A 70936-nucleotide genomic window follows, 5' to 3' on the forward strand; every position below is an offset into this window, starting at 1 on the left:
AATAAGGTTGGAGAGGCCATTGAACTCTAGACATATGGAATAATCAGGCAGGCAGCTTAGCTTTTTTTCTCTTATGAAAAGGATGGAGTAAAAAATGAAAATGACTCATCATTTGCTTTTTTTAACCAATCACTCTTTTTATATTAGGATGCGTGAGTATTCCATGTGTCTAGAATTCTATTGAGAGGTAAAGGAAGATCTTGAAGTCGAAGTCAATGCCAAGTCTCAAATTCTTCTCAGATGATAAAATTTCATCTATCTGAACTCAAGATGATCCTTCAAACTAGGGATTATATATTATAATTATATACTTGAAACGAAATCAAGAGAGATTGAGGACTCAAACTGGACTGGTGGAAAAATATGACGGACCATGGAATAAGGGTTTGGGGCATGGCTAGTCCACTTTTTGAAAATGTAGAATTATTATATATGTATCTATGCGGGATCAAATTTTGATTTCTATAAAAAAGGACATATAGCCAGATTAGTATTTGTGTTAGGGGTGGTGGATATTTTGAAATTAATAAAATTTAAGGTTAAATTTTGACTTGTTTGTTATCATATTTAATAAAAAAAATTATTTTGGTTATTCTTGATTTTTAAATTGACTTTTATTTCCAATTTCTTTATTATTACAGAAAATCGCTTTTATATAGTAGTGGTAGTACCCAGAATTGCCCAGAGTCATTAAGTGTCGACAAGAAGACAAATTTCGGTGATATAATATAGAATATAACTACAAAAGAAATCCTCACTTTTATACACCATTTAATAAGAGCACACTCACAAGTAGTTAGTCAATATTTAGATGTTATCTCTTCAAGAATGAAAGAATACTAATAACATCTTAGTCAAAAATAAATATTGTTTTATGACCTGATGATTCTTAGCTACACACGCACTATCGGTATTTAAAAAATGTTTTATTTATGGTGATTTTAGTTTTTAATATTAAAATAATATTAACACGGCCTAGTGTTAATATATATTACAATAATATTACGGAGAAAAAAATTAAATTGCTTATATCTATCAATTAATCAACTATTTTGAGTATGAAGCATCTATAAACTTGTTTTAAGCCCCCTGACATCTAAATTATTTTAGTATATAGTACTAGTATATATAATTACTTAAAAACTGATGAAGAGTTCAATAAAAAAAAAATTCCCAGAATATTATTATAATCTGTATTCAACACAACCTAACCAGCTTATTTTATAACAATTTCTAAAAACTAAATTGACCAAAAATCAATCAAAATCAAAGCTTTTTTAAAGGCAATTTTTTATTAATTTAATTGTAAGGTCTATTCTATAACTACAGCTAGGATATAAATTACTTCATCAAAAAATGAAAAGATATTTGCATCTAAGTAATGTACTTTATTTTATTGAATTTTTTAGAGGTTATATACATTATTTATTAATTGCAATCAAGGTACAAAAATAAATAATTCATTTTTCAAAACTGAATGTTTGTATCAATTTATTATTTACTTTGATTTTCATCTGTACAGTTATTTCATGTCAAAATAGGGCACTGAACCGCAGCTATACCCTTAAAATTTGATTAAGTTTAATAACAATAATAATTGTGGGTTTCAGCCTGCAGGCATTCCAAGACCTTCATTTTGTTGCATAGTGAATTATCTGCATCTGCCAATTAAGTGATTTACGAACTAAAATCCAAAATGAGAAGGTCTTAAAGACAATTTTTGATCAAATTCATGATAAAAAAATGGCTCAAAACTCATAGCTGGATTCAGTTACAGTTCTCCCACTTGGTTCTAAGATATTACTGAGTTTCCTAATGATATGTGATTCGACATTCTAAATTTTATTCAAATCAGATGAAAAAAATAAAATCAATGTAATTTTTCAACGGAATATCCCTTTTGCAACTACTCCTTGAAATCTACATGCAACTAAATGTCCTACCAAAATTAGCAATGAATTATTACTACTTTGTTGATCAGTCAATAAAGTAGTTTTATAGTTCCATTTTGAGTAAGGCTCGAAGAGAAGAAGGGAGCAAGACATATGGTATTACTGGATTAAAACCACTGTTAATATCAGTTCCCTGGCTTATGATTTTGGGAGAGAAAGGAATTACTGTTATAAAGAGGAGAAGATTCTTCATTTAAAATTAGCCTTAATGCAGGGAAAATATTATAAAAATACTAGAAAAAACACACTATCTTAAAGATAGCCAATGAAAAATAGCTTATTTATGTTAAAATTCAAAACTAAAACGATTTACTATAAACAATGATTATATAATAGGTAAATTTCTATTGTAAAACCTCCTTGTATACAACATTTTGGGTTGTTCCTGTCCATTTGATGTATATATAATCAAACTTGCATCCCCCTTTGACACTCTTGAAAATGCAACATATAATTGACCATATGAAAATACTGATTTTGATAAATATACAGCAATTTTTCAAATGTTTGACCCTGTGGTTTATTTATTGTCATTGCCACTTACTTAAATAAATAAAAATTGAAGATTAACTCGTTCATCCTCTTCCTAATTCCCTTTTTTAATTCGTATTAAATATATCTGTTATTCCTTTTTCTGTTAGTAAGTGAGACATATGTACATCCCAGACACACACACACACATTTATATAAATTATTTTAATTATAAAGGATTTAAATTAATGTATATTCATTCTGTTTTGCAATTTTAAGTCAATTTACACCAAAGACTGGCGAGTAATTCATTTTCTCGCACAAAAATCATATATAACAAGCAGCTGATATTAACAAGGATCTTAATTCAGTAGTACCATATGTCTATTTTTCCTTACAATGATGTCAACTCTACTTATGGTCATAGTTGAAAATTATATTATGGTAAATTATTAGAATAGTAAATCGAATATTAACGTGTTCACCCTGATAATTTGAAGACTTTTTGAGAGAAGAGCGGTATAGCTGCTATGACGTTTAATTCAATTAGTTGCGAGCAACTATGATTGTAGCATGACTTACAATTGTAACTCTGCAACAAATCGTAAGGTTGTTATCTCTTCAAGAATATAAAAATAAGGATTTCAGCTTAGGAAAATAATATATATACAATATACATACAGGGTCCACGGAAAGTTCTGTTAAATGTTTATTAAATAGCTAATGATATAACTAATTACATAATTTGTATATAATTATGGACATAGGTCGACACAAGTTCCAAAAACATGTGACATAGCTTTCATTCAAAATAGTCACCCTTAGCATTGCCCACAGCCCGAAGTCTATCTAGAAAGGACTTGTAAGATTCACACACCATTTCCACGGAGATGGAGTCTCGAGCTTGGCCTTCAGGTCGTCCAAATTCTTACTGGGTGTCATGCAGACTGTCCTCTCATAAATGGACCACATGGCGTTTAAGTCAGGCTGTAGGGGAGCCAGACTGTCTTGTCCCAGAAGCTACTCAAATTAGTCTCACACCACCGGTGCGTCTCTCTTGATGTGTGGGAGGGGTCATCTCGGAGAACGTATCTCATTGTTGTTGCATCCATGATTAAATCCTTGGCCATCTTGGGGGAATTCCTTGCATCCTTGCCATGGTGACTCCGGGTGTCCTTTTTGACCTAGATCATCCAGATTTAAATCTGTCCTTGATAGGTTGAGTCTTCTCGTACCTATTCCATTGTGGTTAACAAAACTGTTATTTTGTTCAAACTGTTTGTTTTGATATAGTTTCGACGCAACTAGAGTTTAAACATAATATCTCTTACATATAACTGTATTAAATAAAGTTAATTCAGGTATATTCAGGTAGTAACTATAAAAAAACATTATAATATTATTTCCATCTTTATAACATCATTATAACAACTTTGGGAAATAAAAAATAATTTTCATGTAGGAATTACAAAAAGAGCCCCATCTTCACACATATTATTTTTAACCTCTGAACATCCCCTCCCTCCTATTTTTTTAATAATTTACAATACAAGCAAAATAAATGTTTCTATTTTTTCTAACCTACGGTCCTTCTGCAATTTCATGTATTTGCAGAGCTCAACATGAATAAATTTTGGGCAGTCTTTATTTTTGAATTTCTTTTTAATCCATAGTTATTCACAAAAATTAAATTTTTTGAAAAAAAAATTTAAAAATTAAATTTCAAATATTGAATTTGTGTATCAAGTTACTTCACTTTGTACATTGGATTATCTCCAAATCATGGCAAATATCAAAGATTTATTAATTTAGGGGTTTCCGCAGCAAAAATGAGGTTGTGTGATTTAATATCCGTGTTTCATCCGTTTTTATTATATCCCAGCATAAGTACACTCTTGAATAATATAAAGCAGCTTATTCTACGTATTATGAACTCAAAAAAGGTATTATATTCATAGGATTTTGATTTTATATCAATCAAGTGCCTTCTTTTAGAATTTGTGTCATTCACATATTCTGCCATTGATACTTATTTTGATAAAATTGTATATCCAATCCCCCTATATAATAACTATTCCCTAAATGATAAGTAACAGTTGGTAACGAGAAAAGTACAGCTAACTAGATACCTTATGTTTTTTTCAATTTTTTCCCTTCCTTTTGACAGTCGAGATTGTGAGTGACTAAAAATTAGTCTTGACTTTGTATAAGTATTCATAACGTGGTCTTTGACTATTTTGGTTCATAGCTTTGGATATATTTACTCCTTATGTATATTTTTTTTGTGATTTAAAGGACTTGATTGTTTTATGTCATAAAAAAGGGCTATTATTTCATAAACAATTTGATTATGAAGAATATGGTTGTTTTAAAAATTGTTTTATACATGGATTATAATAATAATAGTATAAACAGCCAAAAAGGTATTTCTGTTACATTATTATAATTAATTACTATTTACTTTTCCAGCCCTGTATTTGCCTTCTCTGGATCGTAATTAGCGTTTTAAAGTATTTATGAACTCGAAGTAATGGGGTGCGAGCAAACTATTAAAAAAAATTATACCGCTAGATGATGCGTTATACTTGGGCCTTGTTCATGTGATTGATAGAAAGAAAAACTATGGTGAATGTCATTTACATAGGCAGTAATTACTAATGCTGCTCAACAGCAAAAATGTCATCATATTGAAATAGTAGAATTTAATCTCCTGATTCCAAATATGGTCTTAGTTTTACTCTATCATTTTCAGAAACTTCAGAAAAAGGCTATAAAGTGGTTGTTATTTTTGGCTATTTTTAAGATTCAAAGATTTTTTAACCGCTTGTTGTTCAAAATATGGATAAATTATATTCATATATTTCAAAGTCTAATGCTGAACAATTCTAAAACAATTTTTAAAATGTATTCATTATCCTTAGAACTTGAGTTATATTTGTTTAAAGATGAAAATGATTTTTTTAGAGGCTTATAGCCCCAAAAAAGATAAATCCGGAAAGTATAAAAATATCTCATTTAAAAGCTGAAACTCTAAACTATAATTTAACTGGGCCTCCATTCAGAAAGCCCTCTATATCTGTGAAATATTTCAAGGATACAGCTCATTTTTGAATTTATCTTATAAATTCAATTTATTTAATCATTATTAATGGCCCATATAGGAAGAAAAGAAGAGAAAAAAACATAGGAAAAAGAGGGGGGAGCTGAATCATTTTGTCGCTTAAGTTGAAATAATTAATTAAATGTGGTACTTCATCATAGAGGGCATACACGATTTGTTACAGTCAACAATTGTCTTCAATTAAGATAAACTTTCCCAATTTGGCTTCGGAATCAGATCAGGAATCTAGACTACTAAGTCTCCAAAATCATCATTTCTATCATTTGATTAGAGACGCTCAATCAGAAGTAATTTTCTCCCATGAGTCATCTATTTTATTTCTAATAGTAATACTTATTTAAATGAATATTATTTACTTATCCTGTAGGTTGAATAGTAGAGTTGCTCATTTATGGCTGGTTTTTTTTTTTTTTTAAATAAGTTGAAAATGAATATCGGCTAGATAGGAATACTTGACGTTATGCTCCTAAAATACAGCAGATACGGCCGAAGAGCAAGAGACCGGAGAAAGAGTTTTCGATAATCACTATTTTATTGGGGTACAAACATACACTATCTTAATGTATTTCTGAGGGACTAAAAGTTAAAATAGGTACGTACTCAAGAATAATAAAAGATCAATACAAGTAAGAATTAGTTATAGATAAAAGGTACCTTAATGATTCAAAAGATTCCCTACGTCAACTTAATCAAAGTAATTAAAAATAAGAACGACACATAACACTTTATACGTGATTATTGACAAGACATATAGCAAATTTAAGTATTAAAAGTTTCAATTATTCCCAAAAAAGGATTAATTTTTACTTTAAATTGTCATTTGCATCGAAATTAATAATGATGCTGTGCATTTCATCGATAAAATATTAATGATATATCTGATTTATGTATCATAAAATTATATAAATTACGTTTTTAACTAAAAATTTATTTTTAGAAGTTCCACTTTTCGAAACATCTCCTAAATAGATACGATATTCAAAATCAATATTCGAATTCTTACGCTTAAAAATCATATTTTTAAGGAGAATATTAATATATATATCACAGTGAGCTGGAGCAGCATAGTTTTTCAAAAAAATATGCAATCAAAATGACACTCCAAACTCAAAAGCTGTGACAACTGGCTTTCAGAATCTGTTGAATAAAATATTCCAGGAAAGGAATCATAGTTGTCAACTTTGCCATTTCTAAATGTGGTAAAAACTTTATTTTAAACCCCCTACAAAATGTTTTTCCCAATTTGTTAAATCTTCTGATTGTCATATGATTATATATTTTTTTCACATGTTATGATCTTATCTTGTAAATATTACTCTCAGAATTCATATAAAACTCCACATGTAGCATCATTTTCACACACTCAGATATAAACTATCTCTTGCTCTTTTATGCTGAGTGCTCAATTTTATTTTCGGTTTGTATTATCCTTAATATTACTTGTGTGTATGGAAAGTTTGTTGAAGTAATCTATAACCTACAAGAACTTAAAAGCCGCTTGAATGGATTGTGGCTTTGATGTAGAACTTCCCTGCTCAGTCTACTTCCTCAGGAAGAAACGGAAGGAATTGCAGTTCGAAGATGGAAGACAGTCCTGATAGTGTATGTGTCCACTTAAAACGAAATGTGCCTTGTGATCTCCTCTTGAAGGCACCTTGTTGCTTAGTGATAACTACATTCCCCCGGAAAACAATCAAATAACATAGTTTTTAATACCCAAATTTACGCATTTAAAATCAAATTAACACGTTCTTTCATTCCCAGTGTACATCAACTGCGCAATAAAATGCCCGGAGATGAAATTGTTAATCGATCATACCAAGGATTGTAAATTTGCACATTTAGTATCTTTTTTTTTTGTTTTGAATTGGTATAAAACACCACATAGGTATGAGATTTTATATCCATTCTGAGAGATGAGAGTGATTTCTACAAGACACAATTATAATATACAAAAATATATAATGCTATGTTGACCAAAAACTTCAATAAATTGGAAAGACCATTTTATAGGTGATATAAATCAAGGTTAATAGAAATGCAAGGTTATACCATAATGTGTGTACAACTGATGTTTAACTTCCACCATGCTTTTAATATTGACGTCATAGAGGATGAGTAGTTACGTGTTATCTCAAAATCTATATTTCTTGCCCAGCAGTCGATACGATAAATTAAATTGAAAATTCTAGCAATAGTGACGTCATAGACTATATTTGCTTGCGTGTTTTGTCAAAATCTGCCTATCTTTCCCAGCGGTCAAATTGAAAATTCTAGCAAGCCCGATTACATGATGGTCTAACCCTGTAATTATATTAACTTTGAACTATATAATATCTTTAAAATGGTATTGTACTACAGTAAATTTCGAAGAAGCACCTTATCTGATGTCATGTATATAATTAAATTGATATTTTTGCAACATGAAATGAACGGATTTCCTGTTAACCTTAGATTACCCTATATGGACCAGTGTTTTTTTCATTTTTCCCTGGAGTTGAATTTATAAATATGAATAGTCTTTTGAGTTTCTGTTCTAAGTTGTACTTCAAGCTATATTATAATACCAAATTATGTTATTAATTGCGGTATATTATCTTTTGAGGAAGTTTGCTAAGAAATAAAAATTGAACTATAAATATGATTTATATGAACAATTTTGTTGGCGTACTTCTGAGAGGTCACTGGTCCATACTCATTTCAAATGGCTTTAAGAATAAACAGAGTATCAACTTTATGCCAATGATAAACACTGATCAAATCAAAGTAATATGTACTAAAAATCCCTAAAATTGACTAGATTTTTACTTTTATTTTTTTTTTTTTGATCGAAAGGGACGAGAAAAGTAGGATAATTAATTAAGGAAAACATATCTCATTCTTTTCCTTGAAATAGTTATTTTTTATCTACAACAGAGAAATAAGATTTATAAGGATGTGATAACTTATTTTGTATACAATTTAGGGTCAAATATTTATTACAGCTAGGCAATAGGGGGATATATTTTTTTATAAAGAGTAAGCTCCTTATATTTGTTGGCCCCTTCTTGACATCCAATAGCTTTCCTTAATATTAATGAAAAAGGGACATTTATTGTTATAAAACTTGGTTTTTCAGCCCCCAAAAGGACTACATCAAAATTGTGACGCAACGTGAAAACACTCTATACTGAAGGCAGTGCCTTAGAAAACCTATTCTAAGGCACGGACTAAAGGATAATACAAAATAGCATATAATATGTGGAAATATTTGTTAGAACATATTAGTATATAGAATAAATACATTATTAATCGGTTATGACAATTGAAAATACGTTAGATAGAGATTTTATATAGTTATATTACAAAATACCGATTTACAGAAAGGAAGAAAAACTTTTGGAGACGTGTGCGGAAGTCTAGAAGTGTTTTGGGGATCCCCATAAAAATACTGTATTTTCATTAATTAAATGGGGGAAATCAATTTGACGTTATTTATATTTAATGTAGGTAAATTCTTAATCTATCAACCAATTTTTTTTTTTTTTTCAATCCGTTACTTTGCTTAATGGAACCATTTGTTGGAAAATAAGTAATCCCATGATAGTCTTCAAAATTAAAAAAATGAAGTGTAATAGATTTAATAGAAGGTATAATGGGCATTAATAAATTTATTTATCAAGTATCTTGTAATGTTTTCAAAAGATTGTTTATGTGACGTATATCAATTTTAACCCAACCTTTAATATTTATTACTGCATAATATGAAAGTACTTAGTGTTAATTTTAAAGCTCTCCTTTTTTTTTGTTCTTTTTTTAATTATAATTTTCATTTATTGTCTGGAGAGCGTGGGCCACTCAAAATCCATATCATAGAATTCAATTGCAGGTATTTAATAGTATCATCTTTTGTGCAATATTGTACTCTGTAATTCATGAAAATTTCATACAATTTTCTTGATGTTTAAGAAAGTTGTGATGTTTTATTGAAATATCATATTTTATTAGATCAGAGATTTTGGTGTAGGTTATAGCATAAACAGTACGAAAAGTATGTGAAATTTTGATGATAAATTGTTCATACTCATATCTTCCTTAATATTGAAGCTAGAGACATGATTTTGGTATCAAAATGTATTCTTACCATTATCTATTAGATAAGACAGGTTTAAAAAGAAAAAATTGAATTTGAAATTTTTTGTAACAACCCTACTTTATTGACGAGATAAGTATGATGGTGTGGCCATGTCAAGGGCAATTCATAACTGTATATAAAATGTATTTTCTTAAGAAATAAATCCAACAAAAGTGGCCCCACTACTATTCATGTACGTAATTGAAGAAAGTTAAGACCCCTTTTCCCTCCTTAAATGCCCCCTAAGGTGTCTATATCAGGAACAGTTAAAAAAAAAGATTTATTTGGCTAAAGTTAAAATAAAAAAATATAATATTATTACCAGTCACTCATTAGCTATATTTATTCATAATTCATAGATTAAATTTAAAAGATTTCTATGTCCTAAAAATGTGTAAGGATTGATTAATTTTTTATCTATGTTGGTTTATATAATAGCGTATTTTTAGAATGATTATTTTTAATTCAATCACGTTTAAAATAATCAAATAATTTGTTAAATAAAAATACAAGTGAAGTGCTGGTCTCCAAGGTTGATTAAACTCCACCACTTGCCCCTTTCTACGCATCGAGGACCCCTTCTAATTTGCTATAATTAATACACACCGGCCTATGAGGTCTAAGATCATCTCATTTATTCCTGCTAATTAAAATGAGAATCTAAGAAACATATAAAATCATTTAAAAAAATTTGTCTCCCTCAAAGATCGACCAAAATTACATTCCTTATATGTTCTTGTGGAGTATTCGTCGTAAGGTTCGGATACGTTTCCTCTAGAGGACTTTTTTCCGATATTATCCGGTGTTTCTTTTGGATCTTTGGCACATGGAGATAAATCACTAATTGACACAGTATATTATATATATTCTGCCTCCAGGGAATTTAACATCCATAAAACTAGAATTATTTCTAATTTCCACTTTTTCTATAAGAAGATCCTTTTTGTTTCTCACAAATTTACGAAGGAATACTTTCCTAGATTATAAAAACCATGATGGTATTGAAGCCCCACAAGTTGATCTACGGGGATGAATGAATATCATAGGCGCCGGAAGAGGCAAGTGCAGCATTCGCTCAACCAATCAAAAAAGTGGGAGTGCAAAATTCATTTTGCACCCCCAAAAAGCCCCTCTCACCCCAAATTTTAAAAAAAAATTATATATATATGCTAAGACTTTTTAAATCTAATTTGTACATTAGCTTTAATATTCTGCTACGCACTCCACGTAAAAATTATCTCAGTTTATATATAAGGGATCTATAGATTGCAGAGGGCTAAGGCTAACAGATCATAGTATCAATATCGAAATGTTAGAATGATTTTTCTAAAGATTTTATACCTTATAAGTACAGACCATGATAAGCCACAATGTTGTGTTTTGCCCACACAATCATGTTCTATGACAATTCGATTTATTTCATTTCATTCAAACAAAAACTTAAATAATACAAAATTAAATAATTAAAGGTGTTGATTTAACCATAAATACATGGAGCAAAACAAATTAATATAATTTGTTAAATTAATAAGAGATATAATCACCCAACATGTGAATTGAAAAAATATCAATACTGGCGCCTATTTTGAAAATATTGGTATAATACCTTCCCATGGCTCGAATAGGAGTGAGATACTGATAACGGAAATGGTGCTGCATTCTGCTATACTTGTCGACAAGCTAAACTGTTCCCTGCAGTGACAAATGTCAGAAAAGCTTCCGGAAAAAATGTTTTCAGAAGCTGGAAAAATGCTACCAATAAATTTCTGAAACACGCCGAGTGAGGCCATCGAATGTTGAGCTACAAGATGAGCAAATTCTAGCAGGGTGAGAATCTTGCGAGAAAGAAGACTAGACACCAAAGCACAAGAAAAAAGTAAACAAAACACTCAGTATCTACTAGCAATAATAATTACGTTGAAGTACTTGGCAAAGCAAGGACAAGCTATCAGAGGACATAGTGATTAGAACAGTAATTTCATGCCATTACTTCAAGTTCACTATGCTAGAGTCAAAATTTAGGATAGATGGCTCGAAATGAAAACCTCTAAGACATCAAATCAAATACAGGAAGAAATTCTAGTAATACATCATCTAGCTGGATAAATGAATGTCATCCTATTTGCTATCCTGGCAGATGAAAATGCTGATGTCTCAAGAATAGAGCAGCTCTGCATCTGTGTTCTGACCGCATCGGAGAAATTAGTACTTGAGGAAAACTTCCTAGGAATGTACTCCTAGGACCAATGTGATGCGGAGTCTATTTTCAAGACAATAAAGGATGCCTTGACGAGGTAAAATATTCCACTGAGCCTTTGTCGTGCAGTATGTTTTGACGGAACTGCTTCATTCCAAGGTAAGCACACTGGTGTAGCAACTAGAGAGCAGGAAGGAGAACCAAGAATCACAACAAAACACTGCTATATGCATTCAGTCAATCTTGTTGTGCAAGACATGATCAAGCATGTTTCAAAGCTTAGAAACTTCCTCACAAGAGTGACGGAAAGATAAACATCTTTAGAGATTCCCCAAGGAGAGTTTTCATAGTTAAGAATGTGGCAGAAGCTCTTGTCTGTCCTTAGACTCATATCAGGTCTCTCTGCCCCACATGTTTCCCTGTGAAATAGAAGGCTCTGAATAACATCAAAGAGCAGCTTCCGGCTGTGATGAAAACCTTGATCATAATAGAAGACATCGTCATAGACAGAGACACACAATCTAGAGCATGTAGCTTCTAAGAGGTTTCTACCATTTTTAAATTCACCATTTGTCTTTTCATGAGTATCAACGTTTTCGAAGTAAGTGATAGGCTAAGCGAATCACTTCAGTCACCAAATGTATCAGCAGGGCAAGGAGTTAAACTTACATAAGTAGCTCTTGGACAACTGCAGAGCATGCGTAGGGATGAATTTTTAACGAAGTTGGCAATAATCATTGGACTACACACAAAAATATGGCGAAGAAGAACCAAAACAACCGTTTTAAAGACCCCCAAGAGCGTAGTTTGGTTTGATACATTAAACAACGTGATATGTTTTGGGTCAGAGTCTCTTCAAAGGCGCTTGTATTTGCCCTAGTAGAATAAGGTGGGCTTGTTCTCACGTTTTAACCAAAAGTCTAAAACCCCCAAGTTTGAACATTCATGTGGTAGATACACCAAGGTAACTAGGAAATAACAAAGTGGAGATCTAATAGAGCAAAAGGCATCCTTGAGAACATGTGTCCATTATAAAAAACGGCATTCCTTTGGATTACAATGATAAAATTATTTTCCAGCACACAATCTCAACAAATCTTTCAGCTTAACCATTACCAATGGTGTAGTATGGCATGGATCAACTGCACGCAATGTTTCTAGTTAGGAAGAAGTCCTTGAACTACATACATATTCCATATTCCCAGCATCTTTGTGCCCTTTCAAGTGCTGTAACTGTGGAGGCAGGTTTGCCAGTTTCAACCTTACAATATTTAAGTACCGGAATAAAGAACCTAAACAGAAGAGAATAAATGTGACTCTCATAATTGATAAGGTCTAGTCTGCTCAAAGAGTGAAGTTTGTGAGAGGCAAGTTTCTAGGAACTGAGAACAATCAAACCACTAAAACTGTCCTCACCTCTATGATAAAGTCTGCTGGGGGCAAATACATGGATGTTGTATCTCTTATCCCCGTGGCAAATTTGAATACCGAATTCATCTTTAGTCAATATATAGTCATCATGCAAATTGGATTTATTGTCGTAGCCTTATCTGTTGATAACCACCCAGCCAACAGGAACTTTTACTCGTAGCTTCTTAGTGCTGGTCATCTGCAAACATCCATAATTCATCCTCACAATAATTATCTCAAGGTGTATCTCCTTTTCGATTCTGTGTACAATTTCAAAAATTTCTATAACTGTTTTCAGCGGCAAGAATACTTCAATATCCCCCTGAACTCTCTGAGTGCCAAAACGTTTTTACGTCCAACTTTTGCTCACATTAAAGAGATCTATCACAAGGAATCCACGTATAAAGTAAGAGAAGCTCATTAACTTACTCTCAAGTCTCTTCATCCGACAGCAATGGAAAAGAAGAACGTGCAGTTAGCTGATTCTATTTTTCATGAATCAACCATTGGAGCCCTTAAGTTTTACTCCATTAAAAGACCTGAGTGTATGGACACAGTTGTGTTTCTTGAATTTGTACAGACCATGTGGAACATCTTAAATGTAAATACACCAATAGTTGGGCTGAGCAAAAATGACAATATTAGAAAACCCATCACAAAAGAAAATCGTACTGGTTTGTCCTTCCCCAAAGAGTTTGCCGACTTACTCACTGTTTGGGAAGATAGTGGTGAAAGAGGACTCACGAAAGAAACTTTTTTTGGCAACTAAGCATACTTGTTTGGCTGAAGCAGATCTTGCTGAGTACTTGCTGGATAGTGAGAATAAGGACTTCGACTATATATTGCTTGCCATATTCCAGTCTGACAGTTTAGAGGGAAGATTCAGCTGGTATAGACAACTAAACGGAGCCATTATATTAGTGTTAGACAAATATTAGAGGCAGAAAAGAAAATCAGGGTAAAAGGTCTCGTAAAATTCAATTGTATGACTCTCTTTGAGATTAAGGACGTGATGGCTGATGTAGACGAGAATAAAGTTGAAATACTTCCCATTGATTGGGAGCCTTCAGACCTAGAGAAAATGAGCAGCATTGTAGAAAGTAATGCATTGTATTTTGTTGCTGGATACATCGCATTCTCTCTCAATAAGAAAACGAAGTGTTCATCATGCAGATCTCTTTTGGTTGGCAATGACTCTCCATTTAACACTTCCATAAAATTGATGGCTGAATCCGAACAGGAACAAGTTAACTTGGCTAAGCTGATAAAAATTATGAGTAGAGGAAGGCTCTCAACTCCAACTGATATCCTATTTCTTACTTGTCTTTACGCTCATTCTTTATTTAGTTTCATCACCAACGTACAGGAAAGAAAGGATTCACTTCTTAACACATCGAATCCAAGAGCTTCTTCTGTAATTACGTTTCAGGGGAATATGCTGGATCGTTATGATTCAGCTTTTGAAGCTATGAATGCCATTGCTTACTGACAAGGTCACAAATGGAGTAGTTTGTACGGCAAGATTTCGCTAATTCTCTTGAATGTGATGGGCAAGAATTTGGTCAGTCAACTAAATGATGGAGTCCGTCAAGGGAGCAGAAAAAGGACTTCAAATCAGAATACAGCTAAGAATGTCAAGTCCTGTTCAAGAGAGATTTCTAAGCTTCAATCAGGATCCACTTAATTATGTACATGTTAATGTATTCATTGAATTCTTTTTTATTGTCTAATAAAAACAATTACCCAATTATCATATTAGTTATAAAAACTTCATATTCCTTTTTAAGACTGTCAGCCACTTTCTGGGGCGCGCTTTTACAGTCATGTGGCCAAAGACAAGGACTCCTTTAAGCAGGACCGGGCACGCGCAAGCATGAATTCAAATACGCGTGCAACATGGGCCCATTGAAAAAAAAAACAATGCAACGTGTTTGGTAAGATAATAACTAATAACTATTAGTTACTTTGTGGATGCCATCATTGTTGTGTTTTGTAATTCCAATCATGCCCACTAAGTGTTGTGCTCCAATGTGTAGAACAGGCTATGACAACGAGCCACAACAGACTGGTGTTACGATCCATCTGTGGCCAAACAAAGAGAGAAACCCCGGACTTGATACCGACTTGCTGAGAGCAATTCCAAGAGAAACAGATCTGAAGAAGACAGATTGTTCACCATCCAAAAGTACAAAGCTGTGTTCCCTGCATTACAATGAATCTGATATCATCTGTGAGTCAAAAGAAGTCTAACCCTTGTCAAGGCTCTATAGAAGAGGTAAGACAGCTGCTCACTTTTGATGCGTATGCTTATAACTGTCCTTCTTTTACAGGCACCTCAAACCAGATGTAGTACCATCCCTATGGTCAAACTGTCCCAACTACCTCTCAACTCCTAAAGCTTCATCAAGACCAACTCAAGCTGCGACTACGTAACATAGGGCTCAACAGTTCAATGACCTACAACATCTGGAATTTGAACTCTTGATTGAGGAGTCAGCCCTCTTTGTAGAAGAACTTAGTGACAAATTGGCCAAAGAGACACTCCCCTCAGACTTTATCCTCATCACAAAACCAACTGTTGTCCTTTTGAAGCTATCCCATGATAAGAAATTGGGCCCAAGTATTAGCCTGCATCCAGTTTGAGACAGATGTGTTATTCAAAATGTACCACTCTGATGTGTTGATTGACACACATCACCTCCGAAGACAAGGTCAACACTATTATTCAAGCCATCAATTTGGCTTCCTTTCTGGGAGGAAAAGAAGAATTGGATCAAACAGAGACCTAGGAAGACATTCTCAACGAGTTAGTGAAGTTTCTCAACTCCTCAGATAAACCTGGCCTCACAGCAAAATCTTCCTAGTAACAAAGCAGACGTGCCTTGCCGTAGCAGATCTGGCAGAGTATCTTCTCCTATATGAAAACTTATCCTATGTACTCCTCGGCATGTTCCAGTCTGATGCCATCGAAAGAAGGTTCGGCTGGTACAGACAACTAAGTAGAGGTATCTTCTACATCAGCGTGAGACAGATCCTGGAAGCAGAGAAAAAGATTCGTATTCTGAGTGTTGTCAAATTCTCTAGCAAATAAGATAGTTAATAGTAAGCTTCTTTATTTAGGTATTACTTATTTTACAATATAATAATATCATTATAATATTTTTCTTTTTTAAATTTTCAGGTATGACTACTTTAGACATTTAAGGTCTGCTGGATGAAGACCTGGTAAAAGCTGAGCTCATTTTGACTAACTGGCAACCAGATGACCTCCAGGAACAAGCTTCTAAGGGAGAGAGTAATGCTTTCCACTTTGTTGCCATGTATATTGGTTTTTCATTGAAAAAGAAGATCAGTTGTATATCATACCAAGACTTAATGGGCATCAGAGACACACCTCCGGACTCAATAACCTTTGATAGCCCAACCAATCAGTATGTAGACCTGAAATAGTTCATCGACATAATGAGCATAGGGGGGTTGTCGACTACATCTGACCTTCTCTACCTCTCCTGTCTTTATGCTCACTCCATGTTCTCTTACATCACAACTACTCCTAAAGAGAAAGACAGTTTACTTGGCACCCTCAATCCTAAATCTTAATTTGTTGCCACATTTATTTACAGGATGCAGGACGGTTTAAACTCTGACATTATTGCCGTTGTGGGAGTAAAGTGCGAGGAAGGACTCTCCTGGTCCGCTTTTCTTCAAAGAATTTCATTCGCTTTGTTTAATGTCATGTGTAAAAATTAAAGTGCTAAAATGAATGAAGACATCCTATTTTTAACAAAAAAGAGAATGACAGCTAATAAAAAAAAGCTAAATTTCAATCAAAATCTTCTGACTTGTAGACTTGGACCAACTTTGTACTTTTTGATAGTGTATTTTATTTCTTTATATGTTTTTAATGTTTATATTGATTAAAGTACTAATAAAATACCACTTCTATTAGAAATATATAGCCTCATTTTTATTATTTTTATGATTTTATACTTTTAAAAACTCTTTATTTTGTAGCAAACCACTTTTAGAGAGACATTCCATATAGAATAAACAAAGGCCCATATTAGAAACGCGTGAACGTAGTGTCCTGTCCTGCATACAGGAGTCCTTGCCATAGAGTAGAGACGTCCGTGTCTCTGGAGAAAGGTGTAACATTGTAGAGAGATGTGTGTGTATTGTCGTTCTTCGGTTACGAGTACATAAATTATTTTCCGAAAGTTATGAATGTATTAGGAATAGATAGATTTTGATCCATTTCATTTCTTGTTCATCTAGTTAAATATCTTATATTCCAAATATTTTCTTTATACATAGCACAATTATTTACTACACATAACTAATAAATACCTATAGCTATAAATTAAATATATATTTAAATGATATAGACTCATTAGTACTTATGTTGCCTATAAAACATATTATTAAAAAATAATTATGTGTGTAAGAGTCAGAGCCGTGGAGTCGGTGACATTAAATATACTAGAGTCGGAGTCGAACAATTTATGTACCGACTCCGCAGCCCTGGTTTTTATTGTATTTAATTTATAGAATCCAGAGAGCATTTCAGAAGGCAAAACATTGGTTTCTCGAATTCAATTGAGTTCTGAGATTTGGTAAAGAAGGAATTTTTTTCTATTAACATATTTTATTATATTCATTTTATGTTTGTTTAGTGTGGCAAGGAGCTGCTGTTAAAGCTACTAACCCGAAATCAATCCAGGAATTTGTCAAGTAATTTTCTTTTTTTGTTGCTTATATATGCATGTCGTGGTTTCATTTATATATATATAAAGGCAAGCACATATTATATAGAAAACAGGTATGACTGTTAAAAAAAAATGTATATTAAACTGTACATGTAATTTAAAAAAGGTGAAATAGTTTAACAGTAAAATACCATGACAATCCGTTATGGACTTTAATGACAGTGATTTTTGAATCACAGTAGAAATTGTTTATAATAATTCCCAATTTGACAATAAAAAGAAGATTTAGTTGAACAATTTTTCAAGATATTAGAACGAAATCCGAGGCTTTTGATCTATCTACTTGAAATAACATAAAATTATCATTTTTTCAGATTTATTCAAAAAAACAAAGAACTGAGCAGCATATACAATCATTCAGAATATATTTCACATAATGTAGCCTCAGTTGGTCTCAATAACAACTTCAATTCGGGACTTGAACCGCGCTCATGCCCTGGAAGGTAGAGCCCGATCTAAATTCTTGTATTCCAAGACAATGTTGGACTTCTTGGTGGTGTGAGGAACTCAATTAATCCTTCGACTCAAGGTAGATCCAGACAAAATAATCAATTGGATTCAGGTAGGGGGAGCTAAGAGGCCAAACAACCTTGGACACTCACACGTAGTATTGCTCTTCGGATCAATCTTAAGTGGTTTTGGAGATGTGGTAGGGGGCAGAGTCTAAGTCCTCCTTGAGACATGAGCATTGATAATATCCAGATTTTTGTTCACCAAAATCATTACAACAGTGTTCTACCTCTGAAAATGTAATAGGCTTGAAATCTTCTGTTGTTGACTCCCGATGACATATTATACTATATAAAGTTTGGCTTCAGTTGACTCCATGATCGTATTTTGACTACTACGTGAAGCATTTATGAGTATATTTTTCCACAAAAAATAATACTGCGCAATTTTGTCATATATGCCGGGGATAATCCAGAAGTCTGAAGCGCCCTATTTCGTTGTTATACCCTGTGTATATACTTGTAGGTAAAACATAGTTAGTAAATAAGGAGTGATTGTATATTATAAATAACTTTGTATTTCAATTTACAAATAAATCATGAGCTCTAAAAACTAGAGTTAAACTATTTTCTACTATTTTTTATTTTTTTTCTTCTTCTGAAATTGAAAAGTTATTCACGTGAGTTTACAAAATTAGAAAATACAAGTCTTAAAAGTCAACTTGATGAGGAAAGGTATTACTAATTATTATATCCTGATGACAAAATAAAAATGAAAAAAATATATATACACATGTTATGTATACTTTAATAAATAACCTTCAAATGCATATAAATAGATACATGTCAATTTTTGAATCCCATCACGGATTCGAGCATTTGAGGCAAGGAAATGAGGGGAAAAAATGTGTCTTAAAAGAGAAAGAAAAACAATTTTTTTTTCTTATAAAAAAATTGCTGTATAAATAACATTTGAAAATGGAATGGAGATGTTTTTTGTTGCTAAAAAACTGACAAATAAATCACTGAAATTTCATTGGAAAACTATTTAAGTCATGAAAGCAAACTCTGAATCTGAGTGAAAAAATTAAACTAAAGAAAAATAAAGAACATAAAAATATATATTAATTATATAATGAGGCAAAATGCTATCCTGTAAAACGTAAACGTTAAAGATACTTGTATATATAAGTATTATTTACAATGAGTGGAGAATATTGTATTTTTGGCACTGACAACGTTACAAATTAGATTCAGACTTATTATCATCCATCGTTTCAGGAGTGAGACTCCGTTCTCGAAGGCAGGGAGAAAGGGGTTCCCTCCACGAAAATGGTAGTACCGTTTGGATGGCTCACACCCCCATTGGAAGAGGGGAGTCGGGACATCCGAGTTGTGGCTACATCATCAGACGTTTTCTGATATGCAATCCCCATACTTGCAGTTGTGTGCGTCCAAAGAAAATCACCTAAGCCAGTTTTTGCATCGAAACGCATACAAATGGCTCCTCCTAATTTCTCTCTCACACACTTGAGGAATGGAGAGTCTCGGAATTTTTCAGTCATGGCTTTTGTTAAGGCTGTTACTGCAGTGGCTTCTTCTCCTAAAGCATGAGCGCACTCTCGTGCAAGAAATGTTCGAACTAAATGTTCTCCACAGCCAGTTGTACTTATAGCAACAGATACTTTTCCTGATGAGCCTAATAAACCCTGAGCCCAACACCCACATCCATAGCATGATGCTTGTCCAACACGTCCCGGTTGTTTGAGAGCAATTCCTCCAGAGCTGACCGTGGATGCCACTTGCCCAGTGTTATCCAATACAACTACACCCACTGTATCTCCCACTTGGTCATCTAGCTTATGCTTTTTTGTTAGGAAGACAATTCGCTGAGGATTTCCTTTTGACAGAGAGTCTAAATTGGTCTAATTTTGTTTTATAGTACTTGTATAACTGGAGGGCTTTTTCCGAAATGAGGGTTTCTTGTAGAACAGAAGGAATACCTTTTTTAACGGCCCAATCACGAGCTCCTTCACCCACAAGAAAACTTGGAGGCACCCTTCCTAGAGGCAAAAGTCCATCTCTTTGCTCTTGTACCAGCAATTTGGCAACAAGAATAGGGTTTTTAACGCCTGGAATAGCCCCTACAGCACCAAAGAGACAGGATTCCCCTTCCATCACACCCGCATCCATCTCAACAGATCCTGATTCTGTCAGATTCGAGCCTAGACCCGCATTCGTTTCTTGAGCGTCTTCCAGCACTGTGGTCGCAGCACAGGCCGCCTCCAAAGCAGACCCGCCTTTACGGAGGATTTCCACTCCAACACGACAAGCCTTAGCACAAATATCCAAGTAAACTTGTGTCCGAGCCACGGAGTGTTGTCCAGCTCCAATGTGCACGCCCACGAAGCCTTCTTGAAGTAAAGCCATGTCCTACAAATAACTAATCCTGGATCATGATTCCAAATCAAGGGAGGAGAACAAGTGGTTCAAAAGAGACACAATATAATGGCTAATGACTAATAATGAGTGATGCTCCTGCATGAGAAGATGAGAAGAGGCAAGGAGGGAGAGTTCCACAGAGTTTCACTTTAATTTCCCTTCACTCCCCACGCCACTCCAGTCACGTCCAGTACAGTCCAATGGCAATTCACTTAGTTGCACCGGGTGTCACTCCCAACTCACAAAGCATCTAACAAAGAGGATTCCTTCACTCTCCACTCACTCACTCACTTTCTATTCTAGAGACTACTTACTACTCTACATTTTGTATTCACTTCACTTGAGTTGAATGCGAAGTGTAACTTGTAAGAAGAAGTAGGAAGGGAAGTGGGAACACAGCTAGCAGACTAGCACTCACCACTCACCACTTCCCACTCACTAGTCGCTCTTCAAAAAGAAGGAAAGCTGCCATAAATCATAATTCATAAGAGATTGAGAACTCAAGCGAGACTCAGATAAAATGCAACTTACCACCCATTACAATATAATAGTATTATATTACTTAGTAGTTATTATTCTTACGATTTAAGCTCAAAACTGTATGCATTTATAGTATACGTTCTAGTCTAGTCAGTTATCTCTATTAAACAATAGTTGACACTAGACAGCAGTCAACACTACTCATTCCATCCCGCATCCCCTACTTCTAGCTACTACCGGCTACTCTATTACGTCCCGTCCTTGATTCATTGTCTAAATCCTGCAATACTTATCAACTATCATTTCTCATCATTCATCAAAAACAGAATTCATGACTACTAATATTATCATTTAACAAATGATCGCCCAGTAATGGACAATTATAACATATATTTATAGTAATGCAATGGATCCAAGTTGTAGATGCTGTTATGTTGCTTACATACGAGCTTAGGTTTCACCTTCCTGCTTTTCTGCCTTTAACATATATAATTCATAAAAGAGGAGCGTAGTGAAATGAAATAAAGCCTTGTGTTGCTTATCTCTGTGACTATACATAGAGTATACTGAATACTTTACCCACCGAATACTATTTCTTCTCTTTGCAAAAGTGCTTTGCAGTTCCAACATTACTCTTACTCATCTCGTTTTTATCACCTCCATTTTCTCTCTTAAGACAACATTCCACTTTAGTTCCATCATGAGGGCTCCTTCTCTTTTCCATTTAAGTCGTAGATTTCTGGATGCCTCTTTCCAGTCCTTTTCCTCGCAAAGTTCATTCAAGCATCTAAAAGCACTCATTGTAGGAGCACCAGGATCTGGCAAGGGTACCATTTCCAATTGGATTGTTCGGGACTTTGCTCTTGCTCATGTGTCCTCGGGGGGACTTGCTTCGAATGCACCTCAAAGTTGGAAAATGTACATAACAATAGGTTTAAGCAATTAATAATTAATTCTAACTTAATTGTAGGAAAAAACCCCTTTGGGTAAGAAGGCACAACAATTCGTAGATAAAGGGGAATTGGTTCCTGATGATCTCATGGTTGATCTTGTTACTTCAGAGCTAAAAAAAAAAGAAAGTACACCCTGGTTACTCGATGGTTTCCCTAGGACTCGATTTCAAGCGGAAATACTCCATGAACGCACCCCTGTCGATGTTGTAATCAATTTAGATGTTCCATTTGAAACCATCATTGATCGTGTGAAAGATCGTTGGGTTCACCCTGGTTCGGGACGTATTTACAACACTCTGTTCAACCCTCCCAAGGTTCCAGGAAAAGATGATGAAACTGGAGAGGACTTAATGCAACGTGAAGACGATAAGCCTGAATCTGTTCGTAGAAGATTGGAAATTTTCTCTGATTCTACCCGTCCAGTTCTTGATTTTTACCGCTCCAAAGGTGTTTGTACTGACTTTAAAGGAACAGAATCTAAAAAAATTTGGCCATTTGTTAAGGAACATCTCGACAAAGTAATCAAGGAACATTAATAACTTCTGTGATTAAATAAAGAATTTTTATATTATTATAACAAATCATGTAGCAAAGTTTATTTATTGTATTCGATCATCAGTCCATAACTTTTTGGGGTCATATATGTGTGACAGAATGGACACTGTATTTTGTTTATGCTATTTGACCCTGAACGACTTTCACCATAACTTCAAAGTCAGAGAGATCATAAGGATGACATAACATAATAGCAGTATTGCATATAACAATAGTTGGCACATTTTTCAGTTTGGTATTGGGATTTGTTGTAAAACGACATTCAGGATCATTCCATTCTTCCTCGAATCCCAGATAAACTCAAGTAAATACATCAGTTTTTTAACCTATAGTATATTCTACTTAACATTCTTGATATACGGTTCGACCTAATCAGGGGATTTTTCATAGGTGAATTACCGAATTCAAATGAAAAAAGTATCATTTCTTAAATTTAACTTGATAGTGGCTATGAAGCTAAATTAAGATCAATGAAAATAGTAAATCAATTCAATACTACGAACCCGTTTTGTGTCCAACAGAACCAGTAAAAAATAATTTTTTAAGATTTGCCTTCATCCGTCACGCCTAAAGGGAAAATTAATCATAAGAATGAGCTGGACGGACAAGTTTGGTAAAATACATTGTTTACTCGACTCTTTAAATGAGTTCATATTTAAGATATAACTTTTTTTTAAGAAGGTCATTACGAAAATGTTTATAGTATAAGCATTTTATGATGATAGCTGAATTAATAATTGGCATGAGATTTCAGAAATAGAATTTCTTTATTGATACATAAGTTATCCCGGTTCTCAAAAAAAAAAATATATCTCTCTCTAAATAAGTGATAACATATGTAATTAATTATAAAACATGTTTAATCCTTTTAAGAGCAACATAACTTTTTTTGGTACTCAAAGAATGCCAACCAATTGGCCCCATTTCGCAATCAGCACACGCTAAAAATTTTGTATCATCAACAGTATGTGAAAAACCGACATTATCAAAATCAAACATGTCTTCTACTCTATAATATTGTTTAATTTTCTCCTTCTCAACATCAGAGGGTGAAGAATTCTTCTTCAATCTTAATGGATGAAGTTCAAAATCTATTTCCTCGTATGTTCCAACATTTGGAGCAATAATCTTTGAGGAGCAATTTTCGCATATCACTTGTTTAACATTTTTGCCATTTTCATTCTTTAAAACAGTCAAATCGATCGTATCTTCATTCATCTGAAAATATAAGGGTAATAAATAAATAATTTTTAAGGGAGATTATATATTGGTACATAAAATATATTTAATTATTTTCTTTTGATTTTATGTTTAAATCTTGAGGAACTTGGATTTGATTTCTTAGTTTCGATAGGCTCTGCAGCTTCCATTTTACAGTGGAGTGCTTCATATAATAATTTCCCATGGATTTTACTTTCCAAAAGCTCAGAAATACCTTCTTCTGTAAGATCAAAAAGGTCTCCAAGATTGCTAACAGAATTTAAAATAGAGTACACGTTTCGTGTTGTAACACCAGGTAGCTTTGAAACGAAGTCAAAGATGGCAGGATTATACTTTTCAGATTGGAATTCGTCCGCAATATCGATAGAAATGGATGAGGCTCTACTTGAATCAGGCTCATCACGACCTTTTTTAAGTTCTTCAAAAATCTCGGCCGTAGCATGAGGACTAGGAGACCAAAGAAGAACAAGCCTTGGAAAATGTAATGTCAGTAGTTGAAGACGCATCACAACATCACTCGAGGCAATGTCTTTTGACATGTAATATCGACCTTGGAGGGCAAACGGCTTATTTTTATCAAATTCTATGAGAAGCATCGGCTTTGTATAGAACCGAGTCATGGACGTAGCTTGAGTATATAACCGTCCACAATTAAGAGATCCAATTAAATCGCTAATACTTTTTCGTTCGACACATATTTCGGGAGTGAGGATGTAGTCACCCACTTCCAGAGTGATTGGTTCAATATCAATACCTCTTTTATGAATGAGAGATGGTAATTCACATCGAAATTCCCTCATATCTACAATTATTTTTGCAGATTCCGATTTTAGAGTAATACCTCCTTGCCGAGTATTAGAGGAAGCATCCTGCTTTTGAGCAACGATTGTATCACTCGCCTTCTCCGACCCTCTAAGCAAATCCGAGTTTAATGTAACCTCTGAACGACCTTCCCTATCTTCCGGAATAACCATAGTTTCTTTTTCCTTAATAAGATGCTCAAAAGCCTCTTTTTCAGACCGAATAGTAGTCAAAAATGCTTGTTCTTCAACAGACTTTCCATAAAACATAAAATAAACACGAATTTTAAAATTAGGCCCTTCATTTGCTTGATACACTTCAAGTTGTCTAACGGTAGTCAGATCTACGTCGTACATGATCACATAACGGGGTTTTATCTCATTTAAGACTTTAAATCTTTCAAAAGGGTCAACTTGAAAGGACTGAACTACAATGAGAGGGGATTCGACAAAATTTAGATCTTTATCCTTCGTCTCCGTTAGAGTAATATTACTTTTGCTGGACTTTTTTCCAACTCCGCCCTTATTCTTTCGAGGCCTATCTTCCTGAAATACCTCACCTTCTCCATTATCAAGTCTTCCAAATTTATCTGTCAGAGCAACAGATTTGTTAAACAATTTTCGAAGTAACTTCTGAGCTCCAGTTGATAAATACTCCTCAAGTTGCCGAGCCGTTCTTGAGTCTGATGTTAAAATTAATATTTTTTCAGTAGGAAAAGAGTCTGGAGATATATTTTCCTTGATTTCACGAAGGATGTCAGATAAGGCAAGCCATTTTGGATTTTCTTCAATGTAAAAATTTTGCAATTTGGGTTTTTTAGGAGTAGAATCCATTTTACTTCCAGTTAAACGTGTCTCTGCAGTCAAAAATAAAGTTTCAGCAGAGTCTAGTAACATCCAACCCCCAGTTTTCATAGCATTTTCCGTTGTTCTGAGAGCTGAAACTAAGCCATGAAATGTAACAGCATCATACTGAGTGAGAAAGAGTAGAAGTGTTCTCAGTGTTTTCATATCCTGTATGAGTTGCTTCGTTTTCCAGCTGAGTCTATGCCAAATGGGATCTAATTCTCTTTGGAGATTTTTAATAAATGATTTAGAGATGGCATTCTCCACTTTGAGAGTTACTTCATCATCCTCAGAGTATAATTGTGGATTGATTCTTTTGATTTCTTTAAGAGTAAAGTCCATGAGATCAAGTATAGCAGTTTGTAGAGTCAACATTTCTGTTGTCATATGTAAATGAAGCTCAATGACCTCAGGAGGATTTTTCTCAAGAGTACTACATACATCAATCTGGAAGCGCGGGCACAAAATAAGATTCCTGACAAATAAGTTCCTCATAATGCGCTCTGTTTTACGAAAGGCACCGGATTTAAAATAACTGGGAGCATCTGAGAATGCTTTAATGAATCCAGTTTTATTTTTTTGTCGATATAGACGAAGAACAAAGGTTTCTTGACAGGAGTCTGCAGTGTGGTGAGCACGATACACCAGAAGTCCTGTGATGAGAGAAGCAGGGAGTCGATCTTTTAAGAGATCCACTGTGAGTATTCGGGTGGACATGAAGTAAATCCCTCCTGTTTTGTACATGGATGACCTTTCATTTATTGAGATCTCAGACGTGACTTTTCGAATGGAGATGTTGCCCTAAGTTCATCAATAAATCATTAGAATTAACTAATATCCAAAATAGGAAGCTGGATATGCCCAACGTGGAATTACCGCATTTTGAATGAAGTAGTCCTCTTCCTCATCCCTTGTTCCTAAAACAAGGACGAGATTCCCGGAGTGTTGTCCCTCATTCCCTTCCCCGTAACTACGGAGCACATTCAAAAATATTCTTTCTAAGCCAAGGCCCTTGGCAAGGACAAGGAGTGCATCATCATGCAACAAGTCCAACAGTAATTGGTTTTCATACTCCAGCATCACGATTCAACTCACTCATCTAGGAGACCGGCCTCCAATTATTAAGAATTAGAATTAGAAAAAACAAGGCATGTGACGTCATTCACCCATCATCTCCCCACCATCGACCTGCATCTAACTTGCCCAAGAGAAATCCTACCCTCAACCAACAAGGCATAAATCATAATCGACGATCACACACTCCCCTAAAATAAGAATCATATTCATAGGATATATTAGTATTTTAGCATCCATATTATTAATTAATATCGTAATATGTCATACGTACGGGAGAGAAAAAGTCTTGACGATCTTTATAAAACACCGCTAAAAAAAAGTAATAATCAATCAATGAGTTATACTAATATATGGACTGAAACAAGGGTCAATCACTTAACCTCATGTAGTGTATTTTTTATGATTAAAATAAAATGGCAAAATCTAATTGACTTTGTACACTATTACTCCATTTTTATTTCGACAGCATCAGAAAATCTATGTCAAGTCACGTGCTACAAATAATATGTCTTCCACCAAGACAACATTTTTGAACTAAAATAAAAATGTTTTTGATTACAAAAACTTACTTAGAGTAAGTGTTTCAATCTGGGAGTGATTATCAGTGATACAGATATTACCTTTAGCATATTTCTACAAGTCAATTACAAAAAAATACCAAAAGTAAAGTTAAACATTTTATCCGTTGAAGTTAGGAGTCATCTTTCTGGTGAAGTTACTCAACCTCATATAGGGGAAGTGGGTTTGTTTTTTTAGTTTTAAAAATCAAATGGTAAAGCATAATTGAGTTTGCATAATACTGTGACACATCAAAGAATCTATGTAAAGAAACGTGCTACAATTAATATATCTTGCACGAAGCTTAGACTAAACATTTTATCCATTAAATTTTAAGAATTATCTTTTTAGCAAAGGATTTGCAATATATGTATATAACGTAAATCTTTAATATGGAAGAAATATAGCTATAGGATCGAATGATATTATTTATAATAAACAGTATTGTATGTGTGTAATTTCTATTTCTTCACTGTATGTTACTATTCATTTATTTTTTCAACTAAATATACATAATATATACTAAATATTTATTTTAATTGATTTTTTTTTTTTTTGAGTTTTAAAATTTTGAGGATTTGGTGGAGATGCACATTATGCTACGTGAGTTATAAATATTTTATATTTTTCTTATTATTATGTTAATTAACCCATGAGGTTGTGTAGTCGAACAAGTGCAATTCCAGATATTTTAATAAACTTATGGTTTCAGTGTTTTGCTATGGTTGCTATAGAAAAAAGCATTAAATATTGTATATCAAATATCAATACCATATGGTAGACCGGAACAAAAGGACTCTAGGCAAAGAATGGACACTCAATTCCCTGTGTTTTAGATTGATTTTTTTCTAGACCGCTCTTTCCCTAGAGTCATTTAACCGGAATCAATGAGTTGAAATACTATCTGGAAGAGCACAATCTCCAATCACGCAACCAGTTGTGGTGAAAGCATCATTTTGGATAATAAATTTCACTTGGTTAACACATTTCCACTTTGTACGATTATATGGCTATAATATTTGTAGTAGTTGTAATTTTATATAAACATCAAGTATTTTAAAGAACCCTTCCATTTTGGGATAATATTTGAAATCCTAGACATTGTTTTTGAGCAAAAAATGAAGGATTGACTTAATGTATACAACTCCAAATGAAAGTAGATATATTTTAAAGCATTTTCTCAAGTAAACTTTAAAAACATTATTCGACTGATCATTTAAATTGATAAATTTGCCCTTCAAAAATAAAGTGTCAACTTCAGATCGGGTTTGTACAAGATTATGTAGTAAGTTTCATTCAAATGATATGAAATATTATATCCTTCATTGATTTTGAATAATAATGTAATTAATTCATAACTATGATTATGTATTTCTATGTTAGTTGTCGAAAAGAAAGAGATATAAAACTTTATGGAGACTGTATGGATCACTCATATCCCCAATTCATGAGTTTAGAAGGATCAAAATAATTTAAATTTAAGTAATTATATTTAAATGAGCCGGGAGTTAGTAAAATTGCATGTATTTACGTACAGAGTTGAATGAATTTGGAATTAGAATAAGTTTTATTCAAATAATGGGAAATATTTCCCATTAATTTTGTATCAAAAATATAATTAATTCATTGGAATGAACAAGATTATAATATTTGATGCCGAAAAAGAACAAATTGGAAACATCAGTGAGACTGTATTGATTTTCTATATCCCCATTCATGAGCTTAAAAGGTTCAAAATAATGTAATTCCCATGAAGTAATAGTAAAGGCTTATAGTGAGCCGGGAGTCGGCAGTTACATGTATTTACGCAAAGAGTCGGTTTGAAACACAGAGAATATGTATATTTATCTATGATTTGAAGGCGCAAATTTTAAAATAGCTGCAGATTCAGAGCCAGGATCTCTAAATATTACAAATCCAACCTCAAGAAACTATTAAAGTCATACTCTTGAAAATTAATTTAAATTCTAAGTCCCTAAAATAATAAATCAACATACACAATTTCATTAAAACTACACACATCTACAAATCAATTATTCTCAATTTATAGTTATGCGTCTCCAAATACATTTGACTCATTGTGCAAATACACTTGACTTTACCGACTTTATGAATTAATCACATTAGTATCCAAGGATAAATTAATGAAAAATCTTTCGTATTTTTCATTAATTATTTGAATGAAACTTACTACAAAATGATCTTGTACAAATACGAACTGAACTTTATTTTAGAAGAACAAATTCATCAGTTTGAATAATTAGTTTAATCATTTTTTGAATATTTACGTTAGAAACCCCTTTCATATAAATTTACTTTGATATTAAATTGTACACATAGTCCGCCTCCAACAAAACCTTGTCGGGATGATCATTTCCATTTTTCTGATATGTATAATGTCTAAGTTTACTTCATAGAGAAATAAATATTTATTTATCTATGGTCCTCATTATTATATTAATTATCCGTTATACTAAATAGAAATATAGTTGTACCTATTTACAATATATATATTTAAGTATACCTATTCATAAACCTATAAGTTATGCTCAATATGATTAAATTAATTATGAAAAGGCATTCAATAATATTGTGATAAGAAATCAAGATCTTTTTTGATCGCCTCCCTAATATTTTGTTTATTACATACATGATTTGCTAATCAGCTGGAGCCGGAATTGTTTTGACAAAAAGAGTTCGAACAGAACAAAGTATGAAAGGGAACATTGATCTTGAGTTCGGTTCGGAGTAGTTATATCAATAATATTTCAATTTGGATTCATATATATATTACATAAATATTGAGCGGTGTGTTTGATTCTGAATTCAATTCCTTGCTTTTGTTTAAGAGTGAATTTGGAGTGAATTTGAGACGGATCATGTTGGGAACTCGTAAAATAACAGAGAGTCGTGATATTACACGGATTGAGCGTATTGGCGCCCATTCTCACATCCGTGGCCTTGGTTTGGACGATTCCTTGGATCCTCGTGCAGTGAGCCAAGGACTGGTGGGTCAGAGGAAGGCCCGTCGTGCCGCAGGTGTGGTTGCCGAAATGGTGAAAGAAGGGAAGATTGCGGGTCGAGCTGTGCTCCTGGCCGGAATCCCTGGAACGGGTAAAACAGCGATTGCCATGGGCTTATCCCAGTCCCTTGGACCCGAGACGCCCTTCACTTCAATGGCGGGCTCCGAGATCTACTCCTTGGAAATGAGTAAAACTGAGGCCCTGACGCAGGCGTTCCGGCGGTCCATCGGGGTCCGTATCCGGGAAGAGACGGAGATAATTGAAGGGGAGGTGGTTGAGGTACTGATTGATCGTCCCGCGTCTGGAACGGGGGCGAAGGTGGGGAAGATCACGCTGAAAACAACAGAAATGGAAACCATCTACGACTTGGGAAGCAAAATGATTGAGTGCGTCATCAAGGAAAAGGTGCAGACGGGGGATGTCATCACCATCGACAAAGCCACGGGGAAAATTACCAAGTTGGGTCGCTCTTTTACACGAGCTAGAGACTATGATGCCACGGGAGCTCAAACGCGCTTTGTACAATGTCCAGAAGGGGAACTTCAGAAGCGGAAGGAAGTCGTTCACACCGTTACTCTGCATGAAATTGATGTCATTAATTCTCGTACTCAGGGATTCCTTGCTCTTTTTAGTGGGGATACGGGAGAGATCAAGCCTGAGGTTCGAGATCAGATCAATGCCAAAGTCTCAGAATGGAGGGAGGAAGGAAAAGCGGAAATTGCTCCCGGTGTACTCTTTATCGATGAGGTTCACATGTTGGACATGGAATCCTTTTCTTTTTTGAACAGAGCCCTTGAGGATGATATGGCTCCCATTGTTGTAATGGCCACGAATCGAGGTATCGCACGGATAAGGGGTACTAATTATCAATCCCCTCACGGCATACCCATTGACTTGCTGGATAGAATGATCATTATTCCAACCACTCCCTATGATGAAAAAGAATTAATGCAAATCCTCAAAATTAGGTGTGAGGAAGAGGATATTGATATGAGTGAGGATGCGATTAAGGTTTTGACTCGTATTGCTCTAGAGGCTAGTCTCAGGTAAGATTGCATACTTATTTCAATTCATTCCATTATGAACATAATATATTTTAATATTTAGGTATGCCATTCAACTAATATCCGTGGCTGGTCTGGTTTGTTGCAAGAGAAAGGGAACTGAGGTCATAGTGGATGACATAAAGAGGGTATACTCTCTATTCTTCGATCAGTCACGCTCTTGTCGCTTTTTAACTGAGTATCAGAATGAGTTTATGTACAATGAAATCACCCCAGGACAGGAGGACGACGAAGATGAGGAGGAAAGTTCTGTAGGGCAAGATACGATGGACACAGCATCCTAAAATATTTTCTTCGTTATATATAATATAATACATACCTATTTTTTGAGATGTCATATATATCTTTATTTTGCATTTTCAGTGAATAATAATTACATATTTCACAACTAATGAAACTTCTAATTTTTTTAAATGAGGGCTTATTTTATGATAGCATTCTTATGTTTGACGCAACATCATAAAATATTCGATCTCAGTATCTAGCAGCATTATTTTAGAATTGTAAAACTTTCATGCTGAATGTACTTATTATACATTAATAGGATAAATTATAATAAAACTACATCTAGAACAGTTATTTTATAGTCATTCAAGGATAATTAACTAGATCATAGTAAAGTTGGTTCAATATTTATTTATTGAACAAACTAGTCTGACGAATTAATTCCTATTGATAAAACCTCATATTACAGAAGCAAAAGATTTAGAATAGTACGTTTATTCCAAGATAGGAATTCAGTTAACGAGCTCCAAATATATATAGTATAAGTTGCATTCACTCCTCCACCCGGCATTTCATTTCTCCTTTTAAAAGTAAATTTCTTTCAAAGTTGACTCCTTGAAGTCATGAATGATTTGAAAAGGACTGCTAATGATAAATAACTTATGAAGTTTTGAGAATCGTATGTTATTTTCTACTCCATTTTAACTTCTTACTCCTACATCTCAAATTATTTTCTGCAGATGATAATTATTTAATCATAGGACCTTAATTAATACTTACACAAAATGGTAATGATTTATCCTTGTAATTAGTTTTTCTAATTAATTATGATTGATTTTCAAGAGATAATTTATTCTTCAATCAGCTTAAGGTATTACGTTCAAAATTATATAATGTATTTAAAATTGATCCATCCTTTCTTTTTTATCTTCCATAATTATAAATTTATTAAGGGGCGTCCGCAGGATTTTTTGTTGGACTAGGGAGGCTAGCTCAGTTTTTATTTAAAAAAGAGGAATTTGGGACATATATAGATAAGGTTTCTTTTCATGCTCGAATAACCTGTTACTAGTAGTATACATCTATTAACTATTTGTTGGTCATTAAAAATTAGGTACCTAGTAGTGTTGGGTTTCGGTCTGGAAATCCTAGACCGGTCTGAGACCCTTATATTTCTTGTTGGACCGAACTAGAAAAACTCGGTCTGGACCGGTCTCACATAAAAATTCGGTCTAGATCGGTCCAAAGGAAAAATTCAGTCCCAAAAAAATCGGTCTAGACCGATTTTACAGATAAATTGTTTATAACATGACATATGTTTTTTCAAGTACAATGACGTTATACCAAGTTTAAACAGAGATATGTATACAGTATTTGTTCTAGAACTTACTTTTGAGATTAAAAAAAAATGATTGACGGTAGATCTAGAAAACAAAATTGATCTCCCATAAATATATATGAGACCCAAAAAAATCAATACATAAATAGAGACCGAAAAAAAATCAGTCTGTACATTGAAACCGACAAAAATCGGTCCACGGTCTGGACCGAAAAATAGGTCTAGAAAAAATTACTTAAGACCGAACCGAAAAAAAGTTCGGTGGTGGACCGAGTCTCAACACTAGTACCTAGGCTATTTAAGTACAATAGTTTAATAGAGATAGTTAATATTAAAGGGTAAAAAAAAGTGTACACTTTTAGTGTAGTCACTTATCGAATGGAGTAGCTCTGTATTACTCTGTAGGTAGTTTAGTTTGATATATTTATATAATATATTATTATCATAAGTTATCAAAATCAATTCGAGTGAATAATTGATTGTCCTATATTTTAAAAACTCCATTTAAACTCACAATTTCTTGAATACCTTTACTCCAATGCTCTCTTTTTTGTTCATTTGTTGTACCTAAAATTAGTTTAAGCCCTTTTGACCTTTAGTCATGTATTTAATTAAAATTACATAATATTTACAAAATGTCACTCTGATTCCTAAAAAACATACTAAAGGATCAAAGATACCTATTTATAATTCTGTATTTAATTGCAGGCTCCTACTTAATAATGCATAATTATATATATACCTACATATAATAAGCGGCATGTCTCAAATACTCATTTACATGGTGTAAGAATACTAAAGATACCGGTAATATGTGCAATATTACGTTTGAATTTCGCACTAATTTATCTCTCTCAAATGACATCATACTAATTAATTAAGAAGTAATAATACGGGACGAGATTTGTTGTAAGCCTATATAATATCAACGACTTAACTTTTTGCCGTATGTATGTAGCATTTAAAATGTGACTCATTCTGGCCTAAGACTATCTTATTAGTATTATCTTAGGCCAGAATGAGTTAATACTTTGTTTCAACACTTTATAGCTCCTAGTACTATAATAAAATAACTAAGGGACCCTCAGATTTTCAATTTATTGTTTAGTTTCTGTAGATGTAGTAACCTTGACGGAAGGAACATTCTTATGATGAAATTATTCATCCAACTTCCTAGCTTATAAGTTTATTATAAAGTAACTAATGTGTTTATAATAATAAATCTGAAAGAATTTCGTGAAATACAAAGAACTTGTTTTATATGCTTGATATATGAGCCTGTTTTCATTTCCGTCCTATTTATTTCAATGTATATAATATATGTATTGTACATAGTTCCTTTTATATTATTATATTATAATGTGAAATCTTTCTTAAACTGCCTTCCTCTTATAAGAACTACAGAGGATATTAATATCACCCTGTCAGTAGTTTTTACTGTAACCTTGGGCTGGACAGCAGTGTTTCTTAAAATAATAATCGGTAGGAGCCCAAAAAGATACCATTCTGAGGGTGTGATGAATAATGATGAATGAATGAAAGTTAGTGAGGTAAAGTTACCTCAGTTATAAACTAATTGAATCCCTTAAAAAGTCCTTAATTATCCGATAGGTGAAAATTTGAGGTATAATGTGGAAATCACTCAATTTATCATATAATATAATATTTAATTATGTACAGAATAAAGGGAAGTATCAAATAATAAATACCTTAACATTAATTTGAAAGTATGCAATTGCTAACTAGTTATTAACATGCATTTTTAGAAGAAAATAAGCAGCTTCGTTCTAATATGATAGTGACTATTACTTATTTTATTTTTGTAAACATTTCACGAAAACGCAGATTTGGGTCAATTGAATAATATACACATAAATGCATGTAGCGTACTTCTGGGGTGTTCATGGATATGTTAATGTATTATATTATAATTTATAGTCTACAGTAGTTAGTATAAAATAAAAACAAAATATTAGAGAGATGTAAGAGAAGGGGTAAAAAGCATGCGCGTTTTCACGATGTTTCAATTATTATTTTTATCCTTCTTCATTATCTAGCTAGAAGCGTATATTTTTTCATTTGTTCTGACAATCCCCGTGGAGCGGAAGGTACATACATACATATTAATTAAAGAGATGACTGGTCGAGGAAGAGGTCGGTCCACGACGACAAGTACCAATGCCACTAATGTTAAGTCAAATTCTTTGAAAGGTGGGTAGTCCAGCAGTCCTATCGACTTTTATCAAAAAGTTATAATAATATTGATAATTAATATTTAATGCTTAGGCACATCTCAATTTCAAAAATTCCGTCGTGAACAAATCAATCGCATGAAAACGGAATCCCAGGGTATTAACAAAGACTCTGAGAAATCCTCTACTCTTATCAAACAAGCTCGAACTAAAGGTGTCCTTAATTTATCAAATAAAAGCCTCAGCAGCGTTCCCGACACTGTATGGAAAATTAATGATCCCGATCAGTCTCGGACAAAAAGTATTTCTCTTTCAATGGATCGAGTGGCGGAGTCTAATTGGTGGGACGAAGTGGATATCACAAAACTCATCCTTGCGTCAAATAAACTGACTCAAATATCCGAGAACATTAGTTCCTTGGTGAGTCTTCAAGTTATTGATTTACATGACAACCTGATTGTAGCTCTTCCAAAAGAGATTGGCTCCCTTGAAAATTTGATCAAGTTAAATGTAAATCATAATAAAATCAAGGATCTCCCAGATGATATGCAAAATCTAATCAAATTAAAAACATTTTCTGCTGCACATAATTCTTTAAAATGTTTGTCTTCCTCCATCATTTCCCGTTGGGAATCTCTGGATGAACTTGACTTGTCTCATAATCATTTGCAAAATCTAACATCGGATGTTGGATTTCTATCTCAGCTTACACGACTCAGTTTATCTTACAATCAGATTAGAGAAGTGCCCTCAGAGCTATCATTTCTTAGAAGGCTAACAATGGTGGAACTATCGCATAATCAAATTCAAAGTGTTGGAGATATTTTCAGTGAATCTACTTGTCTTGAACAGTTATATCTCCAGAATAATGAAATTAAGGATTTCCCCTTACTTAATGGAAAATTGAAGGAGCTTCACCTTGGCTATAATAAAATCAAAGAAATTCCACCAGAACATCTACAGAAATTGCAACACCTTGTATTCTTAGACTTGAAGTTCAATAAAGTTTCTGCTATTCCTGAAGAGATTGCTAGTTTACAGTCATTGGAAAGATTGGATTTTGCTAATAATTGTTTGGTTGATCTCCCCTCAGTTTTGGGACTCCTTCCCAATGTTATGAGTATCGTCTTTGAAGGAAATCCAATTAAAACCATCAGAAGAGATATTCTTAACAGAGGAGCTAATGGTCTTATGAAATATTTGCGCTCTCGAATGGATCCGGAAACAGTTGTAATTGACTCAATTCGAGGAAAGTCTCCAATAAAGGAACATAAAGTCCAACCCATCATTCCGGATAAGTATTCTATCCGTAAGTCTCGAGGCATATGTATGTCAGGTGCAAATCTCTCAGAATTGCCGGAGGAAGTCATTTTAAGCGGTATTGAAGCAAAGGAAATAATGATAATTGACTTGAGTAAGAATAGTTTCTCACTTTTCCCTTCAAATCTGGAACCTATTCTGAGTAAAATTACTGAGTTGAATTTAAGTCAAAACAGACTTGAATCTATTCCAGAATCTCTTCAAACTCAGGCTCCCAATTTAGAATTTATCAATTTATCAAACAACCGTTTAACAACATTTAATTACTATGGAAATTTCTTGAGAGAAATCAACTTGACGCAGAATAGGTTTACTGCTATTCCAGAGTCAATGTATAGTTGCCCTAAGTTGGAGATATTGATTATTAGCGAAAACAAAATCACAGAGATTGATGTTGATAGTTTAACCAAAATAAAGAGACTTGCAACACTGGATCTCTCATACAATGATATTAAAACTGTTCCACCTCAGCTGGGAAATATGAAGCAAATAATTCATCTCCAGCTTAGTGGAAATGCATTTCGTGTACCTCGGGCTGAATTATTAGCCAAGGGAACCCAGTCTGTTATGGCTTATTTAAGATCTAGAATACCTGCATAAAATATTTCCTCGGCATTCATTCGTTTTATAAGTATACACATATTATATAAATCTATCTCTTATGTTATTATGAACCTGTTGTCATGGTGACCACAATTATATTTTATTATAAAATTTTTACATGAAAAAATATAAAAAAAAATTTATTCAATGTTCCTAAGTATGTAACATGTTATGGGCTAGCTATTAAATTCAAAGCTAAAACTTACTGAAAGTATCAATGATCTCAACAGAAGAAAAAAATGTATGTATGAATATTCAAATTTAAAACGTATAGAAATTAATATTTATACTCTATGATGCTAAGAACGGGTGTTCATTAGAAAAAAAAAAAGAAATACTACTAATATAAGTCTACGAGAGTGAATCAGTGTTCTTTGTAGATGAAAGGCAGTCTTCTATTGTTTTAGCGTTATCAAGTGTTTGAGCAAAGGAATCACTAGTAATATTCACCGAAGGACTATTAATAGTGTCTTCAATAATTTTTTTCTTTAATTTTCTCAAAGGTTTCGCTTGTAATTGGATTGGGAGCTTTGGGTTTGCGGAATTCGCTTTCTTTAGTATCTGGTAAGAAAAGAAAGAGTTACACTTGTGGGGGCAAATCATTCAAAAATGTCCTTACCATTATTGGTATCGGCATCCCTCTGGTACTGAGCTGAACTGTCAGCAAAAGAGCTTACTTCACTAGTCGCAATAGATAATTCTTCTTCCGAAAATTCAGGCACAAAAAATTCATCTTGACGTGAGAGGGGCATCACAAACTATGAAGGAAAAATACACTCATGTATAAGTGAGGAAAATGAGTTGAATTCCTTAAAGAGTCTACCTTAATTTCATCAGAATAAATCTCTATTGCAGGATAGGCACAAAGTCCTTTCGAGGTAATATATTTTTTCAGAAGGGGGTACACTCGATATACAGCCAAGTAGATAGAGAGAGTCGTCCTAAGGAGGAAAAAATAATGGAATTAAGTTATGTAGGTTTGTAAAAAGAAGGGGGTTTGGAGCTACCTAAAGGGGAATGTAGTCATAACAGCATAGGTGGGTTTAGGGAAATGAGCAATTTTATATCCGTTTCGAATCATGGTCTGTAATTCATCATTTTTGATCCCTCCGTCCCTACTTTGACTGAGAATAGAACCCACAGCATAGCGGGTTTCATTGGATGGTACAGACTCTGGATCATCGTAGTAGAGCCCAATGGTGTTGTTGGTAGGGAGGAGGGAATACGCCTAAGAGGGGCATGAAAAAGTATTATTGAATAGAGTACATAGTGGCATTCACTTTAGCCTCTACCTCACTGAAGAGTGATCCACACTCCTTGAAGGGCCCCTTTCCCGTTTTGTACGCCACGACGAGACCCTTTTCTCCAAAGACATCCGGCTCTGAAATGATTGGATTTAGAACGGCGCGAGTCAGTTGCTCAGCCTCACATCAACACAAATTACCTTTTGTACCCACGACAATCCTGTGAGATAATCCAGAGTAGACTGCGTACAGATACAGAGCAACCAGACAAGCCAACAAAAGTCCCAACACGAGGAATAACTCCACTCCTGTAGACTCCAAAAAGAGCATACTTCGCTACCACACAAGGATTTCCTCTCTCTCCAAATTCTAAAGCAGAGTTATGATTAGGTCCGAATAGAATAGCGATGCAAGGAGTGATGATTATTTAATATTTTATTTTTTATATTAATAATAGCATTAATGTTATAATATGTACATGAAAGAGGATTGCCGATTGGATTGCAGATGAAAAGGGGAAGAGAGTGACATCATGAGTGGAACATAATGACAGATACCCGTTATGCTCGCACCTATAGAGATTGAGGCCCTTGTTATTCGTGAATAAGTAACTGATGTGACGTAGGTGTCCTAATATGTGGACTGGAACAAGGCTGACTCAATCAACTTCATGTAGGGGGAAGTGTTTAGGAATCACCTTTTTGGCAAAAGGTTGTACAATATTATGTATTAACGTAAATCTTTAACATGGAAGAAATAGAGCTAGAGGATCGAATGATTGTTAATTTAGTAACATAATTAACATTATTTATAATATAGTGTGAGTGCAATTTTTATTTCTTCACTGAATATTATTAATGAATTTTACTTAATATAATAATAGCATTAAAAGGGCTTTAGTTATTCATCATTACAATGTTTACTAATATAAATTGTCAAATGTATTATATATATTTTTGAATAAAAGATAACCCAAAAAGCTATTTTATTTCTTACAATCATAAGCAAAATGGAGTTGCTCCTATAAAAAATAATCAACTCCTGTCATTTGTATGCAATAACGCAAGTTTTGTTCATTCAAAACTTTTGTATTTCAGTTCAAAAATGTTGTCTTCGTGGATGTATGGAAGAGATATTAATTGTAGTACGTAACTTCACATAGATTCTCTGATGCTGAATAATTCAGAATAAATAATACAAAGGGGATTTTGCCATTTGATTTTTAAGCCTAAAGAATGTAGATACCTCCTATAATAGGTTGCGTGACTAACCCCTGTTCTATTCCAGATATGTTTTAAACTCATTGGACATTCAGAGTCTTCTAGCTAAGCCTAGTCTAAAAATTGACTAGTGATTAGAAATTGTGAATTGACACTTCTCCTTGAATTATTTATTGGTTGCTTAGCTTTGAATATGTCACTGAATACGTCTCACGCCAACAATGGCGTACTTCTTCACTTTGGAGAAACGTAAGTTCCTCCCTATCTAGTCCTCAATGTAACAACTAACTAACAAGTCAGAAACATTTCTTGTTATTCTAGAATCATCCTTTTTTGTGACAATGTCCACATGGAGTTTTCGGGACAGGATGGGCCTGCATTTAAAAAGAAGAAAACGGGGCGTCTGTATTTGACCACGCACCGAATGATCTTCAATAATTCGGATACAAAGGATCCTCTTTTGTCCTTTAGTTTCCCCTTTGTGACGCTCCGAAATGTAAGGCACCTAAGATGAGAGACAAGAGGGGGAAAAGAGGGGGAAAAGAGAAATCCCATCTTGGACTTGAAGTAGAGCATTTATTTTGAGAATGAGAAATGCTAATTTATTGATGATCATTATCATAATCATTCATTGCTAGTTGTATGACTCAGATCCTCCTCAAAGATTTCCCCTCTTTACATTTTCATTTAAGCATTCATTGAATTTTACAAATACCTATGCTTGACAAGCTAAATATGCTTTATGCACATCCTTTTATGGAAAGCATCCATTTGCTAGGGGCTAACACAATTTACATTATTGTGAAACCAATAATTAAAAAAATAATAATCCAGGTAAAAACTACTTCTAATGGGCTTCATTTTTTTTCCCATAATATATAATCCCATCAGATCCAATAAGTGTATTGCATTGCAAATCCCTTTTTTTTAAGTCATACATTTAACAAAAAAATTAATTCAATATCTACTTTATGCCTCCAATTATCATCCAAGAATGGGACGTTAATTTATGATCTCTCTATACTCTCCTATAGATTGAATTGGAACAACCCATTTTCGGCGCAAATTATATCAAAGGAAAGGTCATTGCTCAGCCGAATGGTAACTTTAATGGAGATGCAGGCTTCAAGCTTCATTTCAGGTCTGGTGGAGCTATTGAGTTTGGACAAGCCATGCTCCATGTAGCTCAAATGGCATCTAGCAATTATGCTCAAAATGTCCCACCTCCTTACACTCCTCCAGGTAGTGCTTGGTACGCTGCTCCTCCACCAGCGTATCATGCAGATCCTAGAGGTTATCAAGGATGGGTTCCACCCACAAATGTGTTTCCTCAACAGCCTCCAGCAAATACTGTTTATATGACAGATGCTCCTCCACCTTATCCAGGGATTAATGGTATGAATGGATATGCTATGGGAGGATATCCATCATCTAAAGAAGCGGAAGCAAGTGCTCCTCCACCACAGCCTGGTTATTATGATCCATCGAATCCCCAATCTGCATATGTTCCTCCTCCATACTATGTAAGATTCCATTAGAAATATTATGTACATTTATATGTTTGATTTCTTGTTTCAATAGGATGAGAAGCCTCCATCATATGATGATGCTAATAAGAAAACAAAATAAGTCCTGGGATGGGTTTTATTTTCGCTTTTTATGTATGGTCGATCAGAACAAATGAACAAATCAAGTCCCTTATTAAAAAAGAAAAGAAACATAATTATTATTCTAAATTGAGAAGATCATGAATACACTCACATTAATTAATATATTTGTTGTTATAATATATCTTTATTATGTACGATTAATCTATTATTTATCGGTTGCTTTCCTTTTGTCACTCTCTAAATTATCATTCCCTACAATTAGTTCTTGATTATATTCCAAATGATAAAGAATATATTTATAAGCTTTTATTTGACTCCCTGCGTCTTGTCACAGTGCAATTTTTTCCCGAATCCTTGGGGAACACATAGTTGCAGTCCCTATAGAGATCGAAAGGGCTTTCTCGAAGTTCCTCTCTTTGGAACATGTGTTCTCAAATGCTCATTTATTGATCGAGTCTACAAACACTTTTGTTGGGAGAATGGATGGGATAACGAACCTCAAATAGAGAACTGCTTCACTCCCACCTGCTTAGATATTTCAAAAGAGTATTCCTGGGATTGGAAGTGGAAATGCAACTTTGAGAGTGTGGAAGGTCGTCATCTAAAGGGAACACATTGTACAGGAACATGCATTACGACAATGGAGGAGTTATCTGTAAGGGCCACTTGTGATACATATAACCACTGGACTGTCGATGGAAACATGAATTCATGTCCTCATTTTGGTTGTGAACCGCTTACAAAGAAATTGGTTGTACCACATGGAAAATTTAAATGCAATGCGGCGGGGCTTCAATACTGCATACTTAAATGTGATTATGGATATACTCCTCGGGGCTCAGCACTCTTTTTTTGTTGGGAAAGTAGTGGGAAGTACAAGGAAAAAATACTAAATAAAACCCTTAATGAAGATACATATTTTATTTGATTCGATTTTTGAATATAAATATATGTACTAATTATTACATATAAATATTTATTAGTTTTTATTATTAGGTGGATTGACAATAATTGATTGATGGGTTTCCATTCTAATAAATATTGACCTTCTTCATCCCTTCTCTTAATTACACATACATTATCTTGTGTAAATAATATGTAAAACAAATAATCATATTTTTATAATAATGATTAATATAATACATATTTTTATCATTTGACATGGAAATTATAATAATCAAATACCATCATTCATATACATTCTTTATAAGTCTCCTCCAAATTAAAATCTGTTTGAATTAAGATTCTTAAAAATTTAAAAAGTTGAATGGTCTTCAAACTATAATCACTTAAAATATGTATTTTTTCTTTCTGCAAACTATGAAAGCAATTTGGGTTGTGAAAAGACAGCCACAATTGTTTTTGTTATCTCCACCACATCGTCCACCTTACGTGGCTACGTTTTACATCACGAAAGCGCAAATTTATTAAGCATTCCATCTGTTCATATGGGTTAGTGTAATTGACTAATTGTATTTGTGAATTTTTTTTAGTTTTGTTTACTTCTGAAAGATAATATGAATGTTAAACCCTTTGGTATTTGGTTCTTGGGACAACTTCTTCTATGCTGGGGTCGTCGACAATGCAAAACTCTCATAGCTTCTCCAAATAAAGAAAAATTGATATGGACATCCCTTGATAACTGTAGATGGGTGACTGAGAGCAATGCAGACTTTATAATAGAAGATGAAATACTTCATGTTATAGGGGATAATGCTACAACATCCTACTCAGGCTTAACTGACAAAACTAAATTCTTAGAGTATAAAGACTCCTTTCCTACCTATGATAAAAGATGTGTTTATCATACAAAAAATGGGGACGTTTTTGTTTTAGGTATGATAACTGAGATAGTTTTATTCTATTTTAACATAATCTACGAAAGGTTCGAATAACAAGAATACTAACCTATATCATTTCAAGGACGATAAAATGACCATCAAGAAAGAGTTTGAATTTGTTGAATATTTCCATAAATGTTATCTAATACCTTTAAGGGATACCACTTCACAAGAGTACTATCTCTTGACAATGAGACAAAGCAATAAGGCATTGATAATGAAATGTCCTAATAGGTATTCCTGCATAGTAAATAATAAGTAAGTTCTACCATCAACACAAATCCATGACTATTGTTATAACAATTGAGTATGTAATTTTAGAGACACGTTTGAAATAGCTGGAACTTCTTTAGACCACACAATCGATGGTAAATTCACGCGTATACTTTCGAAAGAATTGAAAAAATACTTGCGCCTTAATATCATCCATTTCAAGAATCCTTCTATCCTGGATTTTGATGTCACTGTTGAGGACACAAACATTCCCCACCTTGAGACAGATACTTTCCTCATGGTGCAAGTCCCAGAAAGCTTTGTTCTGAGACCCACCTCTTCATTTCGAGAGGAACTCTAACTTTTTATAGTTATTCATATTTCCTGTTATAATATGGGGAAAAGATGAATGTTCTGTGAGGTCCTTCTCCATTCTATATTTATTTTCAAAATAGCTTCACCTTCTAATTAAATAAAATGCCTTTAAAAAAAAATTGGATTTTTTTTAGATTCATTTTTCATACTATTTTGACTGTTTTTAAAGCATAAAAATAGACTTTATTTATTTTTAAAATTAGGCTTTTGTTCATAAGTGTTAATCCTTTCCGTATTTTTATGGTCTCTAATAAAAATTCCTTCTCAAGTACAGGAGGTCCCCGCATAACGCAGTGTTTGGCATGATTCTGACTCCACTTATAGTGTGGTATATACTCCTTATGATAATAAATTGTAAAAAAGCTGTATATTGAGGCAAACAAGAATTTTTGTAGTTCTTGATTAGTTCGTTGATATTAGTGTATAATTTTGCATAGGGGGGGGAAGGTGCTACTGTAATTATTTGATTTGATACCTAGACATAACTTTTTGGGTTATTATTCATTACTCAAATTTGCAACTAAAAAGGTTGCTGAATAACTATTGGTTAAGCTCCTATTATTGTAATTTAAAAGTATTCAAACGATCGGATTAAAAAATCAAGCAAATACCTGATTAAGATTAAATTTTACAATGTATAGTAATAAATAATTTATAATGAATAAAATGTTTTTACTCTCCTAACCATACTAAAATTACAAAGTACAAATTGTAAAAAGTGGACATTGAAAGCCAATTTATCTCATTTTAAGGGCTTCAGTACAAAAAAATATTCCTGCACAACTCGAATTTTTCTTGTCCCCAAAAACCTCAAGGTGTATATTAAATTATTACAATTTTATCCCAGGGTTAATCCGACCCTGACTGTTGGGCAGCTCATGACAAACAATATAGTGAAAAGGTAAAAACATGGGAGAAATGTGAATTACTTCTGTTTTAACTTTATTTAACTTATTTTTTTTTATATATAGCTATATGTATTTTTGGAATGTAAAAAATAACCTTGATCGGCATATTTTGAACATATTAAATCCACCATTTGTCAAAAAATATTATCAAGTCTTTTATAAAGTAGTTGTAGTAGGAGTAGTCGTAGTAGAGTTGCTTTTTTTGTATCAGTTGTTGTGTAGTAGTCATAGTTTTCTTCTTTTTATTATTAAATTACGAATATTTTTTTATAATATTTTAAAGCATATAATATATATACACACACGAGAGAAAGAGTAGTAGAATATTTATGCCTTTTGAGGTTCGTTTTCAGTAGTGGTGGTACTGGTGGTGGTGGCGTCATTCCCTTCATTACTTTCTTTGGCCTTCTTTGATTCAGGCTCACTACTCTTCTCCTGCTGAGAATCCGGCTCGTTTTTAGAAGAAGAGGAATCTTCTTCCAAAGGCCTTTTTTGTGAAGTATTATTAGAAGGAACGGAATCGGTACTTGATGTTGTAACTGTTTTATTAGTTGCTTTAGTATCTTTGTTTTGGTCTTTGTTCGAGGAATCATTGTTCACTACCGTGGACTCGTTAGTATTTTCGCTATCAGTGGAGGATAAGACCTCTGAGGAATTCTATATAAATATATATATCAATACAGATATTTACTTGATTTGAATATTATTAAATAAATGGAGTGATCTTACCTTAGTTGTCCCATTTGTCTTTTCTTCAACTTTGGGGAGATTGTTGGTGGCGGCATCGTCATCGACGGCGGAAGTGGAATTACCATTCGACTTAATGGAAGAATCTCCATTCGTCGTTTTGTTGTTATCTACGACTACTACCTTGTCATTTTCATCTTTTTTATCTTCTTCTTTGGTAGCAGTTGCTGTTGATGAAACTTCAGCAGCCGAGGAGGAATCATCAGATGCAACAGGAGCAGATTTTCCCTTCTCTTCTACTTTGTCGGATGATACAGCCTCCTCTGCATGAACTCCATTTGATGAAACTTCATCAGTTGAGTTTTTGTCGTCTCCTTTATCTTTCCCATTAGTTTCGGGCTGTACTACTTTGGACGACGTGGGTTGAGGCATATCTGCGAGTAATTCTGGTTTTAAATCACTAGCAACATAATGAGTCCAAACTGCTAATTCGATTCTGTGAGGATCCCAAGCATCGTCTGATCCACCTGTATCAGAGGGAGAATATACATAAAGATTGTGGTAAATAGGGGACGGGAAAAAATTAATGAGGATCTCACATTCGGTATTGAGTCTTTCTTGTACTTCTTTGACATATTCGACATATCTCATATATTCCCGCATTGTATAGTCCAGACTCTCAACATCGGGCAAAGATAAAAGGCATTCATCAGCCATATAAGGAGCAATTTCAGGAGCTCCAGCAGATAAAACAGCTGGATGATAAAAATAAATAAATAAGAGTTAGTATCGCGTCCCACCATTCATTGAAATACAAAATGAAATATATAATTAGCATTCAACGTTTTAATCATCGTTTAACTCTAAACATGCAAAATATTAAGGCTTTTAGTGAGAAGTGTGTGTATTGATATACAAAGTATATCAACACACATCTAAAACCCTTGGAATTAAGCCTCGTAAAAAAAATGAATCAAAATCAAATCTACGAATGTATTATTAAATTTATGAACGTGTCCTATGCGCGTTTCTTTAAATGAAAATAAAGATGTACAATATTATGAAACAACACGGGTCTTTAACGAGTCTTGTACCAAACATGCAACGTATTATTATTTTGTCTATTTCTAAATTGTAAAACGATGACTTCAAACTGAATCTCAAGATGTTGTCCGAGCAGAAAATTAAACGGCAATGCACTTATAAGAGAAAATAACAATATATTAGATAAACTCATTCACCTCTGAAGTAGGTTATGTATAAGCAAACTTATAAAAATAAATGCAATCGCAAAATGAACGAATTAAGATGATGAATAAGACACAAATCAATCAAGGTTTATACAAAATAAACGAGAAAAAAGATAAGACACAGAATTGATGTGCGAGTGAATCGTGCTGCTTAATTTTGTATAGAATGATGTATTGTAAAAGGAAAATTAAGACGAAAGAGAGATAGAGAGAGAAAAAAAAAGAGACTTCATTGGGGTTGTGGGAAAAAAAATTCACCTGAAGCCAAAGTAGTGCCAACCCCTTTGAGATTTGTTAGCGTAGAAATGGCTTGCTCCAAATTTGGCAATTTTCGAAAAGCTTTTCTTGTTTCCGTAACGACCGCCTTGGGGGTGTTGATCCTAACCAAGTTGGTCAGTTGTGGAAAAAATTTTCCGCGCTTATTTAATTTTTAAGAAAATGAAAAAAAAAAAAAAAAAGAGTAAAAAAGGAAGTTTAAAGAAAGATTCCCAAAGGACTTAATAGACTTTTTTTTAAAGAATACTGTGAACTGCTATTTATATAAAAATCAATCAAAATTGTAAGATTTGATCAGTAATTTGATGACGTCTCGTAGATAGAGAGACGACACAAAAAATTCCTTTAAAACAAGAACAGTCTACAACAAATAAGTAATACAGCTTAAATATGGATCTCCAGACATTCATGAGTTTAGAAATTATAGTACAAAACCTCTTATAATATTTCGTGTGCATGAAAGATATATAACAAATAAGTAAATAGAATGAATTGTTTGATTTTTTATAGAAGTAAAAAAATTAACTTAAAAACTCAAAATAAAAAACTATCTGTGCAAAAAAAAAAAAGTAAAATTATTGATAAAAAAAATTATGGCCTTCATTAATAATTATAGTTAAAAAATACAACAAACACACCACGCCTATTTAATTCTGCTTGGACATTCCCTACAACATATATAGATGCTTAATAGATAATATAGCTTCTCACCGGAAGCCATGGCTGGGCCGACACCCTTCAAATTACAAAGGGCCGTCATGGCTGATTGAAGGTCCTGATTCTTGGCAATTTTTCTGAAGGCTTTTTTGGTTTCTTGCATAACCACCCGTGGCGTATTCATGCGAACGAGGTTTGTTAAATTTGGACGAAATTTACCTCTCTACAAAATGAGCCAAGTTTAAATATTATCCTCTTAAAAATATCATTTACACGAGAAATGTACATTGATTGTATTCGATCAGATGTTTTTTTAGGATCTACAATTATTTTCCTAGTCTCTACGCTAATTTTGTTAAATATTAGAACAAATTGAAATTTCTCTATCTATTTTAAATGATTATTATGTCTTTCTTTACAAAAACACAAACGCATAAAATTAAAAAAAACTAAAAAAATGAGTAAAATGAATGAACGGAACTGAAGATATTTTTATCGAAATATCAAGGTATGAAGATCATGATGAGAATAGAAGATTATGGTAAAAATAATAAGACGCTATTTCTATACTTACAGCTAGCTTCCACTTGATTGTTTGAACGATTTCCTCATGGTTAAGATGTGGATCCTTCCCTCGTGATTTGATTTTTTTAGGTAATTCATTCTGATACCTACAACGAGAAAATAAACTTGCTAAATTAAATGTTTTATATAAAGATATATTGTGTACAAGTTGTATCTTGTATAAACAAATTGTACAAGTTGTAATTGCTCGTCTTCAAATTCAATTGATTACAACATTGTTAATTTTAATTACTCACGACATATTGACATTATCATTTCATTTAGATCTATTTGAATGACATGGTTATTATATGCACTTAAGGGTAATATAATTATGGGGTATTTGAACTTTAAAATGTGCTACAGAATAAATATATTTTAGTATTTTTTATTAAAATAGTCAAAAATGACACCATCCATGAAATATTCAAGTGTTGCATTGTTCTTATCCCAAGTACTGTAAATAATGTATTTAAATTTATTTATCTCATATTTTGGTTGCAACTTGTACACAGCATGTATACATTTATTCCTTATAAAAACCCGCCACAACTTTAGAGAATTTCTTAATAGTAGTGAAGCCTATGAATAATAGGGGTTTTATTTAAGAGTTGGTTAGTAGGTCAAACCCTGAAATGGTGTACATGTACCTTTTATTAGACACATATACACACCTGCTCTTTCATTCTCCTTTGATCTATTGACGTCTATTATGTACATACTTGGACGCTTCAATTGAAATGAGACATGTGGGCGCTGTAATATATATAAATTGCATGATTTTTTCATCACTAAAGGGGGGACGAAGAGGGGGGTACGGTTTTTTCATTAAGTTTCTATGTGTACTTGACAGAACAACGGACATTGCATGATAGTATTATAATATAAGTCTATAACACAATATATACATTTATTTTTTCAAATAAAAAGAAAAGGGCGGGCTTCCTTTCAACTCTAAACTAACTTTACTTTATTCATCGGTAGTCATTAAACATGAGTTTAATTGAGTAGTATTGCCCAGTGTTAGACGGCGGAAAGGAGTCATCGCTCTTTTCCCCCATGGAGAAGTCGCTTCTATACAATATCCACATGAATTATGGAGGATTGCAGGACTAAGGCCAGTGGTGTCCAATCATTTAAGTTATTTAGTTAGACATAGTACATATCATAGAGCTAGGACTGCCATCCACTTCATGACGTCACAAGCAAGACTCTCACCACCAGCTATCCCCTTAGCTCAATTATAACCTCCCCATCCACCACCCTCCATAAATCTCTCAGAGCCTCTTATCATCAACATCATAAACCTGCATCAATATCATCGTCAAAGATCTCAACGCATCATGGAGAAATATAATTCAGAAACTCCTTCTCTGCCGCCTGCCGCCTACCACCTCTTATTCATCATTAATCCGAATTGCCTTTTATTAGTATACAAAAAAGAAAAGAAAAAGGTAGTAGTGTGTGGTAAAGACAGAAAAAAAGGGAGCTCACATCTCATTCCTATTAGCTTAGCTTTCCTTTTCTATACCTCTCCTTCCTGTCCGTGCGCATCTTCCCTCCCTCGCTAGAGAGAAGGCCGGCTACGCTTTTTCTCCGGTGCGTGCCCGCCAAACTTGACGCACACGCCTTTTCATATTTCCAACTACATCCATCATCTTTTTCCCTACTTTTTTTCCGAGATCCATAATTAAAGAGAAAGACTTACCATTTATCTAACTTAATAACGTTTTCTGGCTTGGAACTCTTGCTTTCAGCTTTGAGTTGAAGACACTCATCATAGTGTTGCAGAACCCATTCAAACTGATTCGGCGTTCCGGCTGCGAAGAACTTACACGTCTTTGTCCCAGTCATGCTCTTACTCGAATGAAAAAATTAACGAATCTCTGTGTATTTTTTCCCTTGCACGCACACAATCACGCACTCACTTAAGCACGCCCGCAACTGAAAAGAACTCTCTTTTTTTATCTAGCCAAGGTTACATTTGGGCCGAATTCTTCTTTTCTCTACTTCTTTTTTTCTTTTTTATACATGATATTGTTGTATCGTATGTATACATGGAGTATATATATATAAGGGAAATGTTTTATAGTAGTCATATTCTTATTTGATACGTAATAATACTACTACAAGTAAAAACACATAATATTAAACCCGAGGATAATAACCTGAACGCGAATGTATTTTATATTATTTTTTCTCTTTTTACGATGATTTCAACGTTTATTTTCGTGTTCTCTGTATCCTTTTGGCTACATAGCACACCATTTATGTATAAATGAAGCTTTCATGGGTTTTTTTACTGTATGGAATAACATAACGTTAAAAGACAACATATTTTTAAATGGAATCCTTTTCTAGGGTAGTTTTTCTCTCCTTTTCTTTTTCCCAATCAACGAGACCTGTTGATGAAAGGGATGGATGAATAGCAACTCCAACCTATTTAGTTTGAACATGCTTTGCCTGCCTCAGCAACATACACGACATAATGTAACATGATTTCCCCCTTTTATTTTTTGGCGGTCATTTAAAGAATATGTACTATCATAAAAACTGATTTAAATGACGCTGGCCCAAAATGACACATTAAATATCCTTATTTTATGCAAGAAAAAGTGACAGGTCCTTACTCCAGTCCTTAGTAGTCAAATGTGTCGGCAAAAAAGAAGAAACAACAACATGGCTCCATTACTCTTCTCTTTTCATCATGATATACAAATAATGTAAATAATATTTCGGTAAAATTCCTTCCTTCAAAATAAAAACAACAACTAAGAAAGGCATGACTTTGATTCGTTTACTTATATATATATCTCTCTCTTTTTATCCTCTCAAAAGCTATTACTACATCATTATTATAACTAGAGAAAGAAGGCAGACAGAATATTATTTTGTATTATTTTTGTCAAAACGTATTTGCATTAATTATATTTGAAGAGAGCCCTGGAAACGACCCAGAGGAAAGACAGACCTACAGCAGTAGAAATAATTGTGTTGCACTACCTATATAATTGCATGATGATGATTTTAATAAAAACAGCCAATCAAATTGTGCAATGGTTGGACGAGACAACATTATTCTCCCTTTTTTAAGTTCAAACATTCATTAATATAAATTTTGCCTCTAGGGGGCCGGAGCAGCTGTTTCTTCTATACAATCAGTCTTTTTCCGGGGTTTTTATTATTTAGAGAAGGGAGAATATATATATTTATTTCTTCTTCTTTTTTGCCTCTAGTTTCTAACCTCTCTCTAAACCGAGTGTTCACTCATCTAAGGAAGTATATATATTTTTAATGACCTTTTGAAAATGGAACATACCTTACTGTTATTATTTTACTAGGTAAATAAATATATATATATATATGAGCTCCCCTATTCATATTATTTCCGCTCCTTCCCTCTCAACTTGAACGCAGGGTACATCACTAACCTTAACTACAAAGAAAAAGAAGAAAGGAAAAAACCGTCATCATCATTTTTTCTTTCTGCTCTTTCTTTCCTCCCTCTAGCTCTACAGAGACTACAAATTCGTGGAACTAGCTCTGCTTCCCTACTTATGAAAACGCACCATATATACATTAAATATTAGTTTCAACTCCCGGCGAGCGACTAGTATCTATAGAGCAGCTGTTCTCCTCTGTTTTTTTCCATTTTCTTCTTTCCATCCTACATTAAATACTCGTTACCGCAAAAGTCAAATAAAATAAATGATTGCTCCTACAAAGAGTCGCATAGGATATCAAAACTTTCACAGTATAGATTGTCACTTATACGATTATAATTATTTTATAATATGCAATATGTATATATATAGACTATTCAAAATATATGCATGTCCACTAATATTATGTGAATTTCATGCGGTTTAAAAAATGGCAAAATGTTATACGGGTTTTTTATGATAAAAAGTGGCTATAAAAATAAAGCGTTCCTTCTTCTCTAACTAACTTCTTTCTTTATGGCAGACCAAAAAACGTTCAATAATTTTGAAAACGAAGAGGGGAAGAGGAGAAAAAGGGAGAGAAGCGACTTATAAAAACTACATAATGAAATATAATATATATTATATTTTGTGATGAAGAAAAAAATTGATAGGAATACATCCCCACGTGATGGAATAAACAATTGAATTTAATAATAATTACAGATTAATTGTATGAATACAATTGAACTACATTAGATTATTGGTAAAGGAAAGCGAGTCCATAACTATATTAGTCATAAACAAAGAAACGGCACTCAAGCGAATTCCTATAGGCAATATGAAAACATTTGAGTACATACATTCAACATTAAAGTAATGGACTCCCTTGTGGGAGTACGTTCATATAGAAATAATAATAACAAAAAAGACAAGAATTACACCATTGCAGCCGTGTGAGAGAAAAATCCTCATTTGATGGTGTAATAATAATAACACAATATTATTATGTGTACATATATTTCTTAAGTAAAAAAAAAGGCAGGATAGCTAGCAACGATATGCATGTCAGTGTATGTATGTACTCTGAATATACGTAGAAACTAATTAGTAATTTAAATATCTACGCGGGAAAGTGGATGTTGTCTAACTGACAATATTTGGTCCTATTAACTTAATTGTCATAAAATATGGATTCCTATTCTATTGTTGGAATAAGTTAATCTCATACTACAAGTATAATGAGACTTGTAAAAGAAGATTTGAAAATCTTTAAGGACATTTTGACAAATTATATTTAACTTTACAAATAATGACCAATGAGAGATTACTTTACATAAATATCTACATTTCTCTGTTGAGCGTTTTTATAAAAGTCATACATTGTGTAATAAATAATAATGAAAGGAAACGCCATTTCCAGGGCTCAAAGTTGATATTAAATGACAAATTTCCAATAAATCTTCATGAAACTTCATCAAATTGCTTTAATAATGATAAAAAACTTAATACCTACATTGAATACTACTTAATACCAAAGATAAACATTTATATTTGAATATAATCAAAGTTAATGTCTTAAATTTGTAGTACTATTATTTTTTTTTGATCGATTAGGGACGAAAAAAGTTTAGACTAGAGACAAATATCTTATTCATTCCATTGTTATAGTTATAATTGTATAACGATGTTCTAACATATTTTCAATACATTTTAGGGACAGATAATATATAATAAAACTAGGCATTAGAGGGATAAATTTGTGATTGACAGTAAGGTTTAAGTCCTTTTATTTGTTGGTCACATATTGACAGGCAATAATAGTTCACTATTGCCCTTCATATTAATGAAAAAAGGGGTTTCATTGGTTGTGTAGGTCCCTCAAATGATCGACATCAACAATGCTGAATTAATATGTAAATGTTTGCAATATGTTGCTGGTCATTGGTATATAAATCATAATAATTAAACCAATCGAAAACAGTCTCCCCGGAAAGAAACAGAAACCATGAGAACATGGTTTCTTTTCAGTTGAAATAGTATAATAATATGTAGTGTTGTGATTTTGTCAATTTATGTAGCTACATTATTATATAGATTCGTCCTTAGTCAACTCCACTCCATACAAATGAAAACAAATACAGGAAATTAACATCATGCCCAAAAAAAGAGGAGGATTGCATTACATACTTGACTGATTCATTATTGGGCGCATAGTAGTGGTGGCTATTATGTAAAAAATGCGATTATTCTTATGCTATATGTATTATGTTATGAAGATGAGAAGTGGAGTGCATGTGTCTGTTCCTTCATACACAGAGATGGGGGGAGAAACTTTGTTATTATTATTATTGTAGTTAGTTGTAACTTGTAGTTTTATTATTCTTATTAGTGCGTAATCATAATTCGAGCGCGCTTAGTTTTCGCGTCAATTTGACGCATTTTTGATCATCAAATCACTGTCTCTTTAAGTTTCATTTTACCGGTAAGTAGAGCTCTAACTAATAGTAAGAAAAAAATATTGATAACATTTTAAATGTGTGTATGCTATATAATTCGTTCTAAACTTCTTTGTAGTTGTTGACGTCGTCTATGTATGAAGTACACATGTCGTGGGCTTGTACAATGTTTAATGTAGGTACATGCTTTAACTACAATTTGCTTTATGTACTTATAAATTATGAGTGTTCTACTAATGAAATGAACGAGGATATTCTGACTACTACTATATAATATATACAGTTAGTTTTTAGTAACTACTCTCGGCTTCCACTCAATGTTGTTGACGCTTCAACTCTTCTAGGGGAGGGAAAAGCGGTAAAAATGAATAGGAAGTTACTGCTATATCTATCATATATAGTTACGCATTCCTGGATCGCCTTTTTCTACTACATACTCTGTCAAACTATCACTTAAAGTACATCATAGAATGTCAAATGAAATCCAAATGTTGCTCATCTCAATGACTCGTAGCATTCACATCAGCTAAAAATCAATGTATACCATAATGAGAATATTAATTGACAAAATATTTTTCATGAAAAATTAAAATAAAGTCGAGTAGTGGCACCGCTAAACCTAAAATGTTTATCATATATATATGTTTGTACAAGTTGTAGCTTGTATAAGCAAATTGTACAAGTAGTATCTCAAAAATGGGAGGAATAATTTTAAAATAAAGATTTACAGTACTTGGGATAACGATCATTGAATATTCCATTGACGATCAATATATTATTTGATCTATTTTTGAAGATTGTTTTACAAATGACAAAAATAGAAATATTCTGATGCACACATTAAAGTTTAAATACCTTAAGTTATATACCTCATAAATACATAATAACCATGTAGCTTTAATGGATCAAAATGAAATGATAAGCATCAATTAATAGTTGGTAATGAGATTAACCAATGCTGTAGTTTAATAATGCACTTTAAGAGGAAGAAATTGAAACTTGTACCATGGGATTATACAAGTTGCAGCTTGTACACAACTTATATATATATTTAAAAATAAACCTATTTATATAATTAATTATATTACAGTTTTGATAATTTTTGGTGCTAAACCTGGGTGGCAAGGGGGCATGATGAAGGTCTGCATCGCCCCTCAAATCAAACATATCCTACAAAAAAAGAAAGATAATGGGGCATGATCTACCTAGTCTCTTACAAAACAATGCCATGATTCATGGCATTGTTTTCTAATGAACTACATACTTCAAACATAAGTCATTATTATTGGATTTATGAACTCTCTTCCAGTAGAACTTATCATCCTCTTCATGACCTACCCTTAATACATTTTGTACCACCATTTAACCAAGTATAGATTAATGAAGTAATACTTACTTAGAGACTAGTACTGTCTATATTATATAAAATATATGTACACATTGTTACCAAGGGAGGATCGAGTAGAAGAAAAAGGGAAAAAGAGAAGAGAGAGGGGCCGGAAAGCTAGCGAGAGAAAAGAAAAAAAAGAGAAAGAAGAGAAAAGAAAATAACTATTCAGGCTACAAAAATAAGGGGGGGGGAATTTTTTGACAATTTAATGTTTTCCATAAAACTTATGTTGTATACCGGCGATATATACATAGAAACTTTATCAAGCGACTTCTCAAGTTCTTCCTCTAGCTCCCCTTCCCCCTCTTTAATAATTAGGTTGAGTGAGACAATTGGAAATGAGGTCTTAATGAAGAGATAGATCTGAGACAGGGAATCCTTTGTTCTCTATCTGTGTGGATGATAATAACTTTCCATAATATACATTTATTAATGATTACCATGACATAAATATTACACGTGGCTACTACAATACTTATTTATAGACCATGACAGTTTTGACAGTGTTATTATGTTTTTGCCCCTGTTTGTTTATTAGTCGCCAGGATTACGGCACAAGTTAGGTTTTGATCTTTATTAAACTTGGCACGAAGATTACATGGTCATAGTAAGAGTCCATTACATTTTGAGAGGTCAAGGTAACACGAAACGTAAAAAATATATAATCGGCCATAACTTTGGAACATACTGAGGTACAAAGCTCAATTTGATTTGGGGCGGAGGTTTTGAGCTCTACCAAGTGTCTAGTTGTTTTTTTTTAAAAACATATCAAGTCAAAACTGTGTCGGAGATGCCCTGATCCTTGTTCTATCCAGACGTTTAAGTACTGTGAGTCTCTTTTTATAAATTTTGCAACTTTCTGTTCCTTTTCTTTCCTTTGTGTTCATTTTTCATCATAATTATGGAATAATAAGATAATCAAAGACTTTTATGAACTTTTTTTTTCTGCATTGTTGTAAGTTCTGCAAAATTATTTTTGCATGTTAGTTGAAAAGAGTGTAGTAGATAATGACAATAAGATAGACAGTATTTATCATCATCATCTTGAAATGCACAAGATCATCTCCTACTTTCCAAGCCTGTTGTTCCCTTTCTTTTACGCACTTCTCTTCTCTTCATTTTTTTTTTTTTTGGGGGAGAGGACCACGACCTCCCAAATTTGCTATCAAGCACTTTAAATAAACACTTTTACTCATAGCAAATATTACAACCTTTGTTAATTATATAAACTGAGAAACAAGTACACTTTAAGAAATGTCAAAAAAATACTCTGCAGTCATCGGTGTGCATTTGGCCCAGATGTATTGCACACATACAAATTTAATAATTAATTAATATTAGTGTTGGATTGGTCCTGGGATTGATGACCTAATCAGTCTTGTTTTTATCTGCCCAATCTTTTCTACTATTCAATGGTCCTAAAGATGGGTCCGATACCTCGGTCCTTCAGTCCTAGCCACCTCTTTAGTTATTCTTCACCCATAGATAGTATTGAATAATATAAAAGCGGATAAAATAATAAATTATAACTAGAATGCATAATAATAACTTCTAGCCAGACACCTAAGGTACTCTAAACTTCAGTTATCTTGTCTCTTGAAAGAGCTTGGTTATGTTGAACAGCTGAAACGAGATGATAAGTAACTACATCATTTCAGCTGTTTTAGTTACCATAGAAGATCAATAAGGACCTGTCCTAGGACTGACAAATCTCATTATGACCGGACTGATAGGACTACAGTCGTTTCAGACCGATCCAACACTAATAAATATATATAAATACTGTTTGAAAATCCTGACTGAGCCCCTACTTTAAATCAACAGCAAAAACACAATCATAATTCTAATAATATATAAGGGAAATAAATCTAGGAAATATAACAAAAAAGGAAAATAAATGAACTTACGAGGAAGTCATTACATAATCAGCAATGCTTGTTTTTGTAAAAATAATAATATATGCCTGATTATCATGCATCCAGTAAAAAAAGGGGAGAAAGAAGAAATGGGATTGACATATAATTATTAGGATTCGAAGCAAAAATCTGGGGAAAAAATGTTTTTAACAGAAAAGTTTTATTTTCCAATAACTTTAAAAAAAATAAATTTTCTGGATTTCAATGGGGGGGTAGAGGGTGGAACGGGACAGTCAATAAGTTTGGAGCTGATATTCTTCACGGTGTTACCTCCATAACATAAAAATTTACAATGTATGTTTGATCAGGGGTTAATTATCCTGCAAATTTACCCTTGCCAGAGTTCTGAATGTTGATTGATTGTTCCTAACAGTTATTGAAATATAAGAATTGGCTGACTAGTAACGGAATTTACGGCCTTTTTTTTAAAGGAAAGATTGAAAGATACAAGACAGATAATGATGTGCCTTGTTATGAAATTAACTACATCATTCCTTTATGTTAATAAATGAATCTATGTTTGTCTGTACAAATGTATGAATACTTGAAAACTAGTCAACGGGTGCACCATGATGAATATCGTATACATATTTTAATCTAAGAAATAGCAACGAAGTAGTATTAATGAAATATTTCAGAAGTGGGAGTATAGCATCAAATGTGTATTCAGGGTGCACTGTCTGTTGTGCTCCCTGATATATATTATGTACATATTTTTGATCTCAGAAATAATAATGTAGTCGTATTAATGAAAGTTTACAGGCGTTTAGTAAATTGTGGGAGTGTTAACATCTCCGTCTAAAGGAAGAATTATGGCCTATTTCCGTAGAAATTGTTTTAGAGATGCAGGATAAAATAAATATATATATTCATTTAAATATAATTATAATATTTTTATCCCAGTAATGGTATTTAAATGTCCTCTTCTTTATAGCAGTAATTCATTTTATGCTGTCAAAATCATATTAATGACAGCTAATATTAATAATGGTCTTAATTCAGTACTACCATATGTCTCGTTCCCACCTTCTCCTCGCACTCCCAAATCTCCTCTTTAATCATAATTCATGTTTATTTACAGTTAGGATTTGAATAAAATATGAACACAGGTATGTTTAAATAGTTCTTTTTGTTTATATTAGTGAACGCTCTAAAGACTAAAGTACTCATCAGTAGAGTGGAATAGTTTGTAATGAAAAACTACATATATAAATAAGGAAAATATTATTTTTTGTTTCCTTTGCTTATTCTTTGTTTTCATTTGTTATTTAATAGGTCATCGTGGGGTCAACTTCTCCTTCTAAAGGAAGCATTCTCAAATATCTTTGGAGTTAAGTGTTTTAAAAATGCATTGTAACATAGAAATATATTAATTTAAATATAATTATGAAATTTATCCTGCACTAATGTAGAAGTTTCTCCTCTTTATAGCATTATTTCATTTGCTATAAACCCCAAATCATATAACATACAGCTGATATAAATAAGGGTCTTTATTCAGTAATACCAAATGTCTCGTTCCTGCCTTCTCCTAGCGCTATTACACAAATCCCATTTATTGCCATCAGTAAAGAGGAGATATTAGTAAAGAAAAAACTAAGTATGTGGATTAGAAGAGGAAAACGGTTGATGCGTGTGCTCTTTCCCTTTTTTGTTCGTTATTTAATAGGGTGTGTTAACTTATCCCACTGAAGTAAGCATTATTGCCTATATTTGGTATAAATTGTTTCTAAAATGCTTGATAAATAAATATATATTAATTTAAATATCCTTACAATATTGTCCTACATAAATGCAAATAACAAAATCCTTGACTAATGCTATTTTAAGTGTAGAAGGTTATCCTCTTTATAGGAGTAATTCATTTTCCTCCCCTCTAAAATCATAAAACAGGCAGGTGATATTAACAAGTATCTTAATTCTGACAAAAAACACATCTCCACTCTTCAGTCATCCCAAGGTAAATATAAATAAAAGGTTATCACATAATGTAATTGGGGTTGCAAGTATTTTCAATTTAATATACCGTACTAGTACTGGCTGGGCAAAGACAGACAGATTTTGACATCATAGAGTATGACAGCAGTACTCTGACAGTAACAGTCAAGGAAGGTGATATATAGCTACTCTTTTTAACAATTATACTCTTTGACGTCACTATTAAAAAGTGTGGTGGATGTGGAGCATATGTTGGAAAAGTGTTATGGTATAACCTTATACTTCTATTAACCTTGAGATATCCCAAAATATTAATTTCTTTTTCACAAACTCTTTTTCTTCTAATTTCATTCTTGAGGAGGGAACACGTCATATGAATCGATATAAGTATTGAGTAGTTATTCGGAACTTTTTTTTAAACATGTCCCACAGCCTGTTACTTCAAACTATAAATAATAAAATGAACTATGCATATCTTTTAAGGCATTGCATGACGTGCATCATCATATATTAGCTCACATACATAGAAAAATTAAAAAAATCATTTACATTCTAATTTAATACTTAGTTACTTTGTTCCTGAAGGGCTAATCATTCCTTAACAAAAAAAGAATGATAGAAATAGACATTTGATTAAAATAATATTTCGATTTTTATTTCATAAAATATCAGAAAATGAAATAAATCAGGTTTTTAAATGAAATAAAATACTTCCAGGTTTCATATATTTAGGACGTCCGGTTGACAGTGGGGGATGGGGCACTAATTTAATTTTTTTTAGAACGAGGGGGAGGGAGGGGGTATGGGATATTTCGTTGTCAACTATATTTAGAACTGATCACTGATCAATAAAACCTTTACAAATGAAGTATATCAGCAGGGGCGTCCGCAGTGGGGTTGGCTAGAAGGTTTGTAGCGCCTCCTAATGAAAATAATTTTTGTCTTATAATACTAATTTTTTTCGGTTTTTTGTTTTTTTATGAGAAAATTGGGTTTAAAAACATTCTTATAAGATTTATTTGCTAAAAAAATTATGCAGCCGAACAAAATCTTTAAATGTTTTCAAAAATTCCAAAAACCAAGTTCCTCTCCCCCTCCCCCCAAGTATAATTCTGTGGTCGTCCCTTATCAGTTGTCTTCAAGACTACCAATATATTCTATTTATAAATACATTCAGGGGGATCTTAAAATTAAGGACGTCCAATGTATCACAGTTTGGAAAAACACTGACAGGGGGAGGGGGCATCCACAGTCCGTCCCTCTCCCCCAGAATATTTTTTTTTTTATCTAAGAAAAAAATATCTTTTTGTAAGATTTTTTTAAAATTTCATAAATTTTTTCAAAAAATTTCAAAAAACCAACCAAATTTTTTTATGCAGGCCCCCAAAAAATTTATACTATATACAGTGCACCCTATACACACATTTGATGCTATATGTACACGCCTACAATATTTCATTAATACGACTACATTGTTATTTCTTGGATGAAAATATGTTTATGATATATATCATGAAGCACTATTATTATAGAGTGACCTGGTCACTTGTTTCCATATATTCCTACAGACAGACAGAAAAAAACTTTACTTTATCAATATAGATATGCTTTTTCTATAATAATATTCGAATAGGGATAATAGATTTGAAAAATAAAAAAAGATATATTCAGGTAGCAACTACAAAAAGTCAAGCTCTCTTCTATTATAATATTATTTTCATCCATATTCATTATAGTTTATTTTATATACATACTTTTCTTTTTAATATGAGCTCGTTGTTAAAAATGAGTCCTCATCTGACAAACAAATAAACAGACAGACAAACTGTATATATATTCCACCCTAACCATTCTAACCCATCAGTGACATTACACATTTTCTGGTTTTTTTAAACATACCGTTGGATAACAATATTTTCATTAATGATAATGAACGTGACTTTAGGTTTAGTAACGGGCGTATATAGCTGAAGCAAAGCCAGTGAGCGCTCTAGAGACTAAAGTACCCCATGACTCATCATGTGATACTATTTTTCCTCAAGCTGTTATTACTATTATTCCATTCTTGAGGAAAGAATATGATTGATACGTGACGGAGCACTTTAGTTTATGAGATCTCTGTCAGTAGATATGTCGTCTCTCAATGTCACGATATTTTTATGACATTCTCTCATTCACATAATCCGACAAGACGATGTATTCTAGGAGGTAAAACGGGAGGAATATATAAAAATTAAATTATTATTTTTCTGTAATACAACAAATCACGAACAATTTTTCTGTATTATTTACATGATGCACAAAATTTAACTGGGTCAAGTTCCGTTTGTTTCTAAAAAAAGCACAATATCTTTACGTTTGATGACGTTTTCTTGGATTTTCCTTTTTCTGCTTGCATTGCTATCGCCCCCCCCCTCCCTTTAATAATATGTACTAATATTAGCATAGACGACTATTATATATATTAGACACATTCCTTCACTCTTGACTCATAACGCATGAAGGCAAATTAATACATTATTATGTGTGTATATTTTTGTAAATCTCAGGCCCTCCTTCTCTATGAGTTGCTTCATATATATATAGACGCATGTTCAACAGGTATTTGTAATTCCTAGAATTAAAATATTACGTCTTCTCCTTGAATGCCACTGCAATACTATAAATATATCTGATTCAAATATTAAAGACTGAAGGAATAAACAACCCCAGAGAAATAAAGCTAGAGGACATCTGATCCAGGATCTACGTTCCAAATTTTGACAAAAACTGATGAAGGCAGCATATTAAATAACATAATGATCAGGACTTTTGATTCATTATAAGGGCAATGAGGAAATAAATAGTATGTAGGTATAAAATTATGTCTTCATAATTAATAAATATCGTATACAATATAGAGCCAAGTAATTTCATTAATGAGTAAAGGTTTTGTGATGTTAAATAAACAAATTGTTCCGTCAATTTACTACAAAACACTATCCCGTTTTTTACCTACAACAGATTCGGTTAATCCGGATATTGTTACAGAATTATATAGCACGTAGTTATTTTTATTGTATCACTCAACCTTTTATCCAAACTGTTTCGTTTTGGATCAGTTGGCCAATTCTTTCCAATTATGGAGTTATGCAGTACTCAATTATAACTGCAGAATTATTCCCAGCTTAGCAAGAACTAATATGAATTAAACGAATCAACGTTCATGACCCTCATAGGGGGATAATAGCAGAAAAATCAAGAGATAACAACACCATATAGCGTTTTTACTGACTTCATAAATAATAATTGAAGGGGATACCGTCTTAAGGGCTCAAAGTTGATTTTTTTACTTCTTAAATTGGATAAATTTGCAACAAATCTTGATCAAACTCCATCAAACAGCTATGACAATAATAATAAAAAAAGACTGAATACAAGTTGGTGTCAATGATAAACACGGACATTTGAATTACATCAAAGTGATATCTACTGAATATCCCAATAAAATGTCTTAATTTATACAACTGTTTTTTATCGATTTGGAATGAAAAAAGTATTATAATTAGAGAAAAATATCATATTCTTTCCATTGTAATCGTTAATTTTGATCTATAATATGGAAATAAGATTGTATAACGATGTAATAACATATTTTTAATTTTAGGGTCAGATAAATAATTAAACATGGCAATAAAGGGATACATTTTTGATAGAAAGTCAGACATAAGTCCTTTTACTTGTTGGTCGCATTTGGAAATCTAATAGTTCCCTTAATATTAATGAAAAATGATTTGTATTGTTATAAACTTGGTTGTTTAGACCCCCAAAATGGCTGACATCAAGAAGGTTGACATCACATGACGAAGCCCTCAATCTGTATGCTTGCAAGGTAACACCGTGTTCAAGATCCTTTTTGTAATAAAATCAGTCATTTACATTTATAAAAAAGAAAAAAAAATGTTGGTTCATAGCACTGCCATTCTTGAACATTCCGGTATATCTACGAAACCAATCACAAAATCTGGGTATAGCTTTGTACTCATAGACGTAGGATATTAGGGAAATCAATTTGATATATTCAGGTTATTTTTATTGATTAAAAAAATCCTAGTCCAGAGTTTGGTTGCATTAGTTATTAATATTTGGACAATGGCTGTACTTCTAATAATATAAAAAATGTATGAAATAAAGTTATAATTAAATGTTTTAAATACTCCGCTTTATTTATGGATACATTGTCGGAAATAGATGCTCTACTTTCTTATCAATAATTAAAAATATTTTTAAATGGATGCTTAAGGAAATATTCAAGGAGGAAATTTATATTTGCAAGTTTCCCTTCTCACTGTTTATGGGTACAATTACATGTAACAATAATTAATTGATATTTTGATCAAAAATGTATCGGTTACGACTTCATTTGAAAACATTTCCTTCATAAATTTATTTTCGTTGAAATATATTAATTATAAAATATTTCATTTTAACCTGAATTCCTAAACACAAACAAAGTAACTTATCCAACAAGCACATAATTGAATTACAATTAAGAGATAAAATATAGCAACTAAAATTTTTATAAATTTTAAATCCCCAAGTTGAATAATTTTAAAAAACAAAGTAAAATCAGTATCAATTACGTATACAATTTATTAATCATTGATTTATATAATAATATATATAACAATTTGTGGCAGCAGTTACTATATAATGCTTCAAAGTATCATACAGGCAATTATACAAAAATAACGTTCATAGTATCGAGAAGTTTATTATCCTAATAGGTGGTGATCTTACAACGTAATACAAAAAAAAAGAAAAAAAAACTAAAAATAGTATATTAGAGATATGTTTTCCTCACTAAAGAAGTTTTGAAAATGTTTTATAATTGACTAAGGAATTTACGCAAAAATATATATAATTTGTATTTATATTATCTACTTATATCTTTTGAATTTTTGTTTAATAAAAAAAATATATAAAGCTTTACAACATTCTTAATTTGGACTATAAAAATGTAATTATTTATTCTTTTTAGCTTAAAGAATACTTATTAAATATATAAAATATATAGAAAATGAAAAAAAAAAAAAAATAAGATTGGTATATTATAAAATGCTTTACAAAACGTATATATGGCCACAAATACCTAGATTGAATAATAATAATATATGAAAAGAAATAGCAAATCTGTTTTTTTTTTTGGGTATCACAGGAGAGAAATAATTAATTAATTGATATATGTATAGGTTGAACAGTAGTAAATCTTGCTTGACAAAACAAGAATGATGACTTTTGTTAACTTTGTACGAATAGTCTACAAAGTTTTGCATTGTTCAATGTGATTTTTGTTTGATTAGGAATTAATTTTGTTTCATTTTTTTTCTCAATTCAACTTGTTTCCGATGTTCGGTTTCCATGTCCTCCTCAGTTATTTTTAATTTGCCGATTTGATCAATTAAAAATTCTTCATTGGTGATGGACTCTGGAAGGTTTTTTAAAACGTTGAGAGTCTCATACATGGAGGGACACTTTTTACGAACACTACGAGGTAAGGAAAATTTAAGAAGCACAAGCGCAACACGAAATAATATTTTTACTCCTTCACACATAAAAATATCCCAAACACGGATAACTGAGGGCCAAGGTAATGTTCTAATAAATACACAGAGGAACCATTCCATCATAAAGAGAATAGGCTCAATTTCTTGCTTTTTCAAATGCCTATAAATTCCAGGCGAGACTTTGCGTAAGAGTCCTAAGAGAATAGCACCTTCTAGTTGTATTGCTTCCATGCCTTCGTCATAGTAGCCTGGAATGTAATTATCACAAACTGCGACAAGACACCAAAATGCTGCTTCTGAAGGCATGTGCATCAAAAGAAGGGCGGCAATGGGAGCTTGTGCCTGACAATATCCTTGAACAGGGTTCAACACGGAATAAGCTTTTAAAACGAGGAAAAGCTCCGTTTGACCAATTTTTTCGTAGTTGCCCCCAAAAAGCTCATGCGTTGGAAAATTACGATGCAAATCCTTGTGAATGTCATCAACATATTTCTGTTCAGCTTTTTCTTCCTGGAAAATAAAAAGTTTAGAATAAACTTGTGAAATAAACTCGACGGTGGTATAAAATTCAATTATTCAAGGTAACTTACTCTCAGTCGTTTAAATGTGGACTTATTGTCAGTTTGTTCCATTTTGTATTTAGCCCCACAGAGATGAATCCATGCTCTTGCTCTTACAGAGCCAGGAATGCCTTTACGACATCTCTCTCGTACTTTTTTATAGTTTCGTAACATATATATATCCCAATCCGAGAACATATCTAACCATTTAGCCTCTCTCTTTCGTATGAGGTCTACGTCAGGAGTAGCATACTTGGTAACTGGATCATCATGATCTCCTAGAAACCCGTACCTAATATAAGCATATACCAATTAATCATAGAAAATTAACAAAATTTGTACGCACTCACCGATCTGTGGTGCTTGAGATGACAGAGCCTTCGACAGCCTCACTACCCTGTGATATCGCATCCACATCTCTTGAAGAGACAGAGGGTCGGAGAAATGATGGCTGAGGGGGTCTCAAAAAGTCTTCTGGTGCTGAGTGTTGTTGTTTTTGGTCATTACTACTCATAATGACGGGCTCAGACGTCATGCTCTCTTCAGCTAGTCCTAATCCGAGGAGATCCTATGGAAATGGAGGGGATAGGGAAATGATTTAGCCAAGGGATCAAAGAAATATTATTGTTTAAGTCATAAGTGTTTTCACTAGCTAAGGGGAGGATGGAAAAGAAACAGCAATAGTGAAACAGAAAGGAAGAGAAACGAGAAGCCCCTTCCTGACCATAACAAATAGCACTAGAGTGAATTAGGCAACAATCTTTTATTGTTAAACAAGCAGGAGCTGCAAAGCCGAGCAGGGAGGAGGAGAGGAATGTAATGGAAGTGGCATGGAAGAAGGAGAGGACTGAAGAGTAAGAGGAAACTACATGTATTGTATATAATCTGTTTTTACATTAATAACATGTATGCAATACTAACATACAACAACGATACTAGTGAGTAGTGATACAAACTACAGTACTAAATAATATGAAATACATATCAGCTCTCCTGCTTCCAGTCAGGGATTTCCGCGCAGACACACACACACGCTGCTAGGTAGATTCAATTCAATAATATAATTATTTGTACAATACAATTTAGGTATATACATTATTCAAGGCGTCTTTTAAACATCTTTAAATGATGTGTGACTACGTAGTATTCCATCCTTATGATCACATACTGATACTACATTAGAAAATTCCATTCATTCCTTCTGGGAAAAAAATCAAGAGAAATAGTTTGCATATAATATTATATCGTATACAAAAAAATAAATACTCAATAAACATGACTTTAAACGTATAACCCATTTTGCAGACATAGAGATGTATGAAACAACACCCAAATTGTTTTTTTTAGTTATTTTAACGCATACAAGGGGGTGAATAAACCCTGGGTGTCTATAGGTTCCAATTGATGAATATATTGTGAACACTGAAGTTGATAGAATGTATTACAATCATTATACAATGATGACTAAAAATATAATATAATTACTAAAACTTAACTCTTTCTATTTAGCTATCAATATAAATCTTTCTTGAAAAATGAATTAGATAATTATATTATTTGAAATAAAATGTGGTCTAGCAGATTTCAAGGCTGACTAACACATAAATTGATTTGAAGATAGTGATAAAACTTGTTCAAGATGTGTTTCTTGATTAGACGAACTTCTTTCAGCTAGTGCATAATATGCTGGTACTAGTAACATATCCAACATATTGTCCAAGCCAGATAGTTATTAGCCTAGGAATTTTGTTGGATCAGTCTTAGGACTGATTTCCTTATCAGTTTTTTTCCCCCACACCTTTCAATCTTTTTTTATCAGTCCGATCTTTTTTACCATTCAAAGGTTCTAAGGACTGATACATCAGTCTTTCAGTCCTAGCTGTCTTTTTTATTTTCTTCACTCATAGCTAGGATTGAAGAATATAGGAACTAAAAAAATAATGAATGATAGCTATAAGGTATAATAATACGTTCTAGTCACATATCTCCTACAGGCTACAGTTGACCTGTTCAAATTTTAATTTTTCTCCATACCTTTTAATATTTAACTTTTTCCCGTTCTCCAAGGTCTATAGAAAATAAATATACAATCATTTGGATTTTGCACGGCTATGCTTAGCACATGAATCTTGAAAATTTATTGTTGGTGCCTCTAAAAAAAAGGCAAACAAAAACGTCACTATTTGTTTTCTTTTGACTATAGCTTTGCAATGGCTGATCGTATAGCATTGATATGGATATCAAATCAAAGCCGATAAACAGTGCTTTAATTTGTATAACTATGTTATAAATTCTTTATTTGTGTCCATGGGTAAATTTTGCTCCAGATATTAAAACAATGCTTTTTTTTTATAACTTTCCATTTTTCCATCTGTCTTTTTAGGTATTCTCCTAAGTTATTATTATCTTGACAAAATTATTACATACAAAAATAGAATAAAATACCCAAAATACTTTTTTTTCCCTTGAAAAGAGCTAATAACTCTATACTAAAAAACATAATGGTTAATAGTCTCGCTATACTCGTCTTAGGTGCTCCACAGTACGAGGAAGGGAAATGGCTCGGTGTTTTTTTCATAACAAGTTCCACCGGACTTCAAGGCTACATTGGACCTATTGAAAGCATAAAACCTGAATAAGAATATTGTTGGTTGAGGATTAGACCCAACAGATAACAATAGTGGCATCAACAATGGTGCAGCAAAACGGATTGAAGACAAACTTGGGCGAAAAGTTTTCCACTTCACTTGCAGACATCATATATCAGAGGTGATAATTGGAGGTGCATAACAGGCTATTTTTGCCAAGAGTCAGGGTCTAGACAATACAATGTTTGGTAAGTTAAACGAAGTTAGGTCCATCAAAGAATTTTAGCCAATGTTGAAAATGATTTGGACCCCGTGAAGAAAAAATCACATAATGTAAAGACAATTTTCTAGAGAAGCCATCTCCAAGGGCAGGGTTGTTAGCTTTTTTCAAGGAAAAAAAGAAGTATTTTTGTGTATAATAATATTGTCAAGATAATAATAACTTATAAATTACTCAAAGAAAGGATCCAAGCTCAAATTTCTTCACTTATTTTAGTAGCTCCACGCAAATTGAATGAGTCATCATTAAAGCTTACACAGGCAATGTTGTTATTTTGCCTTTTTCTAAAGCAAACCAGACCTCTACTCTAATTTTCCACTTAATTATGACTTCCAATTATGTTAGTGCGATTCAAAGATTTCGGGGCAGTTATTATAATAAGAGTAATAATTATGATCAAAATCCTTCAATTATTTTATCTATAATCTCGTCTTTTATTTACATTGCTCAAAGAAGATGTTGTCATATCCCAACATCTAATGAAATAGTTGAAAATAATATAATCTGCCGGTATGCTAAAAGAAAATAAATCGATAATGAACATGATCACCCTGACAATTTGAAAAATGTTTCGGAGGAGAGCAGCTTAGCTGTCAGTACGTTTCATTAAATTAACTATTAGAAGAAGGAAGTTAACACAAATCCCAATCTGTAGGGATGATAGGGATTAACCTGATATTTCTAATCCGAGTCCAACATGGACGTAAACTTTTCACTCCGCAACAAATCCGGAGTGTTATTCTTTCTTTTTCACCTCCTAGTGATTACTAGTAGTAATCACTAATAATAACAGTTTGAGAGATTTAAAAAAATATCACGTGATGAGGCAAGGAGTACTTTAGTCTCTAGAACGCTCATGTGTCTACTAGAGCCACATACACTCATTGCTAAATCTAATCTAAAGTCATATTAATTATCATAGATAAAAATAGTATTAACCGCACGTATATTAAATAGAACCCTGATAATTTGATGAGTATTTGGAAGAAAAACAGCTTAGCTATCACGACGTTTCATTAAATTATCTGCAAACTGCTCTAAGGTAAAGGAAAGACACACACATCCCACACCGTATTTAGCAATGATATAGGTCCTTAATTATAATCCTAGTTCTTATAACTCTGCAACAAATCCTGTGTTACTTTTTGTCTTTCAGGCACAAGTGATTACTTTATTATTTTATTCTCGAAGAGAGAGCATATAAGTATATTGATAACAGCTTTGGAAACCCGCCCCAACTTTTTCAGGTCCCTCTTATACATATCATACTCAAGGTAAGGGCTAATAAATTAATGATGTTCATTCCACAAATTAATCTCTTACTCTTGACGTATAGATTTTCTTTCTCTTCATTGAGGGCTCTCCCATCCTCAGTATCTTGTTTCTTAATCCTTGTTGTCATGTAATCAATTGCTCTAACTATGCATGATGCTCCATAGAAACCTCAAATACAACTACTTTAACAATTCATTTTTTTAATATAGTATTTTTATTATTAAAAACAACAAAAAAAAAACATACTGTTTGCATGGTGAAGTTCACCATTCATTACTAGTGTCTATGTATTGCTTTAGAGTCCATCAGGCGTGCTACTCCTGGAAACACTTATACAAAGTCAATAGAACTAACATAGTATGGAGATGTGTATTTATGAAACTTGTTTATTCCAAACATGCAGGGTTTCTATATTTGAATCATTGTATATACATATAAGTATGTAGTATAAATTAATAGTGTGACTCTATTTCATTCTGTCATAGTTATATGAAAATGAGAGAGAAAAATAAAAAAAAGGTGTGCACCAAGCGGGAAAATAAATGAAAATATGGTAAATCATATAGTTATTCAGTTCTGTATTGCTTGAAAAAGGATTCATTCCTTCGGGGGGAGGGAATAAACTTAAATCTTGCGATGCGTCTTTTTAGTTTTTAGTTCTTCATTGTTTCACTTAATTTCTTATTTCAAAATCTTAATCTTTAAAATGAAGAGAAAAACAACTTTTTTAGATTCGAAATTGCAAAAACAACCGCCAATATATACAGAGTGTAACAACGAAATCCGGAGCTTCAGATTTCCGGATTTTTACCGCATATATGATGACGACATTGCACAATGTTTTTTTGATTTTTGAGGTGATATATACACATAAACGCTTATAAAGATTTCAAGCCTATTACCTTTTCTGAGACAGAAAGCATGTGGGCTAGAGTTATTTTTGTGAACAACGATCTTGACATTAACAATACTGAGGTCTCTAACATGTACATAGGTCTGGCATAGGCCATTTTCGAGGTTTGGCAACAAGACTCTGCCCTTGCCAAACCTCGAAAATGACTCAAGATTGGGACTGCTGTTACTGGGTGTCCAAGGATATTTGCCTTCCTAGCTCCCCCGACCTGAATCCGATAAATTGTTATTATTTTTTTTTGTAAAGTCTTAAAAAATGACAATTTTATGTCAATTTAAAGTCGAAAGATAAAAAACGACGGATTTCGTTGAATACCTAGTAGAATAAGTCTCTGTCAAACGGCAATTCAATATTCATGAGAATACATCTTATCCCTGACGCATATGATGACATATTAAATAAGGCATAACACATGATATACCTTTACTGTATCTCGCGACCTTCCTCACTCAAAATAAGAAATAGAAAAAAAGGCCCAAATCAATTGGTATGGAGTACTTGGACTAACTCCCAACCAGTGTCGTAACTATAGTGAACAATAAGTGACTGTAATTTTTGTATAAGTATTTAAGCTGCAGAATCGTGACCACATTCTCAATTTTTGTGCTTAATAAACGTTTATTTTT

The 70936-nt window shown here is 33.0% G+C and overlaps 10 protein-coding genes across 13 annotated transcripts; 5 read left to right on the forward strand and 5 right to left on the reverse strand.

The window, feature by feature from the left end:
• Nucleotides 1–19040: 19040 nt before the first annotated feature.
• LOC121119466 (threonine aspartase 1) lies at nt 19041–21001 on the reverse strand. Its single transcript, XM_071888668.1, has 2 exons — nt 20389–21001; nt 19041–20339 (listed from the first exon to the last, which is right to left on the reverse strand). The coding sequence occupies exons 1-2, from the start codon at nt 20908–20910 to the stop codon at nt 19758–19760; spliced, it is 1104 nt and encodes a 367-aa protein (XP_071744769.1). The 5' UTR covers nt 20911–21001; the 3' UTR covers nt 19041–19757.
• A 591-nt stretch (nt 21002–21592) lies between these two features.
• On the forward strand, nt 21593–22936 carry Ak3 (Adenylate kinase 3). The gene is given in 3 exon segments (XM_040714122.2): nt 21593–22282; nt 22284–22310; nt 22373–22936. Coding segments are annotated over 3 exon segments (726 nt in total). The 5' UTR covers nt 21593–22102; the 3' UTR covers nt 22892–22936.
• Nucleotides 22937–24127: 1191 nt separating this feature from the next.
• On the reverse strand, nt 24128–27211 carry mei-9 (DNA repair endonuclease XPF mei-9). The gene is made up of 3 exons (XM_040714113.2): nt 27126–27211; nt 26654–27042; nt 24128–26578 (listed from the first exon to the last, which is right to left on the reverse strand). Exons 2-3 carry the CDS (start codon nt 26855–26857, stop codon nt 24200–24202), a joined length of 2583 nt encoding a protein of 860 aa, XP_040570047.1. The 5' UTR covers nt 26858–27042; nt 27126–27211; the 3' UTR covers nt 24128–24199.
• Nucleotides 27212–30110: 2899 nt separating this feature from the next.
• On the forward strand, nt 30111–31891 carry rept (RuvB-like helicase 2 rept). The gene is made up of 2 exons (XM_040714145.2): nt 30111–31481; nt 31543–31891. Exons 1-2 carry the CDS (start codon nt 30292–30294, stop codon nt 31781–31783), a joined length of 1431 nt encoding a protein of 476 aa, XP_040570079.1. The 5' UTR covers nt 30111–30291; the 3' UTR covers nt 31784–31891.
• Nucleotides 31892–34494: 2603 nt separating this feature from the next.
• Nucleotides 34495–37383, forward strand: f-cup (leucine rich repeat containing flyers-cup). The gene is made up of 3 exons (XM_040714157.2): nt 34495–34613; nt 35121–35274; nt 35350–37383. Exons 1-3 carry the CDS (start codon nt 34599–34601, stop codon nt 37173–37175), a joined length of 1995 nt encoding a protein of 664 aa, XP_040570091.2. The 5' UTR covers nt 34495–34598; the 3' UTR covers nt 37176–37383.
• LOC121119492 (testis-expressed protein 264) lies at nt 37290–39026 on the reverse strand. Its single transcript, XM_040714167.2, is given in 8 exon segments — nt 37290–37661; nt 37663–37739; nt 37798–37936; nt 38002–38119; nt 38186–38406; nt 38471–38559; nt 38623–38791; nt 38901–39026. Coding segments are annotated over 7 exon segments (906 nt in total). The 5' UTR covers nt 38753–38791; nt 38901–39026; the 3' UTR covers nt 37290–37529.
• Nucleotides 39027–39729: 703 nt separating this feature from the next.
• Nucleotides 39730–41446, forward strand: Wbp2 (WW domain binding protein 2). The gene is made up of 4 exons (XM_040714190.2): nt 39730–39891; nt 39964–40138; nt 40677–41165; nt 41224–41446. Exons 1-4 carry the CDS (start codon nt 39836–39838, stop codon nt 41269–41271), a joined length of 768 nt encoding a protein of 255 aa, XP_040570124.1. The 5' UTR covers nt 39730–39835; the 3' UTR covers nt 41272–41446.
• A 66-nt stretch (nt 41447–41512) lies between these two features.
• Nucleotides 41513–43800, forward strand: LOC121119504 (uncharacterized). Its single transcript, XM_040714176.2, has 4 exons — nt 41513–42704; nt 42765–43088; nt 43138–43351; nt 43415–43800. The coding sequence occupies exons 1-4, from the start codon at nt 42701–42703 to the stop codon at nt 43665–43667; spliced, it is 795 nt and encodes a 264-aa protein (XP_040570110.1). The 5' UTR covers nt 41513–42700; the 3' UTR covers nt 43668–43800.
• Nucleotides 43801–44606: 806 nt separating this feature from the next.
• LOC121119522 (protein amun) lies at nt 44607–50739 on the reverse strand. The gene is made up of 6 exons (XM_040714209.2): nt 49732–50739; nt 48034–48130; nt 47514–47682; nt 45876–46031; nt 45319–45803; nt 44607–45246 (listed from the first exon to the last, which is right to left on the reverse strand). Exons 1-6 carry the CDS (start codon nt 49875–49877, stop codon nt 44917–44919), a joined length of 1383 nt encoding a protein of 460 aa, XP_040570143.1. The 5' UTR covers nt 49878–50739; the 3' UTR covers nt 44607–44916.
• Nucleotides 50740–63756: 13017 nt separating this feature from the next.
• On the reverse strand, nt 63757–69586 carry LOC121119535 (TBC1 domain family member 10B). 4 transcript variants are annotated; one of them, XR_011780244.1, is made up of 5 exons: nt 69446–69586; nt 65605–65822; nt 65285–65546; nt 64280–65204; nt 63757–63922 (listed from the first exon to the last, which is right to left on the reverse strand). XR_011780244.1 is itself a non-coding variant. In XM_040714233.1 (4 exons), exons 1-4 carry the CDS (start codon nt 69488–69490, stop codon nt 64494–64496), a joined length of 1236 nt encoding a protein of 411 aa, XP_040570167.1. In that variant the 5' UTR covers nt 69491–69586; the 3' UTR covers nt 63757–64493. The 4 variants fall into 4 exon arrangements, 2 of the variants coding, with proteins under 2 accessions (XP_040570167.1, XP_040570174.1); XR_011780243.1 differs by having other exon boundaries at nt 63757–63956; XM_040714233.1 differs by having other exon boundaries at nt 63757–65204.
• Nucleotides 69587–70936: the final 1350 nt, after the last annotated feature.

Source organism: Lepeophtheirus salmonis, chromosome 1 (genome assembly GCF_016086655.4).
Source record: "Lepeophtheirus salmonis chromosome 1, UVic_Lsal_1.4, whole genome shotgun sequence".
In the NCBI taxonomy this organism is placed as follows: domain Eukaryota; kingdom Metazoa; phylum Arthropoda; class Copepoda; order Siphonostomatoida; family Caligidae; genus Lepeophtheirus; species Lepeophtheirus salmonis.

What these genes read in the sequence shown, in the direction of transcription:
- f-cup (XM_040714157.2), top strand. An exon ending in TAAGTCAAATTCTTTGAAAG is followed by an intron (nt 35,275 to 35,349) that starts GTGGGTAGTCCA and finishes TTTAATGCTTAG; the next exon opens with GCACATCTCAATTTCAAAAA.
- mei-9 (XM_040714113.2), bottom strand. Translation starts at nt 26,857, where the DNA reads ATGCTGGAGTATGAAAACCAATTACTGTTGGACTTGTTGCATGATGAT. An exon ending in ACTACTTCATTCAAAATGCG is followed by an intron (nt 26,579 to 26,653) that starts GTAATTCCACGT and finishes TGATGAACTTAG; the next exon opens with GGCAACATCTCCATTCGAAA.
- LOC121119466 (XM_071888668.1), bottom strand. Translation starts at nt 20,910, where the DNA reads ATGGCTTTACTTCAAGAAGGCTTCGTGGGCGTGCACATTGGAGCTGGA. An exon ending in TAGACCAATTTAGACTCTCT is followed by an intron (nt 20,340 to 20,388) that starts GTCAAAAGGAAA and finishes AAAAAGCATAAG; the next exon opens with CTAGATGACCAAGTGGGAGA.
- LOC121119535 (XM_040714233.1), bottom strand. Translation starts at nt 69,490, where the DNA reads ATGGGAGAGCCCTCAATGAAGAGAAAGAAAATCTATACGTCAAGA. An exon ending in AGAAAATCTATACGTCAAGA is followed by an intron (nt 65,823 to 69,445) that starts GTAAGAGATTAA and finishes CCATTTCCATAG; the next exon opens with GATCTCCTCGGATTAGGACT. An exon ending in ATCTCAAGCACCACAGATCG is followed by an intron (nt 65,547 to 65,604) that starts GTGAGTGCGTAC and finishes TGCTTATATTAG; the next exon opens with GTACGGGTTTCTAGGAGATC.
- rept (XM_040714145.2), top strand. Translation starts at nt 30,292, where the DNA reads ATGTTGGGAACTCGTAAAATAACAGAGAGTCGTGATATTACACGGATT. An exon ending in GCTCTAGAGGCTAGTCTCAG is followed by an intron (nt 31,482 to 31,542) that starts GTAAGATTGCAT and finishes TTTAATATTTAG; the next exon opens with GTATGCCATTCAACTAATAT.
- Wbp2 (XM_040714190.2), top strand. Translation starts at nt 39,836, where the DNA reads ATGTCACTGAATACGTCTCACGCCAACAATGGCGTACTTCTTCACTTT. An exon ending in CTTCTTCACTTTGGAGAAAC is followed by an intron (nt 39,892 to 39,963) that starts GTAAGTTCCTCC and finishes TTGTTATTCTAG; the next exon opens with AATCATCCTTTTTTGTGACA. An exon ending in CCTTTGTGACGCTCCGAAAT is followed by an intron (nt 40,139 to 40,676) that starts GTAAGGCACCTA and finishes ACTCTCCTATAG; the next exon opens with ATTGAATTGGAACAACCCAT.
- LOC121119522 (XM_040714209.2), bottom strand. Translation starts at nt 49,877, where the DNA reads ATGACTGGGACAAAGACGTGTAAGTTCTTCGCAGCCGGAACGCCGAAT. An exon ending in GTTATTAAGTTAGATAAATG is followed by an intron (nt 48,131 to 49,731) that starts GTAAGTCTTTCT and finishes TTCTCGTTGTAG; the next exon opens with GTATCAGAATGAATTACCTA. An exon ending in AGACAAATGGGACAACTAAG is followed by an intron (nt 45,247 to 45,318) that starts GTAAGATCACTC and finishes ATATTTATATAG; the next exon opens with AATTCCTCAGAGGTCTTATC.
- LOC121119504 (XM_040714176.2), top strand. An exon ending in TGGGGACGTTTTTGTTTTAG is followed by an intron (nt 43,089 to 43,137) that starts GTATGATAACTG and finishes AATCTACGAAAG; the next exon opens with GTTCGAATAACAAGAATACT. An exon ending in TCCTGCATAGTAAATAATAA is followed by an intron (nt 43,352 to 43,414) that starts GTAAGTTCTACC and finishes ATGTAATTTTAG; the next exon opens with AGACACGTTTGAAATAGCTG.